The 50748-nt window shown below is 36.2% G+C and overlaps 3 protein-coding genes and 1 non-coding gene across 4 annotated transcripts; 2 read left to right on the top strand and 2 right to left on the bottom strand.

The window, feature by feature from the left end:
• Window positions 1-8783: 8783 nt before the first annotated feature.
• On the top strand, window positions 8784-19777 carry LOC121294781 (RNA polymerase-associated protein CTR9 homolog). The gene is made up of 24 exons (XM_041218860.1): window positions 8784-8921; window positions 9620-9718; window positions 10095-10334; window positions 10504-10621; window positions 10746-10835; window positions 11286-11542; window positions 11941-12048; window positions 12371-12607; window positions 13032-13121; window positions 13258-13386; window positions 13553-13736; window positions 13929-14017; window positions 14247-14432; window positions 14561-14648; window positions 14756-14904; window positions 15500-15616; window positions 15772-15917; window positions 16025-16096; window positions 16390-16525; window positions 16688-16834; window positions 17169-17320; window positions 17551-17644; window positions 17870-17973; window positions 18095-19777. The coding sequence occupies exons 1-24, from the start codon at window positions 8877-8879 to the stop codon at window positions 18501-18503; spliced, it is 3486 nt and encodes a 1161-aa protein (XP_041074794.1). The 5' UTR covers window positions 8784-8876; the 3' UTR covers window positions 18504-19777.
• Window positions 19778-22979: 3202 nt separating this feature from the next.
• LOC121294999 (vicilin-like seed storage protein At2g18540) lies at window positions 22980-29652 on the top strand. Its single transcript, XM_041219263.1, has 5 exons — window positions 22980-23162; window positions 23669-23856; window positions 24494-24707; window positions 24843-24941; window positions 26531-29652. Exons 1-5 carry the CDS (start codon window positions 22980-22982, stop codon window positions 26588-26590), a joined length of 744 nt encoding a protein of 247 aa, XP_041075197.1. The 3' UTR covers window positions 26591-29652.
• Window positions 28561-41374, bottom strand: LOC121294406 (eukaryotic translation initiation factor 4 gamma 2-like). The gene is made up of 23 exons (XM_041218075.1): window positions 41165-41374; window positions 39339-39446; window positions 38644-38821; window positions 37668-37733; window positions 37197-37322; window positions 36702-36804; window positions 36334-36465; window positions 36164-36230; window positions 35863-36014; window positions 35530-35640; window positions 35089-35172; window positions 34904-35002; window positions 34651-34792; window positions 34319-34482; window positions 33088-33201; window positions 32672-32800; window positions 32412-32513; window positions 32116-32331; window positions 31623-31881; window positions 31241-31445; window positions 30756-30964; window positions 30496-30617; window positions 28561-30208 (listed from the first exon to the last, which is right to left on the bottom strand). The coding sequence occupies exons 3-23, from the start codon at window positions 38706-38708 to the stop codon at window positions 30143-30145; spliced, it is 2733 nt and encodes a 910-aa protein (XP_041074009.1). The 5' UTR covers window positions 38709-38821; window positions 39339-39446; window positions 41165-41374; the 3' UTR covers window positions 28561-30142.
• LOC121295157 lies at window positions 32868-33057 on the bottom strand. Its single transcript, XR_005946877.1, has one exon. It is a non-coding gene; the product is annotated as a small nucleolar RNA SNORD97 (small nucleolar RNA).
• Window positions 41375-50748: the final 9374 nt, after the last annotated feature.

Genomic DNA, 50748 nt, shown 5'->3' with positions numbered 1-50748 from the left:
CTGCTCAGATGATGTCATCATCAGGCCACAAATAGGCGTGGCAACCTCTTCAAGACCGCCCTGCTGCCCGCACACACAGAAACATGGGAATGCAGTTAGATGAAGAATAACATCAATTCCACATCTCCATACAGTTTAAGCCAACCACTGTTTGAAAAAGTCTACAGACACACATCTCTCAGAGATCAATACATATGGCATTCATTTTATAAAGTATGTTTTCATTGCAAAACATTTTTTAATTAAATTAAGAAACATCATTTACGACATTAAATACATACAACATATGTTTTTGCTGAAGACAACCGCTGCTTCACTTAAAAATAAACAAATTACCTTGTGAAACTCCTCGATTTCTGACTGCAGAGAGTTTAGCAGTGGGAGGGCACCAGGTCGTCCAGCAGGACTCTGAAGGCTGGCGGTACATCTGTTGATTCAAGCACAGTTACTGTCTTATCACCCTGTATCAGCCAGATTGCTCCTCAAACTCAGCTGATCCTTTCTTCCATGAAGCCCTGGACAGAGCAGACTAACAGGGATATTCAGAGCGCTCACGCAGTGTGCTAGGTGTAGTTCAAATGTATATAGCTAAGAAGCCTTTCTTTTTATTTAAATAGAATGGGCCCTATTGAGAACATTTTAAGGACAATACTAAGGAGTGTTTTTTTCAGGACTGTTTGTGACTTTTTTTTAAGATCATTTTGTAGTAATTTGCAGGTCACAAAACATTTTTTTCAACAGACCAAGAGAGAGCTGCAAGTTCATTTTTACAAAGACAATGTTTTTCAACACAGTCCTTTAAAAAGATAGTTTATTGTTTTATGACCAAGGACTCTATATAGATGAACATATGTGTTACATACACAAGAGAACCACGCAATTGATGTACTTCAACAAATGAAGATTTTTGTTTTTCATGGGTACATATATTTTCAATTCATTCTTTCATATTTTACCCCAAGGGTGATTTTATTGATCCCCTTAATACCATCACTAGAGAGTTTAGGGTGCCTGTATTAAGCTCCGCCTCTGTTTAGACCATTAAAAAGTTACTTTCACTATACACTACATAAGGGTAAAATATTTTAAAAGTATTGCCTTATGTAAAGGTGTATGTAAAACGGATCTGTTTTACGGCTTGCTGTTTTGCATAATGAGCTATTGATATAACCAGAGATTATTTACATATGGATACAATGCCTACCTCAAAAGCTCTTGCTGTGAGTTTTCTTGCAATCGGTTTAGTTCTAAATGCATCCCCTCAAAAAAAAAAAAAAAATGAAGTAGCATTATTCCACAACCCAGCACTATTTGAAATCATATTTAATACACATCCTAAATGTCAGATACTACCTTTTGTTAAAGTATAATTAAACAGATAAATGCTCTTCTTTACTGATGCTGTTTTATATTTCTATATAGTTTTGAAAAAAAAAGTTTTTTTTTATTACTGGATTAAAATAGATGAATAACACAACACAACCAATATTACACTCAAAAGATACCTCAATGATTTTGTGGTTTTCCAGCCTGGAATTCTTTAGTTCTTCTATAAACTGTATTTTCTGAAATAGGAGTGCAAAAAAAGTTTTGATCAGCTCACTAAACTGCAGTAAAGCCCTAATTCTCTTTCTGTTAATTATGTTTAAATGCCAGTAGGTGTTTGTAATACTCACCTCTGTGATTTCTATATCTTTTGCTGCCAATAAGCTTTGTGCTTCATAAAGTTGCTTCTAGAATATATTTAATATATATGTATAAATAACTTTCATATTAATCATTTTAGTCAGATATGAGTGCAGTAACAGTGGTATGTGATATTATACACGCACTTACCAGCATCTCAGATTTTGTTTTTGTTAGCTCAGAAATCCTGGTTTTAGCCAATTCTTTGTCCTGTGTAAGATTTTCTTTCTGTCAAAAGAACATAAAATACAAGAAACAAACTCATAGTTATTATTCTCATTTACAGATCACAAAATGGTGTTAGATATATATATATATATATATATATATATATATATATATATATATATATATATATATATATATATATATATATATATAATACGAAATGTGGAGACCTCTTCCAGTATTTGCACCTTTGCATTTAAACTTTCATTTTCTCTTTTCTATGTTCAAAAGAAACAGGACAAAATTAGAGCAAAAAATGTATTTCAACATGAATGACAGGAAGTGGGTAACATAAAAGTAATGCAAAATAACCATTGTTTCTATTTTTATTTAACATAACTTAATATATATAGCATGTGATAGTTTTCTACCTCTTACTGGAATAATATATTTCAATTATAAGTATAAACATTTCGGTAACAATTTATATTAAGGTGCTGCTTATTAATGTTTTATAAATGTATAATATGTTAATAAGTATGTCAATAAAGCATCATATATGGTTTATAACCATGCAATAGCTATAGACAGAATTTCTGTGAATTCTGGCCTTATGGCTATTGCATGGTTATAATCCACCTAATATTAGGTGGATTACAAAATAATTATATATATATATATTATATATATATATATATATATATATATATATATATATAATATATATATAAGCATTTATTATATATTATATAAAATTTTATAAAACATTAATAAGCAGCATCTTAATATAAAGTGCAACAAACATTTTTATATACCTTAGGCAACTTTAATGTGCTTCTACTCGCTCTTTCTAAATGTTCTTGGAAGAGAACAACAAGTGCATATTTTCTTTTCCAGTTAAATGCTTTTTGTTCTACCCTGTGAAAAAGGCAAAGCCCGATGCTTTTTTGCACCTGATTTCTAAAGCGAATTATACATTTCAACGTTTTTTGTTTTTTTAAGGTAAAGTCCAATTCAGCTTTATATGCATACAGTACCAGTTTATTGCTGGAAGTCTCCAGCCGACAGGCTCTTTCTTGACAGTCTCTTGTTGCCCTTTTGGCCTCTTCAAGCTCTTCTGCTTGAGACTTTGCATTTAAAACATACTGCTGGGAACTGAAGAGAGATTATTAAACAGAAATCATGCTTATGATCCACTTGTTTAAAAAAGTTGTATTGCACTATAATAGGGGATGTAGGGAAATCGTCTAGGAAGCTTAAAAAATATAGAAAATCAATTTTAATACAATGTGGGTGCCATTTTTTTAAGCTGTTTAATGTAAGGAATATGTACTGTAACACAAATTACATTAAAGTATTTTTTATATGCCCACTAGAGGTCACTACTTGACATGTTCCTTCTTAATTGCTTAAAGCTTGAGTGCTGTGCTCGAAACATGAGTATTGTGTGTGTCTTGTTTCCATTTCACAAAGCACACGATCAGTTGGCTTCATAGTATTAAGTGTTATCATTTCTAGTGATATTTGAGAGTCTTTGGTAAGTTCTATGTTCGCTGGTCTGGAATATGGCTACCTTGTTAATTTTCTCTTCAGTGTGACGATTTCATCGGTCAGCTGTAGGTTAGCTTCTTCACACATTTCCACAGCTCGTAGGAGGCTGGAGTTTTGCTCACTTAACTTCTGGTTTGTATGCTGTAGATCTGCAACGCGATTAATTATATCACTTGTGTCACTATAAACATGAAAAAGACAAAAAAAAAGCTTAATATTACATCAGCCTCTACACCCAAGTACAGAAATTGTATGTTTTAAACCAAGGAAGGTAACAGCATTTTTAACACAAACTCTTCATTGAGATGCCTATGCAAAATTTTATTTTAAATTATAGCTAATCATTTCTTATTTCCAATTGTTGCAACCAAGTTTTAAACCCTATTTGCAGTATTTAACTCATCTATAACTCATCACATCTATAATGCACCATCAACATATTTTGAAACATGATGTGAATGAATGACAACAGCCACATTTTCAACAGGTGCTGATCACATGTGAATAAGGTATTTATTAAGTCCTTTCTAAAAGAAAGCTGTGCAATTCAAGCTACAATTGTATGCTACATAATGAGTGAAAGTGAAATAAATACATTACTTACTGGTCTAATCCATCTGTTCCTTCATGGAAGGCCTTTGCAGTTTCAGCAGCAGATAATTCATTCCCTACAGACACAAATCAATGCAGAAACAAATCTGTTCTTTTTCAGGCGCACACAAAATTGTCTTTTTTATTCATCACCAATTCTTGGCAATTTGTCTTTTATTTCCGTCAATAAACATACCATTTACATGAGTTCTGTTCTTCTCGGTTTCCGCATTCCGGCAGTCCTCCTCCAGCATGCTGTGAAATTATATCATTAATATGTTATATGAGCTCTGGGATCTGCAGTTATCCAATGCATACATTACAAGCAAGACTTTGTAAGCAGGCAAATGTACCTTAAAGGGTGCCCTACTTCCAAGCGTCCCCAGCAAAAAACTGCTTGTGAAAGGCTCCTCAAGTCTTTTGGGTAGCATATAAGCATCGCACTGCCTGTGCAACATTGGTAAGCTTCCCAATCTCACCCACCTGCAATTTCCCCAGCAATTTTTTGTTTGGAATAATTAGTAAGTATGTTTAATAATGAAGCAAAAGCAATGATGTAGATTATATTGGCAGCTATGATTTAAATAACTGAGGGTGTGAAAATCATTCAAGCATCATCATTCTTTAGCTGGCCTTAATATATACAAAAAAAAGGGATAACTACAGAGGACTGTCAAAAACCTGCCAATCAAGTGCCGAAGGATTTGATCAGCTATAATTTATCAGGAGCCGACAGGAACATTCTAATGTCAGCATCAGCTGCGGCCGGAAATCCCCTCTAAGCTCAGCTAATCAAATCTCTTATCAGATTCTAAGTGAAATAGAAATATTAAGCCTATCCTTTAACTTTTGTCTTTTGTTAATTATAAATGCATCATTATTTGGTTCAGAAAGGTTTGGCATTTCCTGAAGGTTTGGAGTCTCTGTGCCCCAAAGAGTTTTGACATACTGCTACCCTGATTGGGGAATTTGCTGTTCTTACCAGTCCTGGCTGCACTCGACAATCCATCTCTTCATAGTGGCATGGAAAGTGTCTCTGTTAACAGCGACATCCTGTCTGTCAGGGTCCAGCATGTTATACAGTCTTAACAGTCTACCTCTTTCAGGGCTTTGAGCTGTCATATCCTGCAAGTATTGCACAACAGTAGAAGCCAGAACTTCTCCTATAGAAAAGAAGAGCAATATTGGTTTACATACAGTATGTGCACTGAATATCCTCCAATCCCTTGCATGTAAGAGCAAAAGAATCAATAACAAGTGTACCTGTGCCCATAGTGTCACATGCTTCAAAGGTAATGTTCAATACCTGCTCTTCAGAACATGCATAAATCCCTTTTGTTTCATCCACTTCTGAAACATAGCTGGTTAGACTGCAAACTGAGAAAACAAATTCAAACTGATTATTCACACTGTAAATAAAACAGCTATCAAATTACCTATTCCATAACAAGGACCCTGTTTCAGCAATAGGCTTTTTATGCTTACTTCCATAACTTTGGAATTCCTGCATTTGGTCACTTGAATTTAAAGCTGGGCGGTCCTCTTCAGTTACTGTGGTAAGGGAGGCTGCAGTAGTCCGAGCTCTAGGCCAGGCCTGAGATGCAGGGCTAAAGGAAGGGTTGTCGTCTGCACAGGCTATCCCCTGACAACCCTCCGCTGGACAGCAGCAGTGAGATCCATGCGGGTTGTTCAGTGATGACATAGCCACTGCTGTTCCTTTTAATTGAGAATGGGATTATAGATTTAGTTATATATAGACTTGTACTATGTATTAAATATGTACAGTCATATAAGTTAAATGTGTTAATATTTATTTCTTACCTGTTTAATTGAATCTGAGGTGTGCTATATATGTTCTCTACTGCAGTTTTCACTTTGAACATTATTTACCATGCTTCTTAACTACTCCAGCAAGTATCAATGACTGGGTCTACTTAAAAAAGTTGAAATGCTGATGTGATGTGGTTTGAAAATTGACAACTACTGTAGGGGTATGCAGCTGTAATTTCTGTCCCTTCTGAAACTATGATTTTCTGTAACGATTTTCCATTTACTAACTCCCTGTTAGTTGCAGAGTGACAGTTGCTCACCCCTTGTAATCATTTTAAAGCCACGACCTTCAGGAACTCAGCTTTTAGAAGCAAACACAGTGGTTGAAAGCAGCCATTTTTGCTGGAATAATTAGCAAGCATGGTAAATTACTTAGCAATGCGTAAACAACAGAGAATGATTATTAAGTTGCAAACGTTAAAAATGTAATTTTATACCTTATACTGAGCATTGGCCCTATTAACAAAAACTGTATTTTATAGAATGCTGCTGTCTTTTTTTATTTATTTTATTTTATTCATAAACACTGTTTAAGGAAAAAGCCTTATTTTATTGTTAAAGAGGGTCTGCATTTTCTATATTTTAATTATTTACAAAGTGGTAGTATTTACTAGCACATCGGGTGCTGATGCTAATGGTAGCTATGCATTTTATTTTACTTTTTCTATAAAAAAATATAATATAATTACAGCAAGATAATATAAGTTATGATATGAATTTTGATAATGCTTAACACTAAAGATTCACTTACCTAAGCTCTGTAGTTTGATATTAACAGTCCTGTCAGAATGCTCTGCAGTAGCTGATACTGGGCTTTCTCCCTTTCATTTTTCTGTATTTATTTCCTGCGAGGGTGGAAAAAGAGAAACTTCTATCCAGTGAAACACTTGCATCTGATTGAAGAAACTCGAACCCGTCCATGGGCCAAAACTAAAGCTCAGTGACAGGCGACTCTGTAACCGTAACTTTGTGTCAGTCAGCAGCACAAAAAACAAGACGTTATTCCCTATGTTCTGGGTTAATCAGGCATGCAATGAGATGAAAACATTACTCTGTTGAAGTCTAAAGCCTTAACTTCACTTACATAACAGAAACACAAACACGTTACAAGCAAGTTTAGCAGTTAAATAACTATTAAACTTTATTGAAAAACAGCACTACTACATACTGTATCTCTCTCTCTCTCTCATATATATATATATATATATATATATATATATATATATATATATATATATATATATATATATATAAAACGGCAGTGTAAGTGAAAACACATGTAAAAAATTTTTGGAAAAAAAGAAATATAGTATATATAAGTTTGTATTAATGTGTGTTGTGTGTATATATATATATATATATATATATACACACACACACACATACACACACACACACATATATATATATATATATATAAAAAAAAGTAAATCGAGTAAAAAAATTATTGAAAATGAAAATCTTACCAGGAAAAAGTCTTACCTACCAGCCTGTGTTTACTTCCGACACAGTGAATGAACTACAAAAACTATACTGCAAAAGATATAGATACACAATTTTTTGCCTATTTTAGCAGCCCACTGCAAGTCAGTTTATTCTGAAGAAGCTGTTGATTCCACTGATCGTGGTCAGAAAATTGCTTTTGCCTGTTCTGTTCACTCACTTACACTTCAAAACCAGCTGATATAGACAGCCCCTCTTTGCTTCCATCAGATGCACCATTGACCTGAAACAAATTAGCATGCAATTTATGCGGGGAGGCCACAACATAATCTAGCTGTGATATACTGTTTTAATTAAACACAGTCTGCAGTTTAGCACATCAAATGTTTCAAAGCCTTGTTGTTTAACTTCTCTCTTCCGCTATAATGCTTGTGTCATACAGAACTGACACTCAACAAGGAAGTTCAGATGGTGTTAAAATTTAAATAAAATTCTACAATGCCCTATACTTTATTTTGCATAGCACAATCTTATGGCCACAGCTCTATTTATCATTGTGCAGCTGGATTTTCTTTCTTATACATGTTCTTTACTTAAGTCTAATTGGAGTCCTTTATAATTCCTTTGCTGGAGAGAAAAAAAGTATATTTCCAGTTAGACAGATTGTCCCACTGTAACTGATGCAGAGTGAAGCAGTTCCTCTGAATGATAGAGTAGAGGACTCCAATACCTGTGGAATAATTTTTAAGATCTAATTTGTTGTACTTTTTCAGTGAAGTTTCAACGTTTCTAAAGAATAGTGTCAACTACAGAATACAAGAAAAGCAAGACTAATAAGGTAAACAAATACAAAAAAAGGCATTCAAAATCTTCATTGATCATTCAAATTATGAATTACATTACAATAAACCCCACTGCACACTGAATCAGCGTGTGAACAAAAATCAGCAGGAAAAAAAACTTCACGTTGTGTGCACTTGTCAAAATATAAACTTGCATTATATTTTTATATTTAGGCCCTTTTGTGAATGACCAGTAACTGCAACGATATACATAACGACATTAAGAATTTGGCAATATTTACTTGCCTACACAATAAAAACACAATATTTTTAAAGGTCAAAAATTGACTATTAGATATAAAGCATTTAATACAAAATATAATAGTGTACAGTTTCCTTATGTCATGAAAGACATTTTTGGCAAATAGACAAATTCACAAAATGTTATGTTTGTAATTAACTAGAAATTCTCAAGCATCACTATCTTCTCAGAAAAATAGAAAGGGATGTGTTTGATTTAAATAAATTATACTTTTTTTCCCCCTACAGCACTACAGAAGAGTTAACTATACTCTTTTTCAATAACTGAAAAGTTCTTATTAATGTATTTAAACCATTAGATGTTTTGACAGCTTCATACTGTACTGTACGCCAAACGCACATGTCTCTCAAATCCCGCCTTGTCCCCCCGGATGTGTTCTACCAGGTTCCTTAGCATATTCCGGTTGAAGGCGGAATCAGCCCCACGGTGTCTCTCCCGAGCAGTGGAGAGAGGGGAGAGGAGCGTTACCGAGGGATAGGTGCTGGGCTTGGTGGGTCGCCAACATGTCTCGGGGCTCCATTGAAATCCCCCTTCGGGATACTGACGAGGTAAGGAGCTCTTGGGTGTTAAAACAACTCGTGCCAATTTAAATACGGTGGCTTTGTTTTTGTCAGCATTATCTGCTCACGTCTAGATTGGCCTGTCTTGCTGTCGCACGCAGGCCTGTTTGTTTACTTCAGAAACTGGTTATGTTTTGATTCGGGTCTGCCGAGATCGCACTGTGCTGTAGTGCCCGGTTCTTCTTGTCTGTGTAGTTTATAACAGTCATTGTGCTCCACGCTTACTAGATTGCGAAAGAAAAAAGACCGAGAGATTTAGGACACTTGTCTTAGTTTTTGTTGTTGCTGTACAGTACCACTAACTAAAAAAACAAAACAAAACTTGAAGCTACTGTGTTCCGCAAACATGTACTCTTCTGTAGTTTATATTTTTGTGCACTCTGCTTTATCTGAAAGAAAACTACTTTGTTTGCAGTACGGTTAGTTTACATTCGCCGTTGTTACCCGCTTCCTACCTCCCATTAAACCTGCTTGCCAGCTACACCTTGACTTAAGAATTGAACCACTTGATGCGTTGGTTTAGTATTTTAAGATTCGCGTCAGTGGCTTTATCTCAAAACTGGCATATTCTCTTGAATGTGGATCTGTTTAACTGTCCAGAAGAGTACTGTAGTTTTGTGATTGATCTGAAATGGCAGACTGAAATTACCAGTCACGTTTTTTCTTTTTGTTTACTTGTCTTGCAGGTCATTGAGCTTGACTTCGATCAGTTACCAGAAGGAGATGAAGTCATCAGTATCCTCAAGCAGGAACACACCCAGCTGCACATATGGATTGCTCTGGCAGTTAGTATTGATCATGATTTATTAAAGAATGTCATTACAGTGTTGATCCATTTTGGGATTGTGTGTTGGCATTGACTGATGATGACCAACAGTTGACTTTCCAAGATGATTAGAGGTTTGTTTAAACTTGTCCAGCCACTCAAAATAGGTGCACAGACAGGTGGATATTTTTCCAAGCCCTTACCCCCCCCAGCCCTTGAATTGTCATTTATAAAGGTACTGAAATGAGTGTCATTCTGCAAAATTGCTTCCTTAAGATATACTGTATCATTCCAGTTATATTCTAGCGTAATTATATGGCAGTTATGTGCTGTTTATTTGTATCTTACTGTTTTTTTTTTTCATATCCCCCTTAAATTAATGCAATGCAACTCAGCTGGAATATTACAAACAAGGCAAGACGGAGGACTTTGTCAAATTGCTCGAAGCAGCCAGAATAGATGGGAACTTGGACTATAGAGACCATGAGAAAGATCAGATGACGTGCCTGGACACCCTGGCAGCTTACTATGTACAGCAGGCCAGGAAAGAGAAGAATAAAGATGCCAAGAAAGAGCTCATTACCCAGGCCACCTTGCTGTACACAATGGCAGACAAAATTATCATGTATGACCAGGTAAGAAATGTTTATGTCAGTTGTTTTCTGCGTTTGTAAAATTAAAAAAAAACATGCACACACGCACCTCCAAACTGAAAATCACCCTGATTGTGATGCCTGTGAGGGCCATACAAATTATGATTTTAAAAAGGTCCCCTGAATCTTTTTTGCTTTTCGGTTTCTTTAGAACCACTTGTTGGGGCGAGCCTGTTTCTGTCTGCTGGAGGGAGATAAAATGGACCAGGCAGATGCCCAGTTCCATTTCGTTCTTAACCAGTCAACAAATAACATCCCAGCCCTTCTAGGTTAGTCCCATTTCTAGAACCTTATTTTTCTTTAATGATATTTTAATATGTAAAATGTAGAGTTTTGACTAATGTCGGTAAGATTGGTTTTCTGTTTGAGACTCTTTATTTTTGCATTTTATAGGTAAGGCATGCATCTCTTTCAACAAGAAAGACTACAGAGGTGCTTTGGCGTACTATAAGAAGGCACTACGTACCAATCCTGGTTGCCCAGGTAAAAAAAAAAGCTAATTCTTTTTGTGTGTGTTGTAAATATAATAGTCTTTTTATTACAACAACAATACAGAGTTTTAATTCATTAGATTCCCATAAATTAAAATGGAGAATAAACAACTTTAGGTTTAATCAACTAAATCCTTTTCCTGTTATACAGAGGGTTAGAAATGCCGATTAGTCCTGTATCTAGTCCTGGGTTTCAAAACTTTTATTAGGTTTAGTGTTGAAATTATCAGCTATAAGACCACTGCTAAATGTGCTCTGAACTGTAGGGTAGGGAGTGTAGGGTTTCTATCAGGATTTGTTCATGCAGCTCTAGGGAATACAAAATATTTAACATGATCCCCTAAACATCTGGTTTAATTGTGGGCATTTCTGAAACTTAAGACTGGGTACAGGATGAATGTAAGTAAGTCCCTTACATTATATCAAACTTCTTTCTTCCCAGCTGAGGTGCGGTTAGGTATGGCCCACTGCTTCGTGAAGCTCAGCAAACTGGAGAAAGCTCGCCTGGCATTCGGCAGAGCTCTGGAGCTCAATTCAAAGTGTGTGGGTGCTTTAGTTGGATTAGCTGTTCTGGAACTAAACAGCAAAGAAGCAGATTCTATCAAAAATGGTGTCCAGCTTCTCTCAAGAGCCTACACCATTGACCCCAGTAATCCCATGGTTTTGAATCATTTGGCTAACCATTTCTTCTTTAAAAAGGTAGGTAACCAATACAGTAGTTTCAGATAGCGACACTATATATTTTGCTGGCAGGAGATCAGGACTATAGTGGAACTATTACTTTAATATTAAACGTGTTTCTGTGAGTCTGTCATGATGCCAAAAATGGAGGACTTTTGACTGTACCCTTTTGCCCACAGTCATATTTAATCGCTGAAATTATGCAAACGTTGTTGCTTAAATACGACACTGTTTGTAACCATGCCATTAATGTTCTCCAACTTTGTTAGTAAGTAATCACTAATTTACTGTAAGTGGCTGCTAATTGTGCTGTACTTTATAAAACTTTTCTTTCTTGGAAATTAAGCTGCAGATATAAATAGGTTTGTTGTTCATGCCAGTAGTAAACTCTCATACATTCTCCTGTTTTCTTTCAGGATTACAGTAAAGTGCAGCACTTGGCTCTTCATGCCTTTCATAACACAGAGGTGGAAGCTATGCAGGCAGAAAGTTGCTACCAGCTTGCAAGATCTTTCCATGTGCAGGTACAATTAATATAAAATAAACCATATGTTTTGAGCTGGTATTATTTCAAGGTTTGGTGGAAAGTGTACCAATCCAGTTCTCCAACTTTGTTTTGCTGGTTGACCTACACAATTGTAAATGATCCTTGCACAGTAATCGTGAATTAACTGAATTTGTAAATAATCAAGTTGCGACACAAGTTGGGACCACTGTGGTTCTAGGGATGCCCCTCTACTACAGTATTTGGATCAGTAATTTTGCTTTGTTAAACTTTTTCTCCTTTCCTTACTTGCTTGATTATATTGTTTCTAACTGCTGTTTTTTTTTTAATTTTTTAAATAGGAAGACTATGATCAGGCTTTTCAGTATTATTACCAGGCAACTCAGTTTGCCTCCTCCACATTTGTGCTGCCCTTCTTTGGCCTGGGACAGATGTATGTGTATAGACGGGACAAGGAGAATGCAGCGCAGTGCTTTGAAAAGGTTTTGAAAGCTTATCCCAATAACTATGAGACCATGAAGATTCTTGGTTCGCTGTATGCTGCCTCTGAGGATCAGGAAAAGAGAGATATTGCAAAGGTATGTTTGTGCATCTGGGGTCTGTCTCAACACAATGTTTCATAGCATGATTTATTTTTCTTATTGTTAGTCTTTACTCCATCTTGCAATGTGTATGAATTATATATATATATATATATATATATATATATATATATATATATATATATATATTACACACACACACACACACACACACACACGTGTGTGTGTGTGTATATATATATATATATATATATGTGCAGGGATTGAAATAAGGCTCCGATTGCATAGCAGTTTGATCCTTTTCTAGTTAAACTATGAGTTTAACAAGGCACACCTGAGCTTGTTTCCTATACACTGGGGCTAAATCGGGCTTGTATTAAAACCTGGACTGTGTGAAACTGCTATGCAGTAGGAGTCTTATTTCCCATCACTGAAAATGTATGTATTTCTTTTGCTCCAGGGCCATCTGAAGAAAGTATCTGAGCAGTACCCGGATGATGTGGAGGCTTGGATTGAGCTGGCACAAATCCTTGAGCAGACGGATATTCAGGTGACTGCCGTAATTTTATGTTAGAATTTAACCTGCTCTTTTCATAATACCTGATCTGGAAAGCATGCATTTGTAGACAAGCGCTGCTCATTGTTGAAAGGCAATAGAATTGACTTGTCTTCCATTTCTCCTACAGGGTGCCCTCTCCGCCTACGGAACAGCCACCCGGATCCTGCAGGAGAAGGTGCAGGCAGACGTACCTCCTGAGATCCTGAACAATCTGGGGGCTCTGCACTTCAGACTTGGAAACTTGGGGGAAGCGAAGGTATGTACTGTGTTTGTAGCTGTACTTTCAAACACAAGATTCTGCTATTTCCTGCACATTTAAAAAAAAAAAATATATATATATAGTTCGATACAAGTATAGTTTAGTTTTATATTTAGTTGTTGGGTTATTTTGTTATTGAACGTAATTCTTTTGTTTTTGTCAGAAATACTTTTTGGCTTCTCTGGAACGTGCCAAAGCAGAAGGAGAGCATGATGAGCATTACTACAATGCAATCTCCGTAACCACTTCCTATAATCTGGCCAGACTTTATGAGGCCATGAATGAATTCCATGAAGCAGAAAAACTTTACAAGAATGTCTTAAGGGAGCATCCCAATTATGTGGATTGTAAGTATATTCCACTGATCTGTAAATTAAATTTAGTGCCCTGTTACATTAGAAGAAGTGAATTTTCCCGACTTGCTGATTCCTATATGCATATAGGGCAAGCAGTATTTGACTTAATCATAATAAAATGTATCTTTGGAAGCTGAGGAATTTCAAGAGTCATAAAAATCTGTTTGTATGTATTTTTTTCAGGCTATCTACGACTGGGGGCGATGGCCAGAGACAAGGGGAACTTTTATGAAGCTTCCGACTGGTTCAAAGAGGCTCTACAGATTAACCAGGTATGCAGCTGTACAGTGTAAATCCCAGAAACTAAACACATATAAATATTGATGTGTGTCCTTGTTTTTGTATAGAAGCCATTGACGTTGACTGGTTAGAGTAGTATCTTGATGGAACGAAATAAGACTTGATATGTGAAATGTGTTGGATTTTTCTTTGGTCCGATTTGTATTTTCATTAGACTACATTAAGTTTGTTTAACGGTTACACATTTCTGTCCACCCGTAGGACCATCCAGATGCTTGGTCTCTAATAGGAAATCTTCACTTGGCCAAACAAGAGTGGGGTCCGGGTCAGAAGAAGTTTGAGAGGATCCTTAAACAACCTTCTACTCAGAATGACACATACTCCATGTTGGCTTTGGGCAATGTATGGCTTCAGACCCTCCACCAGCCAACCAGAGACCGGGAAAAGGTACAGTGGCTCTGAGATTAAGAATTCAGATTTGTTATCTATGGAGATCAGATACTTTGTCTCATGGTTTGTGTTTAGTATTATTTATTTATTCATCCACCCCCCCCACCCCCCTTTCTTCTTATTAGGAAAAGCGGCATCAGGATCGTGCTTTGGCCATCTATAAACAAGTGCTGCGAAATGACTCCAAGAACTTGTATGCTGCTAATGGCATAGGTTGGTATACTGTTAACAGCATCTCCTTTGCAATATCCTGAAGGACTTTCGAAATGGTGAAATTTTTTTTTTGTATGACCCATCCAACCCAATTTTTTTTTTTTTAGGTGCTGTCCTTGCACATAAGGGATATTATCGCGAGGCCCGGGATGTTTTTGCCCAAGTTAGGGAAGCTACAGCAGAGATCAGCGATGTCTGGCTGAACCTGGCACACATCTATGTGGAGCAGAAGCAGTACATCAGTGCAGTACAGATGGTAATTATCTCGGTTTTTAGTATGTTTTTGCTGAACAGTTGGCCACATGTAAAAGTATTGGTAATGCTTTATATTGCATGGCATAAATTAATATTAAATAGATATGCAATTGCATATTAAATTAATATTTAATAGGTATGCAATTGATTTAAATTTACATTAAATTATTCCTTGTTACTTTCCATTAACATTTAAGTTAGATTAACAGTATTTTGAATTAACATACAAACAATGGGAAATTATTACATATTTTCAAGGGTAACAAAACTTAATATAAATGGACGTGATATGCAGTTACATTTTCAATTGGCATTTGGTTAACATTTAGCAAGAAAGTTATTGCATATTTATTATATTAATTTAAAATGCAATTGCATATCTATTTAATATTAATTTATGCCAGGCAATATAAAGCTTTATCAAAGTATTTATGTGACTGATATTTATTAAAACATGTTAATGGAAATTATCCTAACAAATATTTTCAAATAAATTCTAAATAGTGTTTTTGAGGTGGTTTACAAAGACGTTAATAGATAAATATATGTTTAGCAATCCCCCTTCTAAATGCAATCATTTATTGTGTGTTCTAAAGTATGAAAACTGCCTGAAAAAGTTCTACAAACATCAGAACACGGAGGTGCTGCTTTACTTGTCTCGGGCCTTATTCAAATGTGGCAAACTACAGGAGTGCAAGCATACCCTGCTCAAGGTAATTTAGTTTTTTATTATTATTAGATAGCTGTCACTGATTATTATGTAAAAGGGTTGTTTACTGGGCTTTTTAAGTTTTTAAACAACACAGAATCCTCATAAACAATCATTTTGAATTTCAATTTAAAAACTCTTCTTGAATTTCATTCCCAGGCCCGGCATGTTGCCCCCAACGACACTGTACTGATGTTTAACGTGGCTTTAGTACTACAGAGACTGGCTACGCTCGTGCTGAAAGACGAGAAGAGTAATCTAAAGGCTGTACTCTGTGCCGTCAAAGAGCTTGAACTAGCCCACAGGTAAACCTATTGCTTCTGTGCCCTAGCACTGTTTATTAAATGTGCCTGCTAATTTGTACTTGTTAAATACAGGTATTGTTCCTGTGTGTTTCTTTCATGGAATGCAGGTACTTTAGTTACCTCAGCAAAGCTGGAGACAAGATGCGATTTGACTTGGTGCTTGCGTCAACTGAAGCCAGGTGGGTATCTCTCTCCGTTTTAAAGGCAGAAGCGCGAAACATTTTTTGGAAATTGGATTATTTAACTGAACTCTTTTAGCCTGCCTGTTAGATTTAGTTTCAAACTGTGCCTTGATCACTCGTATGGGAACGGTTATTTTTCTGAAATTTCACAATTCACATACTATAAAATAATTTTAGATTAGATTTAAATTTAAATAAAAAAAAATAATAATTAGAAAAAAAAGATGAGCATCAATCAAACGTACATGGTGCCCAGTTTAAATCTACCTTCTTTTTCCACACTATTTCAGGCAGTGCTCGGATTTGCTCAGCCAGGCGCAGTACCATGTGGCTCGTGCCCGCAAGCAGGATGAAGAGGAGAAGGAGCTTCGGTCTAAACAGGAACAGGAAAGGGAGCTTCTCCGGGCACAACAGTTCAAACAGATGGTCTGTATCATTCTATACAGTAGCTTCTTCAGCCTTTTGTCAACCAAAGTAGTCCGGCTTCTTATTCTGCAGTTGATGTAACTCATAATGCCCTAATTCTAAATTAGTATATATAATTGTTATAACTTCATCAACAGTGTCCATCTTTTCTTAAACATCTAGGAAGATAAGCGTAATAAAGAGGTTGAAGAGCAGAAGAAGTTGCTAGAGCAGAGAGCACAGTATGTGGAGAAGACCAGGAACCTCCTGTCATTTGCAAACGGAGGCAAGGAAATCAAAGAGAAGAAGAGAGGAGGTGGAGGCGGCAGGGTAAGTGCACAACAATGCCCCCAACAATGCATTTTGGAGCCTTAGAATGACCACTTTAAGAATACCTTGCGTGTATTGCTGACCCTATCTCCATAACGGTTATGAGCACTTTGGGCGAGCAAGAGAAGAAGATAGGCAAAGGTTAAATGAAGATGTATTGTATTTAACTGTTCGTCCAATTTTTTGTTGAAAGAATCTAGTTTAGATTTGTTACATGGTGACTGGAACCCACATATTTAATCTGCAGAAAGCAGATGTAAGGCCATAAAAGGATGGCATTTACCTTCAAGATTCCTATTGTGTGTGTGTGTGTGTGTGTGTGTTTTTTTTATAGCGTTCCAAGAAAACGTCTGAATTTGATGAGTTTGTTAATGATGACTCTGATGAGGATTTGCCTTCGAAGAAGAAAAAGAGGAGGAAGGGAGGCAGTGGAAGTGATCAAGAGGAGGCTGATGATGGAGAGAAGAAACCAAGGAAGAAGAGAAGGTATGAGATAGTGGCCTTGAAAATAGCAATTTTAATGCTGGTCAGGCCATGTTCTGATATATTATAATTAGGTATAGGTAATAACTAAAATAACTTTGAAATAACATTTAATGAAATTTGGTGTAAAACATTTGAGACACTTATTAGAAGGTAAGAGCTTTGCATTGGTCTTGTCACCTTAATGTATGTTGGATCGTGCAACACATTTTTCTATGTTTTTTGTTTTTAAGACCACAAAAGGATGAGGATGGAAGTGATGATGAGGAAGGTTCCTCAAGACCTAAGAAACAACGCAAACCTAGAGAACGCAAGAGGATTGAGAAGGTTTGTTTTGTCTCAAACATCACAAATTTTGACAAATTTGTTTATAGAACGACAAGTATTGTGCATAAGTTGTTTTTTTTTTCTTTTTATTTAATAATTTTTTAATTATTGATTAGCATAAAGCTGTTTCAATGTGATATTCCTGTTTTCACTGCGGAAATTATATTTGTAATATGTTATGTTTGTAACTATGAAAAGATCATTTAAGTCTTATTAATTTTATAGCCTGATCGTATGCCGCCTTCATTGAAAGGGAAGATCAAGTCGAAGGCAATCATTTCCTCTTCAGAGTCTTCAGATGAGGATGGACTTAAAATTGCTGAGGACCGGTAAGATTAGTTTAGACCCCAAAAACACTTAAGATGGCTTCATTAGAGTTATAACTCCTATTGAGTAGTGTTATAAATGATTTTAATAAAGCAGATAATTTATTTTTTCTTCATTGTCTAGAAATCCAAGAGACAGCGGATCTGAGGATGACGATGACAATGAACAGTCGCACAGGAAGCGCATCGTGTCAGAGAGCGAGTCTGATGAAGAGAGGAAGAAGTCTGACAGTGAGGCAGCAGGAAGCCCTCAAAGGTCTGGTAGCCAGAGATCCGATGACGATTCTGGCAGCGATCAGCCGGTTAGGAAGAGGAAACAGCAGTCAGACTCGGACCAGTCCGATAACGATTCTGTTCGATCCAAAAAAAGCCGCTCTGGGGGTTCGGATGATGAGTCCCGCCCAGCTTCTCCTGCTGCAGATTCAGACAGGGGCTCTGATAATGAAGGCTCAGCACGGGTGTCCGGAAATGAATCCGAGCCAGAGAGGTCCAATAACGAGGCTTCAGATCGTGGCTCTGATGACAGTGACTAAAAATGTGAAGATGCAAAATGTTGTACTTTTTGCAAACTAAGCTGAGACATGGAGTTTCCTAGTTTGGTTTATGGATAATCTTAAACATAGCTGAAAAGGGCATTTCATGTATTTTCTTTTACTAAAAGATGTGCAGCAGCAACACACAATTCTGGATGTGGGGGGGAGGTGGGGTTTACGGTACTTTTTAAGTTAAGTGTTTTAGAATCCTATGATGCTGTAAAGTTTTTTTTTTTTTTTTGGGGGGGGGGGGGGTGTTTTCATAGGTAAAATAGAAGAAGCAATATTTTGTAAGAATATTTAACGTCAGGCATTTTTTTTTTTTTTTTTTTTTTTTAATAAAATGTCATTACAGTTTTAGGATTGTCAGCTTAGTTACAAGAAGCCTGAACTGTAAAGCCCATAATGTGTGTTGCATATTTAGAAGTAAAACCAATAAAATCTGTAGATAATAATAAATAAATTAACATATTGGTGTGTTTGGGTTTTATAAAACCTGTGAATAGCAGTGCGGAATTTCTCCAACAGCCATGTTATGAATTATTCATTTAAATAGAAGTAATATTTAATAAATCATGTAACCAGGTTTGTCATCTCATAAATTCGATCTACTTAAGATGTTCACAGATGTTACCAAAATGATAAACAAAGCTGTTACATTTGAGCTCAAATTGAATGATCATGATTGGTCATTGGTTACATAATGAATTGTGAAGTACAGTAGCTGCTGTTTTACTAGATGCCAAAAATCTAGGAATTAAAACAAGCTTCTGCAATCTTGACTGTAATGTGAGGGTTCAACCCAGACCCCAAGGCTCACAAAGCATTAAACCATTGAGCACTGAAACCATTCTTTCAAAGGTAACCCAAACATACTGTAGCCGAAGGCTTGCATTTAAGCTGTGCTAGATGGCCGTGTCCTGATGGTAGCTTCCTTTATAAGGCTTATCTATGCAATATTTTTCATGCATGTAACGGGAATGACACACTGCTCATCTATTTTGTGTATCATAACCTACTTAAACTGTAAACTTGAAAAATGCATGATACTGACAAAAATCACTTATTCTCATGAGCTTGTATCACAATTTGTCTTTCTTGGTTAAACTTGGCTTGGTCTTTCACAAAACAAATACACGGTTCAGTATACAAAAATGTCTTGCATTTTGCAAAAAGAATCGAACTTCCCAGGAATAGAGCTGATATGTGAAAAACACTTCTATGTTTTCACACAATCAATGATAATAAATACACAATAAATAAAATTACATCAACAATAGGGGCACAAATAGAAGTTTCAATTACATGTGATTTAAATGCAATGAATACTAATCTTAACATTTAATCCAATTTATCAATTAAGATTTGTGCGTTGGACATGCTTCTGCTAGATCGTGCTTATAAGTTAAATGTGACAATGTTGAAATGTGGAGAGTACACAGTGATACTTCTGTTGTAGATCATTGCTGTGCAGGTTACTATTAGTGATGGAATAACTTTTCCAGTTTGATGACTGCCAAACACTGCATAATTAAGGAAACAAGGATCTTGATGACAAAATACCTGTTCAGGTTTCCTTTTTTGTCATGCAGTGTCAGGTAACCCATAAATGATTCATTATATTGCCAAACGCACTCCTATTGTTCAGTGATGCTGGGTGCGTCTCCAAAGAACTGAACCACCATACTCTGAACTTTGTATGGTCAAAAAACATTAAAGCGGTTTTGTTCAAACTTCTAGCATGTCACTAAAGGCTACTTCAGGTGGGGATCTACAGATTATCTGCTCTTCCTCTAAATCTGTGCAGGATGGCAGGATGTTATACAAGTCCTCGCTAAGCAGCTGTAACATAAACGGACAGACGGCCAGGCTGTTAACTGGGAAAGAAGGATATGATGAGAAAGCAAGAGCGCTACAGGTTTTCTCGCCTTTGGAGAGTGGCACAATCTCACGTCGTGGCAAACCCATTCACATGGTCCGTCCAGTGAGTGCCTTGAGTCCGGGGGCCTCTTTTATAAAGATCAGCCAGTTACAGGGTGAGCTGGTAAGAAAAAGGAAGGTAAGTGCACAAGATGGGGTGGCTACAGATCTTTTATTTTATTTTTTTTTAATCTGGGTGACACTATTCTGACTGTTTAAAGCCTGTTTATCTTTAATTAATAAAGGTTGTGCATTCCTGTCCTCTTTCTTGATGATAGATGTAGTTAAACATTTGATTTGAAGGGTAGTCATTATAAAAAAGTAAGGAGAATGGAGCTATGATCACTAACCATCTGGCAGGGTGAAATGAAACTAATATATGAAGGGGAGGTGAAGAGGGGGATCAAAATGGAGGGTTGGCCTTTGTCCTCCAAGGGCCGCTAGCTTGCCAAAATCCACTGTTCAAAAGGATTGGTGGTATTTTAAAAGCACATTGCAGCATCCTGTAAAATACTCCATGCAATTTGTTTTAGGAATGTGAAGACTTCAAGCTGCAAAACAAATACTTGTCCAATGAGATTCATATGGAGAGGGTCATGATGAGAACTGAGAGTGAGTTAACCATGAGGAATCTGAGACATTTCAACCAGGACCTCCTAGCTCAAGTGAAAGAGGTAAGACGTAATGTAAGAGCATGGCAAAGAGGTTCAGAAGGGTCACTGGTTAGGTGTTGTTTGTGGTGCATTTCTAATATGTCGCCAAGCTTATACACAGTAGCCAACTTCACTTCAAGTTTATAAGTCAGTTGATCTCCTTTTTTTAGTACAGAGAGGAATCATTGTTTGAAGTTCGATTACAAATATGCATAAACACCCTGAAGTGTTGACTGAGTTAAAATAATCCACAATGGATTAGCTATTACCCCGTGAGAGTAATCTTGGTACTGAAGCCTCAATACAAAGGGGCAGTGCCCAGTATCACAACACGCAAAGATTCACAACTAGGCAGAATATTGGCCAACATTCCTACGCTATGAGCCATTCATGGACTATGTTTAAAATATAAGAGTACTTGAAATGCTGTTTGGAAAACAGGTGTGCATTTTAACTGTGCATGTAGGTCAACACATAGAATTGTGCTGAGTGACTGTGCTCAGTACATGAAAATCATAAATTATACCACCCTTGATTATTTATAGAAGGGGAGTTTCAGCAGCATTATGATTTCATAAATACCCGCCTTTCTTCTGTCACTTCTAAACTGCATGACTGATCGTGTTAAGAGTAGACCCTCCTGTATTTTTATGACAGCATGAAGAGTGAACATGAGTTGAAGGAGGCAAACATTTTTTTTAAAGATGATACATTTTACATTTATAATTACAGGTCTAGGACTCCTGATTATTCAGTGTTCTATGACATTAAAATGAGTTGGATGGAATACAAAACAAATATGAGTCTCGAAATTCTTTTATATGCAGAGAAATCGATTGGCAGCTGTAAAATGACAATAAAAATTCAACCACCTAGAGCTGTTTGATGAACTAGCTGAGTAAACATATTTGACACCCATAAAAGAAGGTATATCATTTGGAGCCAACCTCTAGTTATGCATACATTTCGAAGTAGTAGCCTATTTGGTTATTCATTCACTCAATTGAGCTGTCCATGGCTGGATTTGTGAGCTGAAGCTTCTGCCAGTCTGCCTCTGTCCTCTTCAATTAGCTGGCCCCCCACGTGCCTGGGTGACTGAAACTGACATCTGCAGCCCTCGGATACACTGCTCCGATTTCCCTTAACAACATGTGACCTGCCTGCAGTCAACACAGGAGTCATTCCCACACAGCACAGCACAGCACAGCACAGCACAACACAGAGAGACAGGTGTTTACTGTTCCTACCCTCCAACAAGAACTGGGACAATGTGGTATAAAGTGGAGTAATTGGGACATGGTATAAAAGTAAATGGATACACTTCAAAATACAGGTGCATTAACTACATTGTTGTTTTACGAGTTACATGTTTGCACACTCACCACAGAATTCTTTGAACATGAGAATAACATTAGTAAGTACAGTGTAACAAAGTCTGAAGCATATCCAAATTATATATATATATATATATATATATATATATATATATATATTTTAAATGATTTTTTTTTCCATGGTTAGCCAATTTATCCTTTATCCTGCCATCACACTACATGTTAACATCCTGTGCAAGAGCAATTAGGACACGAGCAGACCAAGTGCTAAACTAAGTGTGAAGCAGAGATATGACTCCAATACCTGCTGTACAGGAAGTGTATTTAGAGTGTAGTAGAAGGATTGAGTTGGCTTCACTCAATCAAAAAATGATTTCAGGGTATGATACTCATTACAGAATACTGTTATACTGATACATGGTAAGATCATTGTTTTTAAAACACTGATTATCTGATCACTTTCAAATCAACATTATCTAGATTTGTTCTCTGGGTTGCAGTAACATTTTCGTTAGTTATCCAAGTTCAGATGTATTTTTTTGGTTTCCCAGTTGAAGCAAAAAGTCCACATGTCCCAGCAGAGGGAGACCTTGTGCTGCAGAGCTGCCGAGGAAGCTGATTCATCCAGATGTGAAGCAGAGAGGAGGCGGGCTCAGGTTGAAACACAGGCACAGCAGTCCAGGGAGGAGAAAGGCCTGCTAGTGGCTGAGAATGGCAAGCTAAAAGAGGAAATCCAGCCGCTGAAGAGCAGGGTAAAACCAGCTGGCAAAGGGTGGGAGTGCTGAGTTTGTTAACAGCACACCCTCGCATACAGTACAAAGAGGTTCATTTATTCAACAGGGGTCCTACATCATAAGATGTATTGACCTATACTGTAATTTACTCTGCGGGCAAAATGTAGGCAAATTGTCCACTCCAAACCATTTATGACATGGGCAATTTACCCAGTGGAAAATTTGAGCCTTGTTTCCAAAGCAATCTGGGGTAGCAGCCACAACCATCCCATAATACAAGAATGTTTAATCTGAAAGCAGTGGATTTAACTACTGTATTAGCTACATCATTTCAACCATACATCGGTTTGGTAACAAAAACATACATTTATTTCCCTTCATGTACAGTACATATTCCGGGCCTCTGCAATGACTGGAGGTCTTCCCTGTCATAAATATCATAACAGGAAGTCTTATTAAAGTACCATGCTCTAAGTGCACACCCAGTTTTGTTTGAATGTAATTTTCTGCTGCTGTTGTTTTAGTTAACCGATGTGCAGCAGGTTTTAGCCCAGGTGGAAAAGAATTACTTTGAAAGTAAGATCAAGTTAGAGAGGATAACCGTGGAAAAGCAAGTACTACTGGAAGAAAATCGAGACTTGGAACGGGAAGGAAATGAACTCAGGCACAAACTGAAGGAATTAACTGAAGAGTCCTCAAAACTTAGAGAGAAGTATGCCATTTTTCATTGTCACTTGCTAATGTATTGCCTGCTGAATTGTTTACAGCAATGAATTCTCTTCTGATGTTCTTCAGACTAATGTAAAGAGTGTGAAGCTCAGTCAGGCAGTTTAAAAAAATAAAAAATAAATGATGGCTTTTAAACAGTTTACCTGTTTGACTTGCTGACATGTGCTTTCTTTCCAAGCACATCTTATTTTTCCTAAATGCCTATAATTAGTTAACACATCCTAAGAAATTATACTTTCACAGTCACAACCGGACACATCAGGCCTCAGAAACAGGCAATTTGGCAGCCAAGCACATATTATAATTGTGGTTAGTCAGCACCAGTTTTTGAGTAAAATCATTTAGAGGGGGGAAAAACAGCTATCTTCTTTATTGTATAATATTTTAAAAATACATTATGAAAAGCATACTATATATATATATATATGGCACAAAATGTGATCAGCAGTCAGGCCATTCAATTTATGCATCCAAATAACTTATCTACAATGATGCAGAAAAACAACCAAACAAAAAACACACAATTATACAGCAGCAAATGCAATAGATTTACAAGGAGTCTTGTGTGCATTGGCACAGAACTACACAAACTCATGTCCCAATGGTATGGTGTTCCTCAGGGAGGTGAGCTCCAGGCGCAGGGCTCTGGCAGCTGAAGAGCTCTCAGAGAAGTCCACCAAGGCACAGCGTGAAGTAGAGCGGGAGAAGAGACTGGCTGAACACGAGAGACAGGAGATGGCTAACGAGAGAGACACGTGGAGACGTAAGCACGACGCCCTGGCAGATATCCTCAGCTCTCAGGAGGAGGAGAAGTCCAAAAGACAAAATAAAGCGGTAAGTAAACGGAACAGCTTGGCTGTGGCCAGTTAATGTACTTGCTGGATCTTTCTTTCTAAGTACAGTAAATTATAACGCTTTGATTAACAGAGTTTTTTTGGTAATAACAGTCCCTCTACTGTTTCCTCATAGTGCCAAGCTAATATCAAGAGCTATTTCTTATGCGTCACTGAAAATGGCCAGAGAGTTCGAATTCTGAAAAATGAAGATGGGACTCTTAGAAGCTTTCTGGTAAGTAGGGGTGCAACAATTAATCGATGCGTCGATTACTGATCATCTGTTCTTAAATTTTAAGCTTCGATTACACGTTCGTGAATCGATGCATCGAATTGGTACCACGGTTTAAGTCTCATGTTGATGGTTTGCATTGAAACCTCAAGTATGAGTGGGCTGCTTTTAGTGCTAGCTCGGTAGATTAGCGCGTTGCTAGGATACACACTTCAAGCCTACATTACGCGTTGGATAAGACTAATCAGATGTAGGCCAAGTATACACGTTTTTTTTTTTTTTTTTAATTTAAAAACTAGCTGAAGTATCCTGTTTTTTTTTTTTTTTTTTTTTGTTTTTTGCCATTTTTAATTAAAAAAAAAAAACACTTGCTCCTGCGGGGTTCAAATGCATAAAGGAACAGACAGACAGACAAACTTTCTTCTATATTAATATTAACAGTTTTTTTCTTTATCTATTAAATTTACCAATTACCCTTTGTTTCAAAGCATGTTATGTTTGGATTATATGGAAATATTATACAAAAAATAATTTTTAGTACGATAGTTACATTAGTCAGGGTTTGTGAGATTAATTCAAATGCTTTGCTTTGCATTGAACAACCATATTTAAGAAATTACTTATGTTAAAATGTATTATTTTTTGTTATTATTATAATGTTAATCTGATGCGGATGCACGCATATTCTTCAATTGTAAAACATATCTGTATTTCTTTGTTTATAATCGAAATGTTCTAATTTGAATGCAAGTTGTGCCTTTTGTTTAACTGTTATGCACAACGGTGTTTTTAGTTATGCTTTTTCTATTTAAAAACAACTAATGTTTGTTTATTTTGAAAAATAAAACATCAATGCATCGATTATCGTTGATAAATGTCTACAATATAGTCGAATACGTAATTAGGGTGTCGATTGCAGCTCTGCTGGTAAGGATAGAAAATAAAGCATTTTATTATTTTGTCTTTCTGTTTATACATCTTAGCAATGGTTAAAAAGTCAACAGTCTTTTAAACGATTAGTGTTCTCTTGTGGCGTGTTGGAATAACACTATCACTGGGTCTGCAACAGATGTAAACAAAGCCAGAGAACAGTTATTATAAACAGTTTTTGAAGTGAACCAGTTACACTGAAAAGCTTGGCAATAACAACTCTCTGTATGATTGTTCAGTTTTTGTGGTTAGTTTGTTAATGTAGCTGGCTTTTTCCATTGTTAGGAGCCCTAGTTACCATGGTGTGCTGGGACAGTGTGTACCTAGAGGACACTAATAGCCAATTGTTTGTTATGATCTCATGACAGTGTAAGTGCTAACTGCAATAAATACATCTTGGGGTTTTACCATGGTTACACGAAAAACAAAAATGTTATTATTATTTGAACTTGTATTTTATACCCTAATGTTACCTAAAAATAAACACTTAACAGTTAAAACTAGCGGTAAGAAATGAGCTTTCTGGGGGAAATTACTTAGTCATGTCTATATAAAACCGATATTAAAAAAACAAAACAAAAACACATTTGTATTTGTACAACTCTTCTAAAGGCACACGTATCTAGAAGTTTAATTTACCTGCCATATCTTCTCTTATTCAGGAAGGAGAGCCGGTGTATCTGTCCACACCTGGCACAGAACCTGAAGAGCCAGAAAGGTAACTGGAATAAATGTATTTGGAAATAGGTGGCAAATATAAACCACAGGGTGTGATCACTTTAATAGGATGTAGAACATCCTCCCTCTCGCACCACTCCTGCACATTGTTCCAGACAATACAAATTGCTCTCTCTCTTGGTGTCTTTCAAATATTACCATCCACTATCTGTCAGCAGTCATTGTATTACCTCCCGTTAATCCATCAATTGCAAAGGTAATTTCCTTGCATTACACAACAGATTTGAATTTCCTAGTTGCAGTTGGAAATATAAGTGCACACAATGGGTACCTACTATCTCCCCCTTCTGATTCATGGAAATCCTTGCTTGGTCACATGTAACTGATCAGGGCCTTATATATTTCATATAATTAAGTGTCCTGTGGTTCAGCTCATTTGCATAATATTGTGCTGTCTATTTCACAAAGTAGCAATGTTGGAAAGTGTCCAGATAGGTAATGACAAGGTTTTCAAAGAGCAAGTTGTACCTTATTTTCATCTTTTATACTGCATTTTTTCATGCTAGTGATTGAACTGTTACTAGTGTCTAGAATGCTGTCTGACCCACATTGATTTGTTTTTAATGTAGACACAAGTAGAAAAAAAAAGCACACATTTCTACGATTATAAAAACATATCTGCAGATTAGCCCATTTTAATTCTCTAAAAGGTTTTTAAAAATAACTTTTTTTCCGTTACGAAAGAGGCCATCAGCAAAACAAAAACACATCACTATGGATACATGACAAGGCTGGAAACTCTTCCCATTGTTTTAACATGTCTATTTTAAGCCTGCCAGTGGTAATGGAATACCAATTACTACATTCCTTGCAACACGAACCAGAGTATTCCAAAGCCTTTTAGTTGACTGTGGTTGAATTTATTTGCACTGCATCATTTTGTGAAAGTATGTAATGCTGCCTGCACAATTTTTCAAATACAATTAATATTAACATGTATTTTTAAAGTTTTGAAGCATTAAACTACACACATCTGAGTAGAAAAATACATATATTTATCACATTTTCCATATGCTGAGAAAAACCTGTTAGTGACATGACTAGTTAAAGCTCCAAAAGGAAATTTAAGGGATATAAATGCCATATTTATGTCCCCTTAATAAAACATTGTTATTTTGCAGACTTGTACTTGTTCTAACAACTTTTCCCTTCCTACTCAAGACTAATGTACAGAGTTGCTGCTCCAAGTTCAAGTACTCGAAGAAACTCATCTCAAGTACATTTTAGTGAACTTTCACCCATAGAAATTCCTGAAATGGTATCTACTCGAAAAAGCAGAAAAGTGGTGGAATATTTCTGGCTTCCGACAGATGAGGAATAATACATGGATCATGTTATTAAGTCTGCATCCTGAACTACTACGAATATTATACCTGTGTTACATGTCATGAGGGTGAAAAACATTTAAATATTTACCACTGAAAACAAAGCAATATTACCTAAAATGTCATTGTTTTACTACATTACTCAACAGCAATAAAGAAAAAAAAATGCTGATCTTGATTTTTCAGGCTCAGATCAAGCTTTTACTATATAATAGCACCATGAGTTAGAGGTAAATTCAGAAGTGCATTTAGGGAATTAGAATTGCAAGTCAAACCACAGCCACCACTTATTACTTCTTTGTAAGACACTATTCCAGTTTATGCGTTTCACCAATACTAAAAGAAATGCACGACACAGTATTAACTTTGCCATTGTCTTAAGATATAATTTCCTGCCTTGAAAGCATACTAAAATATGCTTACTTATTGTACCCATATTTATATAAAGACAATATACAAAGTTAATGTATCTTTCATACCAGCAGGCATTTACACATAATCCAACTAAAATTGTCAGTTTAATTTGGGATTCTACAAATTCAAAACTACCAACATGGCAAGATAGCAGAATGACCCAACTTCTATTTTAAATCATGCCCCAATCACACAGCATCCAGGTTGACAGATGGTGAATGTATTTCTTGCATTTTATTAATTCCACAGCAGCCAGTTACACATACAAAGGCAATGGCAATTGTTTTGTATAAGGAAAGTAACAGCATATGGCTAAGATTGAAATGACAGTTCCCCAAAAAGCCTCTTCGAAACCTCACCAGTACTTAGTTCTAAAAGTTTACATACAATGTTAACATTATTGTACCAATAAGCATTATACAGTAAAAATGAAAACTGGCTTAGAATATAATTTGTCATTTCAGCAATACCATTAACAGTGTTTAACTATATACTGCAGGTGAAGCAATAGTGGTACACAATTTTCTCTTTACAAATACCTGTAACCTACCATAACACTTTAAAAAGGATAACATTTGGAGGTCAATGTATAGATTTAGGTATATTAAAAAGCACATTAAATTTTGTTATGTTCAGGGACAACATCTACCCAAACATATTTCATGATCTAAATTACCAAAAAAATTTAATTAAAATGTAGAAAATATGCACAGACTTACGTTTACTGGTAGAATGATATCCAGCTACATCCCTAAGATGTCAAATTCAGACAAACCGCTTATAAAAGAGAACAAATCAATACCCAAATCAGTTAGTCTCGACAGTTAACTTTATTTCACCAATTGAGTTAAGACAAGTTTAAAATTCACTTTATTAGATACACATCTTTCTAGGTCAGATTATAAGCTGTCCATCTGAATTTATGGGCAGATTTATTTCAGTAGTCCCTGAACATGCAGTAGGAAAAAAATAATAAAAAATTCAAGTATCAATGTTTGATAGATACAGGTATAAAAAAAATAGCAGGGCATGTGAACACGACTTGATAAATTAAGGAGGCTTAATTTCCAATACTATAACAAAAGGGGTCCAATGTAAAAGTTGAATTTCTCACGAACAAAGGTTTCCATACATCCACAACAAGCACTTCAGTAAAATACCCTTAAATCTCACATTCTGATTGTGCAAGTAAACCAGGTTTTCATTAAAGACTTGTGCACTTGCCCAGGCTTTTTTTGTTTTTAGGACTTGAGGATATTCAAACCCAGCACATAACAAAGCCCATTACTAGGAGGTAGAAATACAGGCAATAACCAATTAAAATGTTACGGCAGCAAACCAATGATTAGTTTGGGATTCTTTGTTACAATCGAGGGATAAAAATCAGAATATTGCAACGACTCAAGTATTACACCGAGCAAAGTGCATTTCTACAGTGTTGCTATTCAGTTAACTCAGAAAGCTGATGTAGAATATGGCAGCAAAATAGGTCCTTGCAATCTACTGCCACTACATAGAACATAAGATGCAGTTATTGCATGCTGCTAATACATTATAAAGTGTTCTACACATTGAAGGTTTTCTAATACCTTAGATGGTACACTATGTTTAAGACATTACACTAAAAAAAACAAAAAAAAACCTTGGGGCAGAAACCAGTCTACTGCCATGTTTCCGTTTTAAATACTGCAAACAACTTTACAGAGGAATGAATTTGTGCAGTGGTTACATTGAAAAACAAAAAAGTTACATCATAGCAATAGTATATCTGCACTGTTTAAGGCTTTGGCTGGTTCATCAATCAGCATCATCATCAGATTCTTCTTCCTCTGCAGTTTCCAGCCAGGTTAGCCACTGGTTCACCTGCAAGAAAAATACAAATCCGACTAATTTCTGGGCCACAGACTACATTGGTAAAAGACAACACAAAACAGCTCTGACAATATAAACCAGGCGTGTCGAAAGTTGGCCCTTTACACCCTTGGGTCTTTGCTCCAACCCGCTTTTAGACTGTTTAATTGAACCAACTTAACTTCTACCCAGACCCTGAAGCAGCCAACTATCATTTTACCTGTTAAACCTGGAGTGCAGTGGTGCTCCAGGACCATGATTTATAAACAAAAACTGCCACAAACAAAATCATAAATTACCTGGAATAATGCTTTGCCCTTTCCAGGAAACTCTTGAGAAATATCTTCTTTCCAAGCAAGGAAGGCTTCTTCTTCGATTATCTCCATGTCGTAGAAGTGGACAAAATAGCGTAGCAACATGCCTAAGGTAGATAAACACAACTTTATTAGTGCAGAAACTTTTGTCCAAACTAATGAAACCCACACCCACTCAATTAACAAAATGCATGTCGAAATTGATAGACTGATATAAATAAATGAAAGCCAGAGAACAATGTTACCTTTTGGAAAACTGCTGTTGCTGCAGTGAACTTGTAGTGCATACAGTGCACTGACCTGCAGATCTACATGATCATGCAGAAACTTCTGCATTACTGGCTTGAAGACAAGAAGCAGCTGTTTCTCCTGTTCCAATTGCTCTTTTGAAGGAGTGTCTAATTGCTCATCTCTCTCAGATAGACACATCTCATGGGAAATATACTGCAAAAAGCTGCAACAAGAAGTTTAAATATTAATTTAAATAAGTCCAAGGAATACATTCTACACCTGCTAGCTAGTTAATTACACAAGTCTCAAAATACATCCCGAACACCGGACAGGTACAGTACTTCTGAAACCCAATTACTAATATTAAATTACCCTCAAGGCAACCCTCTTGAAATAAGTAGCAGTCAAACTATTTCGGATGAAAGCAACTTCAGTTTAATTTTAATGCCCATTTTTAAAAATAAATCAAGTAGTATTTTTAGAATTCATTTCTCTTCACCTGGTCATCAGTATATTGACAAAACCCTTATCAGTGTGGAGTTTGGGTGAAATGTTATCTTTGATCCACTTATAGATAGCCTGAGGTGATGGGTCTGCCTTGATTTGCTTCAATAATTCCTTCTCCAGTTTAAGAAGCGGGAACAGAAAACCAAGTCCTTTTCCATCTAAAATTTCCAACATACGATCCTTATTCTGGTCAATCTCTGGAAGGGAAAAAAATTAAGATAAAAAGTTGTTAAACTATCAATGACTATGGAAACATTAAAAACAGTAAAATGAAAACTCTCTACCTGTATACTCAACAGTATCTAGTGTTCGGAATACTTGGCAGTTCTTTTAAGCTATATTCAGTCACTATTTAAATAATGTTCAAAACAAACCTGGCAGCATCTTCTGCATGTTAACCTTGCTTTGCTGGAAGAGGTCAGTGAGCCACTCCCGATCCTTCAACTTGGCAGTTTGCTGAAGACAGAGTAGGAAGAGGGGAAAATGGGTGCCATTCTCCAGAGGCTGGGCCAACTCAGCTATATTCACAAGCTCAGCAATAATAGCACGGGCTGCAAACTGGGCCAAGTAGGACTTCACAAGAGGGATGTCGACCTCTAACTTGGGACACTGGTCCAGAACATTTAGGAAGGCCTATTAAAACAAAAACACACATTATACATTTGCCAAGTATTAAAATTGATCCATTACACCCAACCCAATCAAAATAAACATTTGACATTAGACAAAACTGAACTGAATGGGTTACTGTGTCCACTGCTGTTTTAAAATGTATTGTGTGCTTCTGTCATCAGATCAGTCACTCAGAAACTGTTGCAAAACAGACAACTTCCTATAGATAAAGCAAGGGAAAGTGTGCTTATTTACCTGCATGAAGTTATCTCCACTGATCAGTCCCTCATGTCTGAGGGAATGGATCAGAGTGCTTGCATGTTCTTTGTCATCGTCAGATCGATCAAGTGAACAAATAATAATCTTGCTCAACATCTCAGGCAGGAAGTGTTTTGGAGCTTTCATCTCCCTCACACCATTAACGGCATCATTTATAATTTTACTGTTCAGGTACTCTGTTACAATAGTCTCCTGAAAACAAAAGACTCAAGTTCAGGCACAAACCCAAGTACAACGATAGGTTAAATACATAACCAAAGCAGCACACTTACAGTCATTTTAAAAAGTTCTTCTTTTGCAGGAGGTTTCTTGCTATTCTTTGCAGGCTTCTCCTGGATTGGAGGTGGGTTAGTTTTGAGACCAAGCTGAGGTGGCTATAAAAAAAAAAATTAATCAGTCCTTAAGACTCCCAGAACTATCTAACAGAGACAAAAGAAACAGCCAGCAAACTCATTTAAACCTGGTTTACTGTTGGTTTTAAATGGGTCTTGCATACAATCTTTGGAAAAGAGAATTGGGAAGCCTGTATTACCTGTCCCAGTGGTGGTGTCTGTGTTCGAGGAGGTTGGGCACTTGGAGGAATCATAGTTGGTATCTGTGGCTGCAACTTTGGCACTTGATTTTTATTAATTAGGAATGACTGGGCAGGTCTTAGACTGATCTAAGGAGAGAAGCAGCACAACAGAATTAAGCCAGTCCACATTTAAAAGCTTTATTGTAAAATAATAATGCCCTCATATCTCATAATCACGTTCAGCGGATACTAGATCTTCCAGTTGAAAGAAGTGAAAGGGTGGGGGTAGAGGAAGAGAAGTGGGACTAGGAAAAAGGGGTGAATAGAAGGCTAGATTGAAAGAAAGAAACTGGTTCTAGTATTTCCCCCTCACAATAACGCGTCTTTTTATAATCACTGGGCATCTCCACAAGTACACAAATCTCTGTTCTTACCTCATCTGCATTCAGCTGTCCTTTCTTTATGAACCGAGGCTGCATGTCCTTACACTGAGCTTGCTGCTGGGAGGGATGTCCCTGGTTCTGGGCATGATAATGCTGGTTCTGCCCCTGAAACAAATGTGATCTTTAAAATTTATTTAAAAAAAAAAAAAATTGTATATTACATAGATAGATAGAGACAGACACAGCTCTGGAAAAAATTGAGACCACTGCAAAATTCAGTTTCTCTGGCTTTACTATTTATAGGTATGTTTGGGTAAAATGAACAATTTGTTTTATTCTACAAAACTACTGACAATATTTCTCCCAGATGCCAAAATAAAAAGCCAAGCACAAGGTTGTCCTGCAAGAAAACTTGCTTCCTTCTGCTCTGACAATGTTCCCCAACTCTGAGGATTGGTTTTTCCAGCAGGACAGTGCTCCATGCCACACAGCCAGGTCAATCAAGGTGTGGATGGAGGACCACCAGATCAAGACCCTGTCATGGCCAGCCCAATCTCCAGACCTGAACCCCACTGAATGAATACCTCTGTGATCAAGAGGAAGATGGATGATCACAAGCCATCAAACAAAGCCGAGCTGCTTGAATTTTTGCGCCAGGAGTGGCATAAAGTCACCCAACATCAATGTGAAAGACTGGTGGAGAGCATGCCAAGACGCATGAAAGCTGTGCTTGAAAATCAGGGTTATTCCACCAAATATTGATTTTTGAACTCTTCCTAAGTTAAAACATTGGTATTGTGTTGTTTAAAAATGAATCTGAACTTATTTTCTTTGCATTATTCCAAGGTCTGACAACACTGCATCTTTGTTATTTTGACCAGTTGTCATTTTCTGCAAATAAATGCTCTAAATGAATATTTTTATTTGGCATTTGGGAGAAATGTTGTCAGTAGTTTATAGAATAAAACAAAAATGTTAATTTTACCCAAACACATACCCATAAATAGTAAAATCAGAAAAAAAGATAATTTTGCAGTGGTCTCAATTTTTTCCAGAGCTGTATGTATGTGTGTATATATGTGTACAAGTAAATCTGAATTCTAGATAAATGTGTTTGTCAACTACAGTTACAGATCTCCCTCCCCCTCTGCTTGTAATGTATATTTCTACTTGTTGTGGGGGAATGAAATTTATGATCACTACATACCTGAAACCAACCATCATACAAGAACCTATAACCACTTGAAATGTAATTTACATGAAGCCACCATAAATAACATACCTGGTTTGATTTCATAAAAGATTTCCCCCCCATTTCAAACTGGGACTGAGGAGCAGGCACAATGTGTCCACCATGGCCATTAAAAAGTTGGTTTGAACGATGACGCCCCATTGTGGGTGAAAACCTATCCTGAATAACTCCTGGACCAGTGCCAATCCCACTGCCTGCGAACAAAGGGAATTCAAGTTTAAAAGGTAGATTTAAAAAGCAATTCATTGATCAACAAATGTAGTTTAGGTCAAAGATGTTCAAAGTGTTAACTGGTTGTTTAATTGTTAATTTACAAAGCAGATGAAATGTACACAAAGTTATAATAGTCAATTCACACACACCTGGCATCTGCCCAAACATATCAGCAAGTCCTCCAAGAGTTTCTCTATCAAGTTTCATCCTCGGTGCCATAAACGGTCCCTCCAGAAAGAAGTCAGTCCTCATTCCTTGCGACATATTTGCAGGAATAAAAACACCCAAATCCTGTGGGGGGGAGAAAGGAAGGTTTAAGTTTGAAACTTAGTTCAGAGACTCAATTTACTTAAGTTCATTACAGTACAAAACATTAAAACCTTAAACAACAGAACACCTCACCTTTACTGCCTCCTGACGAATCTGGATAATCGTCTTTGGTCCATTATCAATAAAAGCTTTGCGAGGAACCCAATTGTTTTCTCGCAATTCCAAAGTATCCTGCAATAAAAAAAATAAAAAAAAAGTTTAATACTAGTTCAACAACTTAGGAATAAAAAGGGGTTTCAATTATACATCAAGCTTACCTGCAGCAGGAAACGAATCCTTGCTGGTAATTCCTTGTGTGTCATTAAGGATTTCATACGGGCAAAGTACTGATCCATTAAAGACTAGAACACAAAACAACAAATAAGATGCAGGGCAGACATTCTTTCAGGAGAAATTCCCAAAAGTGCAACAATGCACTATAATAGTTACTTCAGAAAAATGCAGTAGTTCAAAGAATTATTTATGTTTTTTTTTTATTGCTGGAGCAATCAAGTTTTTAACATTCATTATAGAAACATGTGGTTTAAGTTGCACCAGTGAACACAAGTGCCAATTGTAACATTTACTGAAATGTTATTAGACTTACATTCAGAATGCTATATTAAGAATAAAGCCCAGAAAGGTTTGACAAGCTATGTCTTGAGCTCCTGAATGTGGGTGTAGATAGTAGTAACCTCAGCACTTAAGTTATTGCATACCTTGGCTTTTTCATGGTCTAATCTAGGTCCCACTGTTCTCATTATCTGACAGAGGCACTCCAAATCCTCTCCCATATCCTTAAGTTGTACTCTCTTCTTCTTTTCCAAAAGCTGCAAGAAGTGTGTTACAATGCATTTCACACAAAGATCGGTACAAACTACCAAGCATTTGGTGGGCACTACATATAATTAAGAGCTTAAATTATACTGTAGACAGTTTGTGTGCAGAACATATTGTATTAAATTTTAAATCTATACTACAATAAAATATGCTATTGAAAATGCCGTTGAACTTCACCCAAGAGACAAATCTGCATAGTCACACAAACTTACTGTTTTGATGCACTTATGAAGGATAGATTCATGGATAAGATCAAGTTTGCCAAGTTCTCCAATGAATTTGATGTTGCCCAGCATCTTGATCTTGGCAATCGCACGCTGCTCCTCTTCATCAGCTGTGAGAGGGTTGTCATGTTTGTCATAGACTAGGAGGAGAGAGAAAGATTCAAGTTACATAAAAGTATGTTTGCAGTACATATTTTCCCAACCTCTCTACAGTTCTCCACACATTAAAAAATGTGATACAAAGACCAGAAGGGTGTAATGCAGTATAAAACTAGACATCAATGCTTACTTTCAACATTTCTGGTACGATTTTCGAATTCATCTTGAAGCTTAGAAATTAAAAGTCTCCTGAATGTCTGTAAAAACGATAAGCTTAAGAGTTAATATTTCGCATGGAAATGTACAGAGTACAGCAGTTTCAATTCTGCAGTTCTACAATTTTTGTAGATGGATGCATACCGTGCTTTGCTTTTGAGCTGGCGGGACCTCTGGTGATGGGCCATCAAAGTTTGGTGCATCTTCTGCCAAGCGCAGACATAGCTGAGCATATAGCGAGCTATACTTGGGCTCTTCAAGGGCTTTGTCTACAATCTATGGCAGACAGGAGATAATTAAGATAGTATTCCAGCATGTGACTTCCAAGGAACAACCCCATAAAATACAGAATGTCCAGTCTGCACCCCTCAATAGATTTGCATTTCTTACGCATTACCTTTGCTATATCTTCCACTATTACTGGATAGTGGTGAACCCGAGTTTTCAAAAGACAATGCCTGTGTTTAATCATTTAACGCCATGCAGTAAAGTTAGCTCTAAATTCAACTTACCAGCAAGATGATGGCTTTTAGGACGAGTTTAGTATCTACGCCCACATTCAGGAGCTCAAGGCATAGCTTGTCAAACTTTTCTGGGGTGAGCTTGTTTAATATGCTGCAATAGAGAGACCAGCATTAGAATGTTATTCTTACAGACAAAGCTAGTTCAGCCGTTTAGATTTTTTTTTTTATATATATATATATATATATATATATATATATATATATATATATATATATATATATATATATATATATATATATATATATATATATATATATAACACTGATCAGCTGAACAGGTGCATGATGGAAGTAGCATAATCATATTTTAGATAATTGCAATAACATGTTGCTATTCATTAAAACATTTATCTAGCTGCACTGAAGATCCAATTAAAACATATTAGGTCCACTGCATCATTTTTTATTTGTAAATGTTCAACTAAGGAGTTTAAAACCTTCAACAGATAAGTGACAATCATTAAAGCACATTATGATACTTACCCCCTGACTTTCCTAAAGATTGCATCGTGTCGTTCTTTATCATTGGAGGAGTTGACATCTCGTCTAGTGCTTCGTGAAGGAGTCCATCTCTGAACGCTAGGCCCTGGGGCTTTCCCCAGGTACTCGCTTTAAAAAAAATTCAGAATTTGCAGCACTTTTTAAAAAAATAAACCTCAAGTACAGGGAATGAAAACTGTCTGAGCCACTGCAGTTTACTGCAAGTTTAGAAAGCCCACTGTACTATGCCTTTGCAGATACTTTGGAAATACTGCAAATTCCTTCAACCATAAACCCCCTTCCAAAAATGTACAACCATTTGAAAATAAATAGTCATCACACCAAAACAACTGGAATAAGACAAAAAAGGCCTATCTTGTACTCAATTTAAGTAATGGTAGACATCCACCTAACTAGGCATTTAAAAGCAGTGTCAACTAATTCATTCAAAAAAATAAAAAAAAATGAACAAACCTGTTGCCGACAGTCTTGGGATAGTGCTGAGGTGCACCCCTACCTCCTCCACCGCCCGAAGAAGCACTGCAAGATAAAATAAACTGACTCTTAAACCCCCTAAATTCAACTGTTGTACTCCTTCAAATGCAAACATAACATTTAGGGGCAGTGTGTGAACTTACTGAGAAATTCCCAAATTCTGTGCAAATTTTAACCCACAAGACCAGAATAAACTACCAATTATTCTTGAAGAAAAAAAAAAGAAACCAAGAGCCAATTACTGTACATTAACATGAGTGGAAAATATCTACTTTAAGAACTTTATATAACACACTGGCAGCTATAATTTTAAGCCCTTTGCTCAACTCATAAACCACATCTACAAATAACAGAACACCAGCTGGTATCCGAGATTGCATGCAAGTGATCTTGAAATGGTATTATATCAAATTACGCCCCGAGGAATTATAATGGGAATGGGGGGGGGCGGGGCCCCCTTATTCTAGAATTTATTTTTCCGATACACTGTGTGGATGGGGGTGGGGGGAGTGTTTCAATACCTCTTTTATACAAGAGTAAAGCAAGAGAAGAGACTTCAGGACAAGCGACAAGTAGACAGCTTGCTGGCCAATTTGAGAAAGGATGTAGATGTAATTTTAGTATCATGGTCTGATAGCTTTAAAAATTATCTACGACTCACAGCTGCAGCGCTATAAACAGACAGCATTGCTGAAAGTGTCACGCTAACATAATAAATACTTTCCAAATCTGCAAACAATGTATTGTGCCAAAAACTAAAACATTCATAACCGCCTGAACTTTAACAGGTCCTAAAAATGACTCCACGGTACAGTGTTTATTTACTGCTACTATTTAAACATTAGTTTAACTGGATCTGGGAAATTCAGTGCTGCCAATGCACTTTACACTGGTCAATTGCAAAGACAGGAAATTAACTTTAGGAGTCAGATCAAGAAGAGAGATTTTAATGTACCTCCGTTTGCAGTCAATTAGGGGCCTGACCGCATCTGACAATTTTAATTCTAAATTAGTGTACATCAGGCCCTGCAGGGCGGTAGTGCTACTGTCCAGATCGAGAATCCCAGGCCTGACGTCCAAGAGTGTGAGGTTAACAGCTGGTCGTGTGATTGTGTGACAGTCGTGCAAAAATTCTATAAAAGAAAACGCCATTAACCGGCAACAAAAACGGCTGGAATTAGGGTCACTTGACTTCTGTGACGGAAGCAAAACTTTGAAGAAAAAAAATAAAAAAAAGATTCAAATAAATGGAAAAATTCCACAACCAAGGCCTCAAATTTCCTTGAATTAAAGGAAAGTCACCACCAGGAGGTAGGTGACAACCTGATCAGGGAAAATTTAAGATCATGCAGGTTGGCTAAACTATGAAAAGCAATCTGTAAATCAATCTACAAAATAGTAAATAAAAAAACAAAAAAAATAAAAACAAATCCATATCAGCTGGCTTCCTTTTCTTCCAAATGTATTACTAATGTATAGTTTTAAACCAAATTAGGTTAATTGTATGTTGATAAACAATGCCCCAAGACAAACTGTTAGCAGCATGACCATATCTACTTATTTTCAATGACTTACAGCAAATTATCAAAGATTCAGTTCAGTCTAAAATTAAGGTTGAAACTTGACTAGTTGGCCAGCTACTTCACAAACCTGAAACGAGAAGCACCCCCTTCTGCAATCACACTCTCCACTTTGGCGGCTTGACAACGAAGAATCTTCAAAAGAATAATTTTCAAAGGGTGGGGTGGGGAAAACGAACTGGAAAACAAAGAGCAGGCACACACATTAACATACAATAAACCACCAAATAAACCTGACATACAATAAACTGTGCACTGACTGAGTTGGGAAACCGATTTATACAATTAACATTTCCTGAAACTTCACAAGACTTAACAAAACCTTCATACTTCAGAATTCTTCCCAGTCTGAAGTTGTTTAAATAGCTGGATCTGGCCCAGTTCACAACAATCTGACGTTAAACATCTATACCCATGAGTTCTTAAAGAAAGGGTAGGTCTGACTGTAGACTGTATTAAATTCTAGCTCAAAACGTGATATAAAACTTTGTTCCATTTTAATAAAATAAGTTACATTAGAAACGGGTCCTGTTCTTATTTATCTACTATGGTTACAAATGAAGCACAAAGGGAAGTCATTTGATAGACATCGTTAAGAGTGTTTTGCAATGTAATTATCATACAAAGAATCACTGCTGTAAACTGCACTGCAAGCATCATTTGAAAACCCATATTAAAAAGCTACTTGTTATATTTAAATATAAGTTATTAACCCTTTTAGCTTTTCTACAGATAAAGCTACACACTGGCTATATCATCAGTGTTAAAATATTACTGATAGTGCTTGTTTAACAATTGAGCTATCGAGAGACAACATAACTGCATTACATGTAGACTGTTTTCCAGCAGAGCTCTTACAAGCAGACAAAGGCTTGGGCTGTAGATTACACATTTCCTTTGTAATCGTTCCTAGGCCTAACTTAATTTGCAGTGCCACAAACACGTGTGTGTGTATGTATGTATGTATGTATGTATGTATGTATGTATATATATATATATATATATATATATATATATATATATATATATATATATATATATATATTAAGGTCGCAATGTTAACAATTTAAAAGTAATTTGCAAATGTACATTTTTTTTGTTGGTGAAAACAAATCTAACTTAAATTATTCAAAAACGAATCCAAACCAATTTTAACGATGACAAGATTTAGATTAGTAATAATCAAAAGTAGTAGAAAAAAGAACTCCAACATGAATTTTATTTTACAACATGGTATTTTATTTCTCACCGACAAACTCATCACTGTTCACTCTGTCGGTGTTATTAACGACACTTTGTGTACCGTGATCATGACCGGTTAAAAATAGCCGATTGTGTTATAAGTTTACTGGGATATACCAACACTTAATATTAAGCATATGCGTTAATTAGTTATGTAACACATACATAGCCGGTAACGAATAAAATATAGCCTAGTTGGATGAGTACAATGGGCAGGTTTTTACTTGATTACTAGCAGTACCGGTAAAGCATTGTTCATTTCGCAATCACGACAACCTATTACTGTATTACTGTACAAGTTTTACACAAAAATAAGGGGACCTCAATAGAAATCTATGGCAAAATGTGTATCTGTGGTTTTATTTAGGCTGTTCTATAACATCCAGGGCAGGTAAATAAAAATGAATCTGGGCTTATTATATAGAAAGTGAATAGCGTTTTTACTAAGTGTTAGACTACACACACACATAGGATATAGACATTTACATTAGTTATCGTTGAAAATACAGGTAGAATTTGTACGAATTAAAAAAAATAATCAGGTTCTTCCCAACAACGACGCCATTTTCTACAGCATATAAAAGGGAAAGGAATAAGCTAGCAGCCATTTTAGATTAAAGGCAAGATCTAAAATGGAAAAAAAAAAATACTCACCTTTACTGAGGCCACTTCAGTTTTTCAGGATTGTTTGGGCTCCAAACAAGGAAAAAAGAAAAGTAATAAAAATGAAAATTTAGGACGTTTTGACCGAAACCAGAAAACAAAAGATGAAGCGCCTCGCAGAAAGACCGAAGAAGGGCTAGTGGTCTACGTCACTCGCGAACGCAAACATTATTATCCGCAGCAGGCAGACACATAGCGTCATACGCAGAACGTTGACTTTCCTTTTCTAGCCTATTGGAGTATAAAACTATTGCATGGGACTGCCTGAAAACACGACAGTCCAATTGGAGAAGACCAGACGCCAGTGAAGACCAGCCCCTATTTGAAGATTGGTTGAGGCGTAGCACAGCCGCAGTGCAGGAGTTGATATTCTGAAAAGGAGGTTACGGGGAAAATTATTGTGGTAAACGTTAGACATGCTTATACGCTAAGTGGATTACGTAAAGCAGCGTCTAGCAATAATGAGGCAAAGATATTGGATTGCGTGAGTTTTTTTTATTTGGGTGTGACTGGAAAGAGATCAGCTCTACTCAGTACAGCGATGTATATATAGTATAGTAAGCTTCATATAATATATATATATATATATAATATATATATATATATATATATATATATATCTATATCTATATATATATATAATATATATATTAGACCATTACCGTATTTAATACCAATATTACGTTAATAGAAACATGGTGTACCACCGTGTCATTATTTTAGTCATGATTTGCGAATGCAACAATAGAATACTTTTAAACTACCTGTCAAAATAAACGTAACTTTTATATTCTTATCTATATAATACAATCAGAATAGACACGTTTGATTGAGAAAATATTATATATTTATAATGTAGGACTTTTTCTGCTCAGATAATTTACATCGACTAAACGCCATTTAAACAGATGTCATGTACACACTGACCAAATAACTTTACGATCTTACAATGCAGATACATGTCGCTATGGAGTTCCTTTTTCTTCCAGTAATACAATTTGGAAAAGCCAGTGTATATGATGCAGTGAAAACGCAACTGTCTAAACAAATATTCCTATAAAATATATCACATTGCTGGCATACATGGCTTGACCTGGCTATTTCAAGGGGCTGTATTTAAGAATGTTCAAAGTGAGTAGCTCACAATACATTTACTTTAAAATAAATATTTAGCTATTTTTTTTTAAAACTACTCTTTACGCTACTACGCACAGACATTTTTGTCTGGACAATTTATAATTTCTCATAACAGAAATTCAGACTTGGGCAGTCAGTGCATGTGTAAAAATGGGTGTAAAAGGCTTCAGTGTTGTTAAGGACCATTATGTAACATCTTTGCTGGAATAATCCATAATGTGATTTGCTGTTTTCCCATACTGCAGTTGGTGATTCATAATAGTGCCTAAAACATTTGTACAATTGTACATAACGTCTACATTTTTATAAGTTAGGTACACCCTATTTTATTTTCTCCTACGAGTTTGTACTTATTTTACTATGTCATACTTTACTGTATTTGAAAATATTTAAGCAATATTATTTAATAGCTTGACCTGGCTACTTTGGTTAGACTGGATTGAGAAAATCATAAATAATACATGCAATAAGTACATATATTAAATAGAGGTGCAATATTTCATAAGCACTCTGTAAACGTTGCATTGACAAAACAAAATAATTTATACGAATACATTATTATTATTATTATTATTATGATGATGATGATGATGATGATGATGATGATGATGATGGATAGCACATAGAGAACAGCAATTTAATGACAGCAGTGTTTTAGTCTGCCTGTAGCATAACAGCTGTAACCTAATACCAACAGCATTGAGACCTTACAGTGAAAAGGGAAGTACTGAAAAAGAAGGACTTTAAGTAGGATGTTCACATTTAAAGGGGTCAATAAGCAGCCCAGGATTGAAAAAAAAAAACATGTTTGGTAAACCATGTGCAACTGGTCTTTATGCCCCTATAGTTTACATGTATGCAGTCCAGCTGTAAAATCATATTTTGTTAGTGCAAAAGGAAATACGTATTGCTTTTGATCCATTTTATCAGGCTTCTATGGTAGTTTAAACAGAAGCTTTCAAGTGGTTGTGCGGAAGGGGGGGGGGGATATCATGTCGGACACAGTGTTGTTTGGTTGCAGTGGCTGTGCCTACCGTTTAGACGTGGAACTTTTTAGATGTTTTTTTAGGGCGTTTCTTTTGCTCATTTAAACAGAGCCAGCCTACTCTTACCCATCCTAAAGTTGGCCTAAGCCTACTTGTGCAGAGGTTGCAACCTGAGAAATCAGAGGCGATGTGGATTTATAATCGTCTTTTCTTCTCAGTTTCACACTTGCGTAAACCTGAACAACTTTCGTGGCAAGATCTATTAGCAAGTCTAGTTCTAGTATTGCTAACGTGAAAATGACGTGGAAGCGATTGGGTTTCTCTGGGCAGAGCACTGTTACTGTATGCTCATGAAGAAGGGTTGGACCATTCATATGGAAGGCAGATCCGTAATTCTACAATGTGTTGAAGGGAAAGTGGAACAGGTCTGACGAATAATGAATGATTTGTGAGGACGAGAATGCAGAACAATGGATTATACATCCCCTTAAAAGTCAAACCAAATGTAAATGAACTTTTAGAAATTTATTTAATATGTCATTATGCCCCAGTGTGACATGATGAAATCCATTTCAGTGCTATCCTTGATTCATAACAGATTTGGATGTACACGCAGTTTCATCATTACCCAGTGGATTGTTTTACTCTGTAGTCCAGCTTGTGCTATTTCTGGATGTACAGTTATTTAAAAGGACATTGTGTAATGTTTTTGGTGTCAGGGTTCTTGCGAAATGCTGGGCAGAGAACACCTGTAGCCACAAAAATAGGAAATTGAGGCAGAAAAGCAATGTCATCTGTTAATAACATAAAGATCTTCAAAACATTGGCATGTTCTGAGAATAGTTCAGTGATAATGTATACATGTTACTGGTGTAACTGAGACCATTTGGCACAGCGTTGTCTTAATTTGCAATTTACTGTACAAACACAGAATTAGCTTGAAATACAGAAGTGCAATGATTGTTTTATGCAAGAAATGTAAGTGACACTTCTTTACTAACTGACCCAATGTCCCTCACTTTAAGGTAACATATTGGAAACATCAAAACAACCTGCGTTACCAAATACTTTTTTGACTAAGAACACCTATATGGGTCTCTTACTAAACATGATGGGGGTTACTCGACTTCTTACATCAATGAATTATGTCAGTTTATTGTTTTTTGTTGGAAAGCTTTAAAGATGATAATAACGTTTTTTGTCTAGTTACCCCTGATGAAATGAAAAGGTCAGAGGTAACCAAAAAGGGATTTTTGTTTTTTGTTTCCAACCAACATTCTTTTCTCGATTGCTTGAAGTTTGTGTCATCAGCCATCAATGTAAGAAACACCTTCCCAGAATATAGTGTGATTTTACCACTTGTGTCTTCTTCTTGTTTTCACTGATTATTGAGATTTTCAGCTGTTCAGATCAATTGAATAAAGCTGTAACATTGTGGTAATAGTATTTTGTTTTTAAATCTCATTTGAACTTGTGTCCTTTTATATTCTCTTTGCTTGACTGCAGAGAATCAACAGAACATTTATTCCCTGTGTTATCAAAGCTCTCGACTTCCTCTGTGTGTGTGTGTGTGTGCTCTTTCGAGTCTTTTGTTTGGATGTCTTATCTTAGGTTGTACATTTCTGTGAGCCAACCGTCATGATCATGTCACCCACATAGTGGCAAGTAATTACTTCCTGATATTACACCTTGGTTTGGTAGGCTTTGCAGTTCAAATAAAGTGACCATCTGCCACAGCAGCTTACCTATATATGGACTGAAAAGCTCTATCCTGGGGCTGCATGTCTGAGGCACATCAAAAGAGAACAAAGACATGGTGGAATGGGCACTGGGTTACCGGACCACCTGTTGGGTATTTCAGCATAGCTGTTTACCATTAATTGTGTATTTACTCATCAAACACAACATGAAATATGGGAATGGAATATGCCTTGTAAACACCAGGTTTGACTTCTTTCTGGGTGTTAAATCAATGCCAGGAGCACTGTAGACTTCAGCTCAATTAGGTTGAATTGACAACCAAAAATTGTCGGGAGATTCTAAATTATTAGAGGGTCACAGCGTTAAATTGGAGAAAAAAATAACAGATCTATAAAGATTTTTTTTTCCCCCGAAATGATTTGCAGTCCTGATAAAACAAAACTAAATCCCACAAGTGAGACAAGTAAATGTAAGGTACTGTATAATTTAGGAGCAATAACAAAGATAAATCTTGTTGATAACATGAATAAGCAGCCTACACAATCTGCAGACTCACATGCTGTATAGCAGTTGAATTTCAACCTGAATTGCATTCTTTTAAAAATGCTCACGACGCATACCAGTCACACACTAGCCCAAGACAGCTCCATTCCTGAAAAAATGAAATTTGTTGAACTTAAATTTGTAAACACAAATGTGGGGCTTATAATTTTACTGTGGAGTCTAGTAAAAAGAGAGCCCTATATACCTGGAATGCCATGAATGCTACTCCTAGGGTTCTTGTCCAGAATACATGCCACCTAGTGAGCACATTTTGTAACTGTGCCTTATATATAACAGTGAGCCTCCTTTGGGCTGTAACATATCCATTTGCAATTACAAATTATATTTCAGTTTGCTTGCATGTACTTGTTTACTGTTCTCACCTCTGCTTGTTTCTAGTGTTATTTGCCTGTGTTTTTGTGTTAAACTCTAAATGACTTTCCATACAATACACAGGCAGCCAATCAATGCATGACCTTCAGATGATAATATGGGCCTCATTGTGAAAACTTGTTTTTGCAGGTCCATCATTGAAAAAATAACGCAAATACCTGAAAAATACAAGTTTCAAAAGAAGAATGCATGTACTGAGAGTATCGCTTTAAATCTGGGTTTCAAATCCAAATGAATAAAAACAAATTGTAGGATTTTGGACCATAGTTCACCAAAATTGCAGCTGGTTATTACAGGTTGAACACATCTCAATATGCACACATATTTAAATGTGTTGTATGTTCTTTTCACCTTTTTTAATGTCTTTCTGCCACAAGGGAACTCTGTTGTTCAAGAATGGAACTGCAAGACAGGACCTTCAAATGGCCTTAAAATAATTTATAGCATCATTAGAATTGTATAATTGTATTTTAAAGATTAGATCTGAGCTCGTCAAAGCATTATACTGTGTTGTCATTATTATACCATATTACCTGAAATATGCACACAATTGGGAATGCACAGAGCCCTGTATTTGAACGTTTTTTTTATTAATTTTTTTTCTTTTTACAGCACAGGAATTGGAAACATAATTTAAATATACAGATGATTATTTCATAGTGGAAACAATAACAAATTACACTAACTTTCCAAATGGGAAAATATGTATAGGTATTTTATTATTAAGTATTGCTATATCACGTATTAGAAATGCAATGCTGGGACTGTGTTTCTGTACAGTATGGAATAGATAAATACTGATGAATGAAGTGCAAGTTAGATGACATCTTCCTTTGCACTTGATAAGGTGAGTCCCATATTCAAGAAGAAAACACAGTATTTTCTGCAATTTAGCAAGTACGCAGGATATTGTTTGCTAGTAAAACGGACTCACTAGATGCATCTACCAGGGAACACTTGTAAAGTCACATCGCTGGCATCAGGACTGGGATTTTATTGGAAATAATGAATTTTATAAGTTTGGTTTGGTTACAGAACATATGTTATGTATTGATTGACTGGAGAAACAGAACGGAGATGAATTGCACCAATTAGATGACAATACTATTCGTCTCTTAGAGCCTTATTCTGAAACGGCACTTGAGTGGCAATGCTCATTTATACTGCAGATAATATGCAATACGCTCAGCCCCAACCCCCACAAAGACAGATCGATGCATGTATGTGCATGTGAGTGAAGCAGCAACCTTGCAATACTGGTAGGTTAGCTTTGAAAATAAGCGAAAGCCAGCAAGAATGAATGATGAGATTTGCTTGTTTTCATTTTTCTTGTACTTATTGCCGTTCCTTACAGCCACTCAGGCGCACACCTGAGTATTCAACAATGGGAAGAAATCCAATAAAAAATAAATCAGATCTTTCATAATGCAAACATCATTATCATATTTACTATATTGAAGTTTCTTGCGTTAGAAATGAAAGTGATAAATCTGTTTTGAAATAATTACACCACAGTGTATAAGCTAAACATCAGTTTTACTGTTGGTGGTAAATGTAATTTAATGAGATTTTCTCTAAATGGATATTATGACTTGTATTTACCTGCTGAATATCACCAGGTATTGCATCAATCTTCTTTCATAAAAAAAAAAAATGTATTTATGTTGATGTATACAACCTTAATTAAATGAATGTATTCCCACAATATAAATTAAATTAAGAAATACATACATTTATTGTTTTCACATGAAAAAAACCCTATCCATCAGCTTTGATTTGAAATGGTGTCTTGGAGACTTTTCTTGACTTGATGTATGCGGTCCAGTAAACGCAGTGACGCTGGGGAAACACCTTTTGAGGATTGCCTAGTATATGCACTGGAACTGATTTCATGCATTACTATATACTCTGTCATAGGAAATCACTTTTATCCAGAACCTAGCAATGTAGAGTTGTACTCCAAGTATCAAAGAACAGACTGGAGAAGTGTCCGATCAACACATTCGTTGAAGAAACAAAACTGCCCTCATCTGTTTTGATAAAGGGGGTTCTCTGGTATTGTAAAACACCTTGTAACAGCTATGCAGGCTCTTGACTGGACTTGCACTGCTAAAGGTCAGTGGAGAGGTTTCCGAGAACATTCATCCTTCAGACCTAAGTCCTACATTGTAGTGTTGGATTTTTATTAATATGATAATTAGTTCTTATTCGCTGTAATAATCATTGCATTTTGATATATGTATGTTTTTATTCAAATTGATATGTAACACATAGTACAACTAAAAGTAAACAGTAATTCAACAATCATCATATTACATTCTACCATGACATATCAGATTACAGTTCTCACATTATTATGAGATTTTTAAGATTAAATAACAATATATCAATATACTCAAAAGAAATAGACTATCACTCAGTGTAGGGTGCATGTATTTTCTAAATTGTCGGACTCATATATAACTGCAACAAATTATAAACATATTGGTTTATAAGTTGATAGCATAATACAGATCGAAAGTAATATTTACCATGCCTGGACGACTTCCCTGCCAAATTTGAATGCTGCTTTTGGTTGTAAGGAAATGCAATATATAGGCTCTGTCTGAGCTTGCTGTGATGCTACTGGGTGTGGATGCTGTTTGGGTGTGGTTGCCTTCAGCGAATGACATTCCTTCTCTTTTCCACAGCCTTTCTGGCTTCTCTGACCTAATTTCCTCCCCCCAAATGTAAACATATTCTCAGTACACAGGACCCCACTCCCTGGTTATACAAAGCAGAGGTTTTACAAATTATTAATTATTATTAACTACCCTACACGTACTACATGTAAAAGCTGCATGGTCCTCAATGTAAAATTGGGTACAATTATAATTAAACTACAATAGCATGGAATGTATGTAAGTAAAGGACTCAAATCAATTTCCTTATTAAGTCAAATTTAATGAATGGCCAATTCCAGAGAAGGAATATTTATTTCCAGTACTATTCTTCTTACCCACACTGTCAATAGACTGTGCAGTTTGGTGCTCACATATTACAGCCCCTGGCTCCCTTTAACAGTATAAATCTCAGGCGCTGCTATTCTTGGGATGTCCTGGTTTAACACTTCATTTCTGTCCTGAAGCCTCCCTTCTGTTCTGGGAACTGTGCCTTTTATTCCTTCTCTCTATATCTACTCTAGTAGTCAGGATTAAAGTTGGGATTGGAAACAGTAGCATACATTGAACAAGTGGGGGTGCATTTATTCTGTGTTCTGCATTTGGACTGTGGAACACTTCAGAAATGTAATATTCACAACAAGACATACAGATGTGCATCAGCACTTTGTGAACTGGCATTGATGTAAACCAACATTTACATGTAGTGTATCCTGTACTTTAGCCATGACAACACCATATTACAGTCAGCGTGAAATTAAGATGCATGTAGCTAATGCATGTATGTATTTTTTTCTCTCATTTCTCTTTTTCGAAAATTCTAAAAAACATTTCAAAAGTTCTTTCAATGTTTTTTTTATTTTTGTGGTGCATTTCTTGCGGTTTGCATTAATAATGTTTGCGTAGTCACAAAGGAGTGCTTTTTTGGTGTTTGGTGTTTTCCTGCCAGTTGCTGTGAAGCTTGAAGTTATATACTCTCTTGTGCATTTTCTATGGCTTACATTTGTATTTCTTTTTGAAGCATTTCTTTCTGTTGCTATTACACTTGCATGTAAATCATTAAATGTATTCTTTTCTTCAGTATAAATCAGTATAAAATGAATTACACATTTCTTGTTACTTTTGAACTTTGTGCCAAGGTCATAATGTATGTACTGTTTGGCATTCTAATATTAAACATGTTGACATTAAGGTGACAGTGTACCTATGTATATACTTGTTCAATTAATGTAGATAGATGTCCTCTGATTTGTTGTCACTTCTGAACACTCTTTGCCTTGCATTAGAATTTAGATCCAGGCATTTCAGTTTCAGTGCACTGAACTGTTAGCGATCAGCTTCATGTTGGAATTGAATTTGGCTTCTATATGTAGCACACAGAACAGAAATTGTGCAGATGCAAAATAAAATATGATTAAAAAGGGGCTGGAGAGAAGTTTTTTTTTTTTTTTTTTTACGCTTGAAGGCACTACATGGCAAAGTAATTCACAGTATAACTGAAACTGGGAAAGATTATATTGGTATGCTCCCCGGTGAATCACTGATAGTCCCTTGGGCCTGCTACACCAGCATTCTCCATGAATATAGTGAGTTTTCCTCTGGTGTCACTGAGCCAAAGATAAAAGTGACTCAGCAGAATTTCCCATCACCCAAATTGTAAGAATAAATGGAACCTGATGCCGATTTTAAATTAAATAACATATATCACATCTATTTATGTGACTGCAATGTAGATTTGCGAGAGAAAATTGTATTTTCAAAACACATAATGTAATATAAACCCGCTTTAACAGAGGTTAAATGTGTTGCCTTACAAAATCTGATTCCATAAAATAATACAGAAGGTTTATTGTTATATTCTAGGGGAGAAATGCACTGGAGAAATCTAAGTGAGTTTTTAACCCCAAACCTCAGCTGGATACCCTGCCAACGTACTTTGTAACTTGAATTGGTAATTATGTGTATTTTAACTTTTATCAATAACTGTCTGCTATGTTCAAAAGCGATCAACGATACAGGGGTGGGCATTGATTCATAGAGGGCTGCAGGTCAACGCTTTCGCAACAAGCAGCGGTAATCACTTGTAGCAGATTCAGATTTTATAATGCAGCTCTTGATTGAGGATTCTTTTTCTAAGTAGTAAAATATTACTATA

The sequence above is a fragment of the Polyodon spathula genome, chromosome 19, assembly GCF_017654505.1.
Source record: "Polyodon spathula isolate WHYD16114869_AA chromosome 19, ASM1765450v1, whole genome shotgun sequence".
NCBI classification, from domain to species: domain Eukaryota; kingdom Metazoa; phylum Chordata; class Actinopteri; order Acipenseriformes; family Polyodontidae; genus Polyodon; species Polyodon spathula.
This window is presented reverse-complemented; position numbering and strand designations above follow the sequence as displayed.

Excerpts from the sequence above, each read along its gene's own strand:
- LOC121294781 (XM_041218860.1), top strand. The coding sequence starts at position 8,877 with ATGTCTCGGGGCTCCATTGAAATCCCCCTTCGGGATACTGACGAG. Across the intron at positions 11,543-11,940 it reads ACCATTTCTTCTTTAAAAAG|GATTACAGTAAAGTGCAGCA; the intron begins GTAGGTAACCAA and ends GTTTTCTTTCAG. Across the intron at positions 13,122-13,257 it reads TTGAGCAGACGGATATTCAG|GGTGCCCTCTCCGCCTACGG; the intron begins GTGACTGCCGTA and ends TTTCTCCTACAG.
- LOC121294999 (XM_041219263.1), top strand. The coding sequence starts at position 22,980 with ATGTCCCAGCAGAGGGAGACCTTGTGCTGCAGAGCTGCCGAGGAAGCT. Across the intron at positions 23,163-23,668 it reads TCCAGCCGCTGAAGAGCAGG|TTAACCGATGTGCAGCAGGT; the intron begins GTAAAACCAGCT and ends CTGTTGTTTTAG. Across the intron at positions 24,708-24,842 it reads CCAAAAGACAAAATAAAGCG|TGCCAAGCTAATATCAAGAG; the intron begins GTAAGTAAACGG and ends GTTTCCTCATAG.
- LOC121294406 (XM_041218075.1), bottom strand. The coding sequence starts at position 38,708 with ATGTACACTAATTTAGAATTAAAATTGTCAGATGCGGTCAGGCCCCTA. Across the intron at positions 32,514-32,671 it reads AGACACCACCACTGGGACAG|CCACCTCAGCTTGGTCTCAA; the intron begins GTAATACAGGCT and ends TTTTTTTTATAG. Across the intron at positions 32,332-32,411 it reads AAGAACTTTTTAAAATGACT|GAGACTATTGTAACAGAGTA; the intron begins GTAAGTGTGCTG and ends TTTTGTTTTCAG.